Here is a 72,089-nt window from a genome sequence, read left to right on the forward strand (position 1 = left end):
TTTTTAGGTTTTTAGATCTGAATCTAGAGAGAGAATTACTCTTCCTCTAGTTTCTCTTTACATTCCTAGTTTATTGCTTTTGCTTTTGGATACTAGAGAGTCATTACCTCCGTTGAAGATATTATTCTAGTTTGTTTCCTTACTTACTCTTTTTATTTATTCCATATTCTTAATTCATGTTTAGAGTGGTGATTGGATTGTTTTTATGGATTGTTAGTGAAAAGGATTACTTTTACTTTTAATTAATTTTGAATCTATATTTATTTAAATTATCATGTTTTCTTTTTATATTTCTACAAGCGTTATATTCATGTCAATGGAGTAGATTCCCTATTTGACATAAGGGTTGATTAAAAGGAAACACTTGAGTTGGAAGGCTTAAGTCATGGTTAAATTGGAAGTTGTTGGCTAGTTCTGTATTTACTAACGCTAGACCTTCCCAAGGGAGAGAACTAGAATTTGCGAATAAGAGTTAGCTCAATCACTTGACTTTCCTTTATTTAGTAAGGGTTAACTAAGTGAAAACAACAACCTTTTTGATACTACACTTAAGAGATCCCAACAAGGATAGAACTTCCGATTAATCATTCCTCCAGTCAAGGCTTTTTATTTAGAATATTACAAATCTCCTTTAATTTTTATTGCTTTAATTTACAATTATTTAATTGCTCATTATTCAACTCTCAAATTCTCTTGGAAACTCTTGATTAATAAATTAGCACCCCTTCTAGCAACTCGTTGGGAGACGATCTAGGACTCATACTCCCAGTATTTTTATTTTAACTTTTTGTGACAACCTTTCTAAATTGATGAGGCAGATTTTTGCTGGTTAAGAGCTATACTCGCAACGCTATTCTATTATATTATAATCTCTTAATTGGTCTAACTTTTGCCGCTCGTCAGTCACCTTTTCAGTTAATCTATGGCAAATCCTGTCACCTTCATATGGAGCTCGAACATAAAGCTTTCTGGGCAACCAGGCTCCTCAATCTTGACTCTCAAGCAGCAGGAGAGAAAAGGCTATTGCAACTCAAAGAGTTGGATGAGTTCATATTGGAAGCTTATGAGAATGCTAAGATATACAAGGAGAGAGCTAAAAGATGGCATGACAAGAAGATCACAAGAAAGGAATTTGAGCCAGGATAATATGTGTTATTTTACAACTCTAGGCTTAAGATTTTTCTTGGGAAACTCAAGTCTAAATGGACTGGCCCTTATCTGGTGACCAAGGTTTCTCCATATGGAATCCTTGAACTTCTGAATGAAGCTACAAAGGACATATTCACAGTAAATGGTCACAGAGCTAAGCATTATCTGGGAGGATCTTGGAACACAGAAGAGAGCATTCATGAGCTGGGATGAACAAGAATGGAGGATGTCAAGCTAGTGATAATAAAAGAGAGCTTGTTGGGAGGCAACCCAACTAGAGGTAGTTTTCTTTTCCTAGCTATTTCAATAAAAGAGTTAAGTAAGTTTATCTGTATTGCAAGGAGCTAAGTTTGGTGTTGCACACCAAAATAATTTAAGGGTTAATGTAGGAAGCTAAGTTTGGTGTTCTACCAACAATTTCATTAAAAACACATTTCAACTCTCTACATAAATGGTCACTGGCTCCAAACAATTAAGGAAACTACTTAACCATTGTTTGCTTTCTAGTTTATAGTTGTTTTCTTTAATAAAAGCACAAGGTTTCATGTATGTGATTAATCTGCTGCATAAGAGACATTAGCAAGGAACTAAGTTTGGTGTTCACACGCCAAAGTAAGTTCAAAAGCCTACAATCAATCATGCATGCTGACCATCTTTCAAGTGCTTGGGGAACAAGCAACTTCTAAAAACTTTGCAGGAATTCAATCAATCTCCTAGAAGAATTATGCACCATCATCTGAGGACACAAAGAAGAAGACAAAGCCATGGAAGATGATGAAAAAAAAGGAGAGCTAGAAGACACCACCAAGAGGTTGTATTGTTACTTAATTCCCTTTGATTTGAAATGCTTTAGTTGGAAGTTGATAAACCACTATTTTACAGTTTATCTTGTGCTCAATTGAGTGGATTTTATCAATCTTTCATACACTTATCCATACAAAATGCATGGTTTTACAATTTCCTTCTTGATTTTGTGCTATGATTGAAAACATGCTTCATGCTCTTAAATTTTACTATGTTTAATCCTCTCTTATTACCATTCGATGTCTTGATATGTGTGTTAAGTGATTTCAGGATTTATAGGACATGAATGGCTTAGAGGATCGAAAGGAAGCATGCAAAAGTGGAAGGAATACAAAAAGTTGAAGAAATTGCTAAGCTGTCCAGCCTGATCTCTTCGCACTCAAATGGTCATAACTTGAGCTATAGAGATCCAAATGAGGCAGTTTTAGTTGCGTTGGAAAGCTAACGTCCGGGGCTTCAAAATGATATATAATATGCCATAATTGCACTGACGATAAGTGACGCGCACGCATGGTTGTGCAGAAAATCAGTGACCTGTACGGACCAGAATTCGCCCCCAGAGATTTCTGGGCTGTTTCTGACCCAGTTTTCGGCCCAGAAAACACAGATTAGAGGCTATAAAGTGGGAGAATCTATTAATTCAAAAATACAACATTCATAATTCACAATTTTAGGTTTTAGATGTAGTTTCTAGAGAGAGAGGCTCTCTCCTCTCTCTTAGGATTTAGGATTAGGATTTCTCTTAGTTTATGATTATTTCTTCATTCCAGGTTCTATGTTTCTTTAATTTAGTTTCTCTTCTACTTTTATTTATTCTAATGCTTTTACTTGTTAATGTTGCCAAATTGGCTTATGAACTCTTCATGTTAGAATTGAATTTATGTTTAAATGCAATTTGAGGTATTTCAGATTTATGATTGCTTTCTTCTATTTATGATATAAATAATTTAGATTTTTTACCTTTTGGCTTTGGTTGAGTAATTGGTGACACTTGAGTTGTCAAACTCAGCTGTTGATTAAAAATTGGAATTTTCTGATTAATTTGGATCCCTCTAAAGCTAGTCTTTCCATATGAGTTGACTAGGACTTGAGGAATCAAGTTGATTAGTCCACTTGACTTTCCTTTATTTAGTAAGGGTTAACTAAGTGGGAGCAATAAACAATTCTCATCACACCTGATAAGGATAACTAGGATGGGATTTCCAGTTCTCATACCTTGCCAAGAGTTTTCTTAAATATTAATTTACTTTATTGTTAATTTATTTCCTTGTTTTTTTTATAATAATTCAAAAACCCCCAACAATACACTTTTTCTCATAACCAATAATAAATCATACCTCCCTGCAATTCCTTGAGAGACGACCCGAGGTTTAAATACTTCAGTTATAAATTTTATTGGGTTTTGTTACTTGTGACAACCAAACTTTTGTACGAAAGGATTCTCTATTGGTTTAGAAACTATACTTACAACGTGATTATTTTTATAAAATTCTTTACCAGCAGAAATCCGATCGTCAGAAGTCTAGATGTACCCCTGCTGATTAGTTCAAGTTGTTTGCATCCTGTTTGTTTACTGTCCTTTCATTCTTTAATTAAGTGGTTGATGATTGAGATTTTTGTGTGGTTTAGAATTCTCAAATGAATTCTCGTTGTAAAGTATAGCTTCTAAACCAAACAATAGTCCTTTCATACAAAAATTTGTTTGTCACTAGTACAAACCCCTAAATTTATAAACCGAAGTATTGGAACCTCGGGTCGTTCTCCCTAGGAATTACAATAAAGTGCCTTATTATTGGTTATGGAGCATGTTTTGGGGTTTTTGATAAGAGGCATGAAAGGTAAATGGCAATGAAAATAAACTAACAACTAGAAAGCTCTTAATAAGGAATGAGAATTAGAAGTCCTATCCTAGTTATCCTTCTCAATTGTGACCACAATTATCTATTGCTACCACTTAGTTAACCTCTAACCATGGAGGAAAGTCAAGTGGATGAATTAATTTGATTCCACAAGTCCTAGCCAAATCCCAAGGGAAAGACTAGCTTTAGTGGTATCCAAATCAATTAGCAACGTCTAATTATCAATCAACACGGGAATTAGATAACTCAAGCGTCACTAATTACTCTACCAAAGCCAACAACATTAAATTCTACTCTAAAATCCAACCAAGCATTTCATCAAACACTTGGAAGGCATAAAAGGAAAACATAGTAAAATAGCAAGGAAAGTAAATCTACACTACTCAATTGCAAGGAATTAAACAACAACAAAACCAAATCAAAAATAAAGGAACATGAATCATAAATTGCATTGAATTGAAAATAGAAAAACAAAAATGCATCAACATAAAAGTAAAGAATTACATGAATTAATACAAAACTAGAAAAGGGAAAGGTAGAAGAAGAAGTATTGCAAAAGGAAAAGTAAATCAAAGCATGAATTAAACCTAGATCTAAGATGAAAATATCCTAAGAATCCTAATTCTAGAGAGAAGAGGGAGCTTCTCTCTCTAGAAACTAAACTACATGATGCTACACTACAAACAATTGCTCCCCCTTTGCTTGGACTTCAATTCTGCATGAAATACACTCAGAAACAAGTTGGATTTGGGCCTGGTCAGCTCAGAAATCACCCCCAGCGTTTTGCCTTTAAGTGGGCCATGTAAGAGTATTGGCGCGTGCGCCCCATGTGCGCGTGCGCGTCAATTGGCAAATTCTCCATCCGCGCGAACGTGGCAAGTACGCGTGCGCGTCTATAGGCGAGACCACTTTTGCGCATGCGCGCCTCGTACGCGTGCACATCCTTTGATGCATTCCTAATCTTTGTTTCTTCATGTATTCTCCCCTTTGTATGCTTTTCTACTCATTTCTTCCATCCAATACTTGCCTTATAAACTTGAAATCACTTAACACACAAATCAAGGCATCGAATGGAATTAAAGTGAATTAAAATCACCAAATTAGGGCCTAAAAAGCATGTTTTTGCACTTAAGCAAAATTCAAGGGAGAATTACAAAACCATGCTATTTCATTGAATAAATGTGGAAAAAGGTGGTAAAATTTCCCAAAATAAGCACAAGATAAATCACGAAATCGGGGTTTATCAAATCTCCCCACACTTAAACTAAGCATGTCCTCATGCTAAAATCAAGAAGAAGCAAAGGGTATTAACATTTATTCAATGCAACTAACTAAATGTAATCTATCTATATGCAATCTATTTACACGATGCAATTGCTTAGTCAAAATAAATCAACCTCCAAGAATACACATGCAAGCACAAGGCTAAGGTATTAGCAATCAAAGCAAACCACAATTGGATTGAATCATTGAAAGAGTTCACAAACTTGCAAGAAAAGATGATCATGGGTGGAATCATGTAATTGAGCGATTGAACCCTCACCGGATGTGTATCCGCTCTATGCACTCAAGTATATGGGGTTGCTTCACTCATTTCTCCCCTGATCATGCTTTCCAAGATTTGTTTTTCATCTAACAATCAACAATTACTTTATGCATGCATACAAATATCAAGAGGACTTCCCATAGGTTGTAACGGGGCTAGGGTCAAGGTAGGATGCATATGGTCAAGTGAGCTTGAAATTTGAATCTTTGATCAACTTAAACTTTCCACCCAACCTATGACAACCTAAACAATTCTAAACAAACCTAGCTATCCATTCTTCACTTTTCACACACTCATGCAATTCCTTTTTAATACCTCACATATGCATTGAATTTATGAAACCTTAAACTTTAGGGCCCTTTGTTCCCTTCTTGTTGCAAATTTTTTTTTTTACTAAAATATATACAAGAACATCAATGCATATGGTTTACATATGATTACTACATGAGTATGTACCCAATTCTTGAGAAATTTTCAACAAAAACATAAATACGCTTTTATCTCTAACCAATGTACCTAACCTTTCCAAAATCAAGTAATGAACACTCTCACTAGCCTAAGTTAATCAAAGATCCAAATTAAGGACATTTATTATTTTTCACTTAGGCTTGTAATGTGCTATAATTAAGAACAAATGGGTTAAGCATAGGCTCAAAATTGGCTAACAATGGAAGATAAAAGGTAGGCTATTTGGGTAAGTGAGCTGTTTGAACAATGGCCTCAATCATATAAATGCATGTATACACAAAATAATGGACATAAAGAATCAAACAAATCAAAGATTACAATCATAGGAAGAGAATAATGCACACAAGAATGAAAATAAGTGGTCATATATGATGTAACCACACAATAAAGCTCAAATCTCACATGCTTGTGTTCTTTGCTCAAAATATGATCCACAAAGTGTATAATTCAAGCAAGTTCTAAAAATAAATTTTCAATCAATTGGGGTGCCCTATAGATAAAATCCTTGGAAAATATCATGATTTTGACTAAGCTTAATATATACATATGCAATGCAACCAAAAATCCTAAAAGACCTAAAAATAAAATGCAAAAGTCTTGGGATTAGAAAATTGTCACCCAAAAATGCCGAGCGGTCGGACGACCTCCCCACACTTAAAATTTTGCACCGTCCTCGGTGCATCCAAAGATGGACAAGGGGGTACGGCGACTTCCCTAGTTGCTACCTTCAGTTGGTAGGTCAACCGATGCTGCGTGTTCTTCTCCCACTTCTATTTTTGCTTATGATGATTCATCCTGAACATAGAAAACAGGAGATAATAAGACAAGTAAATGCACAAGCAAGGAAGCATGGATTGTTGGAATGAGGTAAATCACTTGAATTGAGTGAGTGAATTGATGTGACAATAATGAAAAATAAGTGTGTGGGTCCTAACTTGCATGCGGTTTAGAACTCACACCCTAGTATTTAAAAATCATGTCACAATTATACAAAAGAAAATATACACTTCACTCATTCTAGTGTGCTTGAGATACTTTAAAAGACTTGTAGGCTAGAACAACCCAACGAGTAGTGAAGAAGCATAAAAGCATTCAAGCAAAAAACAAGCAATTGTGAAATTGGATAATGCATGGACATGGATTGATGTGTAGGTAGACTTAGTGAACAAAATGGTATATGAAACTCACACAACAATCAATGATACATACTGAAGTTGTTGCAACACCTAAGTGACATAGAGGTGAAACACATGGATGCTATGGAACTTAGGAAAAAGAAGATAGAAGTGGAAATCAATCACATAGCAAGCATGGCCCACAAAGCTTTACAAAGCTCAAAAATATGTCACTAGGTAAGCCTTGATCCAATTTCACAATTCTACAATCTCAATGCGTGAAATAAGTGATGTGAATAAGGGTAAACCATAAACAAGCATCACTTAAAAAAATGCAATGATAATATACAATTGCCTAACAATAGATGATGAATGCATGGTAGCCAAAACATGCAATTCAAAAGAGTTAAGAAGTTTAAAGGCAATGTAACATTCACTTGGTGCTCACAAATGTTAAACATGAAAACTCAAAACTAAGCGACAAAATATAACCTCAACAATTAAATCCAACAATAAAAATTAAAAATAATGATGTTAAAATAACATCTCATCAATAATCAGCAGCAAGAAACAGTAAACAATATTAGTAATCCAACACTTATAATGGAAAACAAAAATTAAACTAACTAACTAACTAAAAGAAATGGTGTTACATGGTGTTTGGTAGTGTTGGATGATGTTTGAAGGGTGGAAAGAAAAGAAGAGAAAAGAGAAGAAGGAAAGAAATGGAAAGAAGAGAAGAAAAAAAAAGATGGGTGAAACAGGGCAATCCACGTGTGCGCGTCATGTGTGCGTAAGCAAGGATTGATGACATGGAAGTGACGCGTACGCGTGCAGTGTGCGTACGCGTGCTTGGCAAAGCAGAGAGTCGATGCGAACGCACAAGGTATGCGTGTGCATGCCTTGGGCACAAAGTTGGCACACTTCAGGCACAACTCTCGGGTGAATGTATGAGAAGTAGAAAAATTCAATCCACGCGTACGCGTACATGACGCGTGCGCGCGGATGGTCGAAATGGCTTGATTCACGCATACGCGTAAAGCACATGTGCGCGTGGATGGTGCTCTATTTTTCAAAATTTTTCTATGTTTTTGCACCAAACCAAGCATTCCAAACCTCCAAACAACTACCAAAACACCACAAAACCTTATTTAACACACTAAACTACCAAACAAACTTAACAAATCAATCAAAACATGAAATTAAACCTATTTTACCAATATGTACTAAAGAGAAAAATGAAAGGATATTACCATGGTGGGGTGTCTCCCACCTAGCACTTTTGTTTATTGTCCTTATGTTGGACTTATGGGGAGCTCTTCATCAAGGTGGCTTGTGCTTGAATCCATCCTTGAACATCCACCAATGCTTGGACTTCCATTGTTCTTCATCATTCAAGGTTAATAAGTCCAAGCTTTGATGGAGTTCTTCACAAATCGTGGGCTCCCAAAGTTGATTTTCCTTGTGTGATCTGGGATCCCACACCTTGTTTTCACACCCGTCCTTGAGTTGATCATGGTGATTTCCTCTAGGTGGCAAGAGAGATGAATTCTCATGGAAGCACCAAACTATCCTCTTAGACCCATCCAATTGAGCACTAGCCCAACCTTTTCTTCTTGAGGCTTCAACCATAATGAGCCTAGACTTACAACGTGGTATGCGAAATTGCTACTCGGGTTGTGAATTGTTGTTCGAAATTGATTTCCTGGCAATGGCACCAAAAACGGATGCACAGGACCATGGTCTAAACATATCTTCACAACGTCGCATAACTAACCAGCAAGTGCACTGGGTCGTCCAAGTAATACCTTACGTGAGTAAGGGTCGAATCCCACGGAGATTGTCGGTATGAAGCAAGCTATGGTCACCTTGTAAATCTCAGTCAGGCGGATATCAAATGGTTATAGAGTTTTCGAAAATAATATAATAAAATAGGGATAGAAATACTTATGTAATTCATTGGTGAGAATTTCAGATAAGCGAATGGAGATGCTTTCGTTCCTCTGAACCTCTGCTTTCCTGCTATCTTCATCCAATCAGTCTTACTCCTTTCCATGGCTGGCTTTATGTGATACATCACCACTGTCAATGGCTACTTTCGGTCATCTCTCGGAAAAATGATCCAATACCCTATCACGGCACGGCTAATCGTCTGGAGGCATCACCCTTGTCAATGGCTTCATCTTATCCTCTCAGTGAAAATGGTCAACGCACCCTGTCACGGCACGGCTATTCATCTGTCGGTTCTCGATCATGCTGGAATAGGATTTACTATCCTTTTGCGTCTGTCACTAACGCCCAGCAATCGCGAGTTTGGAGCTCGTCACAGTCATTCAATCATTGAATCCTACTCGGAATACCACAGATAAGGTTTAGACCTTTCGGATTCTCTTGAATGCCGCCATCATTCTAGCTTACACCACGAAGATTCTGATTAAGAGATCTAAGAGATACTCATTCAGTCGAAGGTAGAACGGAAGTGGTTGTCAGGCACGCGTTCATAGGGAATGATGATGATTGTCACGTTCATCACATTCAGGTTGAAGTGCGAATGAATATCTTAGAAACGAAATAAGATGAATTGAATAGAAAACAGTAGTACTTTGCATTAATCTTTGAGGAACAGCAGAGCTCCACACCTTAATCTATGGAGTGTAGAAACTCTACCGTTGAAAATACATAAGTGAAAGGTCCAGGCATGGCCGAGATGGCCAGCCCCCTAAAACGTGATCAATAGTCTCCTAAGAGGAACAATGGATTAAAACTGAGACCAAAGATGTCTAATACAATAGTAAAAGATCCTATTTATAATAAACTAGCTACTAGGGTTTACAGAAGTAAGTAATTGATGCATAAATCCACTTCCGGGGCCCACTTGGTGTGTGCTTGGGCTGAGCTTGAGTGTTTCACGTGTAGAGGTCCTTCTTGGAGTTGAACGCCAGCTTTTGTGCCAGTTTGGGCGTTCAACTCTGGTTTTGGCTCCTTTTCTGGCGCTGGACGCCAGATTTGGGCAGAAAGCTGGCGTTGAACGCCAGTTTACGTCGTCTATTCTTGGCAAAAGTATGAACTATTATATATTTCCGGAAAGCCCTAGATGTCTACTTTCCAACTCAATTGGAAGCGCGCCATGTCGAGTTTTGTAGCTCCAGAAAATCCACTTTGAGTGCAGGGAGGTCAGAATCCAACAGCATCAGCAGTCCTTCTTCAACCTCTGAATCTGATTTTTGCTCAAGTCCCTCAATTTCAGCCAGAAAATACCTGAAATCACAGAAAAACACACAAACTCATAGTAAAGTCCAGAAATGTGAATTTAACATAAAAACTAATGAAAACATCCCTAAAAGTAACTAGATCCTACTAAAAACATACTAAAAACAATGTCAAAAAGCGTATAAATTATCCGCTCATCACAACACCAAACTTAAATTGTTGCTTGTCCCCAAGCAACTGAAAATCAAATAGGATAAAAAGAAGAGAATATACTATAAATTCCAAACTATCAATGAAACATAGCTTCAATCATATGAGCGGGACTTGTAGCTTTTTGCCTCTTGAATAGTTTTGGCATCTCACTTTATCCATTGAGGTTCAGAATGATTGGCATCTATAGGAACTCAGAGTTCAGATAGTGTTATTGATTTTCCTAGTTCAGTATGATGATTCTTGAACACAGCTTCTTTATGAGTCTTGGCCGTGGCCCTAAGCACTTTGTTTTCCAGTATTACCACCGGATACATAAATGCCACAGACACATAATTGGGTGAACCTTTTCAGATTGTGACTCAGCTTTGCTAAAAGTCCCCAATTAGACGTGTCCAGAGTTCTTAAGCACACTCTTTTTTTTTTTTGCTTTGGACCTTGACTTTAACCGCTCAGTCTCAAGTTTTCACTTGACACCTACACGCCACAAGCACATGGTTAGGGACAGCTTGTTTTAGCCGCTTAGACCAGGATTTTATTCCTTTAGGCCCTCCTATCCACTGATGCTCAAAGCCTTGGGATCCTTTTTATTTCCCTTGCCTTTTGGTTTTAAGGGTTATTGGCTTTTTGCTCTTGCCTCTTGGTTTTAAGAGCTTTTGGCTTTTTCTGCTTGCTTTTCCTTTTTCTTTCTATAATTTTTTTTTTCGCCTTTTTTTTTCTGCAAGCTTTATTCTTTGCTGCTTTTTCTTGCTTCAAGAATCATATGCACTGTACAAGCATACATTCAGAAAACAAGAAGCATTGTCACCACATCAATATAATTAAATTAAGTTCAAGGATAAATTCGAAACTCTTGTACCTCTTGTTCTTTTTAATTAAAACATTTTTCATTTAAGAGAGGTGATGGATTCATAGGACATTCATAACTTTAAGACATAGTTACTACTACTAATGATCATGTAATGAAGACACAAACATAGATAAGCACATAACATAGAAAACGAAAAACAGAAGAAATAAGAACAAGGAATGAATCCACCTTAGTGATGGTGGCGTTTCCTTCTTGAGGAACCAATGATGTCCTTGAGCTCTTCTATGTCTCTTCCTTGTCTTTGTTGCTCCTCCCTCATTGCTTTTTGATCTTCTCTTATTTCATGAAGCATGATGGAGTGCTCTTGATGTTCCACCCTTAGTTGTCCCATATTGGAACTCAATTCTCCTAGGGAGGTGTTGATTTGCTCCTAATATTTATGTGGAGGGAAGTGCATCCCCTGAGGTATCTTAGGGATCTCTTGATTTGCAGCTACATGTTCTACCACTGAGCTATAGATCCTTTACATAATTGTTTTACCACACCAAACTTAGAATGTTGCTCGCCCTCGAGCAAAAGAAGAAGGAATAGATGAAGAAGAAGATGTGGAAAAAAAAACTAGGATTATGAGGAAGGAAGGTGGGGATCCTGTGGGGTCCACAGATCCTGAGATGATCCTGTGAGGTCCACAGATCTTGAGGTGTCAAGGCATTTACATCCCTGCACCAATTTAGGCATGTAAAATGCCCTTGCACACAACTCTGGGCGTTCAGCGCCAGGTTGGTGCCCATTTTGGGCGTTCAACGCCCATTTGTTGCCATTTCTGGCGTTGAACGCCAGAACCATGCTTGTTCTGGGCGTTCAGCGCCAGGATGCTGCCCATTTTGGGCGTTCAGCGCCAGAACCATGCTCTGTTCTGGCGTTGAACGCCAGGCAGATGCTCCTCCAGGGTGTGATTTTTCTTCTGCTGTTTTTGATTCCGTTTTCAATTTTTATATTTATTTTGTGACTCCTCATGATCATGAACCTATAAAGACATATAACTAAGAAAAATATAGTTAGATAAATAAAAATTGGGTTGCCTCCCAACAAGCGCTTCTTTAATGTCAATAGCTTGACAGTGGGCTCTCATGGAGCCTCACAGATGTTCAGAGCATTGTTGAAACTCTCCAACACCAAACTTAGAGTTTGGTTGTGGTCTCCCAACACCAAACTTAGAGTTTGACTGTGGGGGCTTGGGTTGACTCTGCTTTGAGAGAAGCTTTTCATGCTTCCTCTCCATGGTTGCAGAGGGAGATCCTTGAGTTTTAAACACAAAGGAGTCCTCATTCCATTGAAGGACTAGTTCACCTCTGTCAACATCAATCACAGCTCTTGCTGTGGCCAGGAAAGGTCTTCCTAGGATGATGGATTCATCCTCTTCCTTTCCAGTATCCAGGACTATGAAATCAGCAGGGATGTAAAGGCCTTCAACCTTTACTAACACATCCTCTACTTGTCCATATGCCTGTTTTCTTGAATTGTCTGCCATCTCTAATGAGATTTTAGCAGCTTGCACCCCATAGATTCCCAGTTTCTCTATTACAGAGAGGGGTATGAGGTTTATTCCTGAACCAAGGTCACACAGAGCCTTAAAGATCATGGTGCCTATGGTACAAGGTATTATGAACTTCCCAGGATCCTGTCTCTTCTGAGGCAATGTCAGTTGATCCAGATCACTTAGTTCATTGATGAACAAGGGATGTTCAACTTCCCAAGTATCAATACCAAATAATTTGGCATTTAGCTTCATGATTGCACCAAGAAACTTGGCAGTTTGCTCTTCAGTAACATCCTCATTCTCTTCAGAAGAGGAATACTCATCAGAGCTCATGAAGGGCATAAGGAGGTTCAATGGAATCTCTATGGTCTTTAGATGAGTCTCAGATTCCTTTGGTTCCTCAGAGGGAAGCTCCTTATTGGTCACTGGACGTCCCAGGAGGTCTTCCTCCTTGGGATTCACGTCCTCCTCTCCCTCATTGGGTTCGGCCATTTTGCTTATGTCAATGGCCTTGCACTCTCTTTTTGGATTCTCTTCTGTATTGCTTGGGAGAGTACTAGGAGGGATTTCAGTGATCCTCTTACTCAGCTGGCCCACTTGTGCTTCCAAATTTCTAATGGAGGACCTTGTTTCATTCATGAAACTCACAGTGGCCTTGGACAGATCAGAGACTAAGTTTGCCAAATTAGAAGTATTTTGTTCAGAGTTCTCTGTCTATTGCTGAGTGGATGATGGAAAAGGTTTATTATTGTTAAACCTGTTTCTTCCACCATTATTAAAGCCTTGTTGAGGCTTTTGATCCTTCCATGAGAAATTTGGATGATTTCTCCATGATGAGTTATAGGTGTTTCCATAAGGTTCACCTAAGTAATTCACCTCTGCTATTGCAGGGTTCTCAGGATCATAAGCTTCTTCTTCAGGAGAAGCCTCTTGAGTACTGTTGGATGCAGCTTGCATTCCATTCAGACTCTGAGAAATCATATTGACTTGCTGAATCAATATTTTGTTCTGAGCCAATATGGCATTCAGAGTATCAACCTCAAGAACTCCCTTCTTCATAGGCGTCCCATTATTCACAGGATTCCTCTCAGAAGTATACATGAACTGGTTATTAGCAACCATGTCAATGAGTTCTTGAGCTTCTGCAGGCATTTTCTTTAGGTGAATGGATCCACCTGCAGAAGTATCCAATGACATCTTTGATAACTCAGATAAACCATCATAGAATATATCCAGGATGGTCCATTCTGAAAGCATGTCAGAAGGACACTTTTTGGTCAGTCCTTTGTATCTCTCCCAAGCTTCATAGAGGGATTCACCTTCTTTCTGTCTGAAGGTTTGAACATCCACTCTAAGCTTGCTCAGCTTTTGAGGAGGAAAGAACTTGGCTAAGAAAGCCTTGACCAGCTTATCCCAAGAGTTCAGGCTATCTTTAGGTTGAGAGTCCAACCATATTCTAGCTCTGTCTCTTACAGCAAAAGGGAAAAGTATGAGCCTGTAGACTTCAGGATCTACTCCATTAGTCTTAACAGTATCACATATCTGCAAGAATTCAGTTAAGAACTGAAAAGGATCTTTAGATGGAAGTCCATGAAACTTGCAGTTCTGCTGCATCAGAGAAACTAATTGAGGTTTCAGCTCAAAGTTGTTTGCTCCAATGGCAGGAATGGAGATGCTTCTTCCATGTAAATTGGAATTAGGTGCAGTAAAGTCACCAAGCATCCTCCTTGCATTATTATTATTTTTGGCTTCCATCTCCTCTTCCTGTTCGAAAATTTCTGAAAGGTTATCTCTGGATTGTTGTAATTTAGCTTCTCTTAATTTTCTCTTCAGAGTCCTTTCAGGTTCTGGATCTGCTTCAACAAGAATATTCTTGTCCTTGCTCCTGCTCATATGACAAAGAAGAGGGCACAGAAAAATAATAATAATAGAGATCTTTTATACCACAGTATAGGGATCCCTTTGTGAGTGGGAGAAAAGAGGGAGACAAAGAATGTAATGTAATGGAAGAAACACAACTGTGAGGAGGGTAGAGATGTGAGATGAGATGTTAGTAAATGAATAAATAAATAGAATAAGATGGGAGAGGGAGAATTTTCGAAAATAATTTTTGAAAAAGAGTTAGTGATTTTCGAAAATAGTTTTTGAAAAAGGTTAGTATTTTTTTCGAAATTTTTTTTTTAAAATCAAAAATAAAAATAATTAGTTAATAAAAAAGAAATTTTTGAAAAAGAGGGAAGATATTTTCGAAAATTAGAGAGAGAGAGTTAGTTAGGTGGTTTTGAAAAAGATAAGAAACAAACAAAAAAAAGTTAGTTAGTTAGTTGAAACAATTTTGAAAAGATAAGAAGTTAGGAAGTTAGAAAAGATATTTTGAAATCAAATTTTTGAAAAAGTTAAGATAAGAAGATATTTTTGAAAAGATATGATAGAAGTTAGTTTTTGAAAAAGATATGATTTTTAAAATCACAATTAATGACTTGATTCACAAAAAATCACAAGATATGATTCTAGAACTTAAAGTTTGAATCTTTCTTAACAAGCAAGTAACAAACTTGAAATTTTTGAATCAAAACATTAATTGTTATTGTTATTTTCGAAAATTTGATATAAAAATAAGAAAAAGATTTTTGAAAAATATTTTTGGAATTTTCGAAAATAACTAAGAAGTTTGAAAAAGATTTGATTTTTGAAAAAGATTTTGAAGAAGATAAGATTTTCAAATTGAAAATTTGATTTGACTCATAAGAAACAACTTGATTTTAAAAATTTTTGAAAAAGTTAATCCAAATTTTCGAATTTGAGGAGAGAAAAAGGGAAAGATATTTTTTTGATTTTTTTGAATTTTTATGATGAGAGAGAAGAACACTAAAAAGATGCAATGCATGAAATTTTTAGATCAAAACATGTGATGCATGCAAGAATGCTATGAATGTCAAGATGAACACCAAGAACACTATGAAGATCATGATGAACATCAAGAACACATTTTTGAAAAATTTTTAATGCAAAGAAAACATGCAAGACACCAAACTTAGAATTCTTTAATGCTTAGACACTAAGAATTCAAGAATGCATATGAAAAACAAGAAAAGACACAAAACATGCAAATGCAAAGATCAAACAAGAAGACTTACTAAGAACAACTTGAAGATCATGAAGAACACTATGAATGCATGAGAATTTTCAAAAAATGCAAGATGCACATGCAATTGACACCAAACTTATAACATGACTCAAGACTCAAACAAGAACACAAAAATATTTTTGATTTTTATGATTCTATGATTTTTTTGTATTTTCTTTTAATTTTTTTCGAAAATTATTGTGAAAAATAAAAATAAAGATTCCAAAATTTTTAATATGAATTCTAGGAATCTTGCCATGTTAGTCTTAAAGCTCCAATCAAAGGGTCAGGCATGGCTTAATAGCCAGCCAAGCTTTAATAAAAATATGAGTGTAATTCAGACATGACAAGCCTAACATGCCCTATCCAGAAGAATTGGGTATGACTCCATTGAGGTGATTAGTTGAAGACCAATCCCAAAGCAGTTTGAAACACTAGAATTCATTCTTAAAAATTCTGAAGAAAAATAATATTTTTGAAAACATTTTTTTTTTCGAAAACAAGTGAGAAATTTTTGAAAGGTTTTTGAAAAATTTTTGAAAGGAAAACAAAAAGAAAATTACCTAATCTGAGCAACAAGATGAACCGTCAGTTGTCCAAACTCGAACAATCCCCGGCAACGGCACCAAAAACTTGGTATGCGAAATTGCTACTCGGGTTGTGAATTGTTGTTCGAAATTGATTCCCTGGCAATGGCACCAAAAACGGATGCACAGGACCATGGTCTAAACATATCTTCACAACGTCGCATAACTAACCAGCAAGTGCACTGGGTCGTCCAAGTAATACCTTACGTGAGTAAGGGTCGAATCCCACGGAGATTGTCGGTATGAAGCAAGCTATGGTCACCTTGTAAATCTCAGTCAGGCGGATATCAAATGGTTATAGAGTTTTCGAAAATAATATAATAAAATAGCGATAGAAATACTTATGTAATTCATTGGTGAGAATTTCAGATAAGCGAATGGAGATGCTTTCGTTCATCTGAACCTCTGCTTTCCTACTATCTTCATCCAATCAGTCTTACTCCTTTCCATGGCTGGCTTTATGTGATACATCACCACTGTCAATGGCTACTTTCGGTCATCTCTCGGAAAAATGATCCAATGCCCTGTCACGGCACGGCTAATCGTCTGAAGGCATCACCCTTGTCAATGGCTTCATCTTATCCTCTCAGTGAAAATGGTCAACGCACCCTGTCACGGCACGGCTATTCATCTGTCGGTTCTCGATCATGCTGGAATAGGATTTACTATCCTTTTGCGTCTGTCACTAACGCCCAGCAATCGCGAGTTTGGAGCTCGTCACAGTCATTCAATCATTGAATCCTACTCGGAATACCACAGACAAGGTTTAGACCTTTCGGATTCTCTTGAATGCCGCCATCATTCTAGCTTACACCACGAAGATTCTGATTAAGAGATCTAAGAGATACTCATTCAGTCGAAGGTAGAACGGAAGTGGTTGTCAGGCACGCGTTCATAGGGAATGATGATGATTGTCACGTTCATCACATTCAGGTTAAAGTGCGAATGAATATCTTAGAAGCAAAATAAGATGAATTGAATAGAAAACAGTAGTACTTTGCATTAATCTTTGAGGAACAGCAGAGCTCCACACCTTAATCTATGGAGTGTAGAAACTCTACCGTTGAAAATACATAAGTGAAAGGTCCAGGCATGGCCGAGATGGCCAGCCCCCTAAAACGTGATCAATAGTCTCCTAAGATGAACAATGGATTAAAACTGAGACCAAAGATGTCTAATACAATAGTAAAAGATCCTATTTATAATAAACTAGCTACTAGGGTTTACAGAAGTAAGTAATTGATGCATAAATCCACTTCCGAGGCCCACTTAGTGTGTGCTTGGGCTGAGCTTGAGTGTTTCACGTGTAGAGGTCCTTCTTGGAGTTGAACGCCAGCTTTTGTGCCAGTTTGGGCGTTCAACTCTGGTTTTGGCTCCTTTTCTGGCGCTGGACGCCAGATTTGGGCAGAAAGCTGGCGTTGAACGCCAGTTTACGTCATCTATTCTTGGCCAAAGTATGGACTATTATATATTTCCGGAAAGCCCTGGATGTCTACTTTCCAACGCAATTGGAAGCGCGCCATTTCGAGTTTTGTAGCTCCAGAAAATCCACTTTGAGTGCAGGGAGGTCAGAATCCAACAGCATCAGCAGTCCTTCTTCAACCTCTGAATCTGATTTTTGCTCAAGTCCCTCAATTTCAGCCAGAAAATACATGAAATCATAGAAAAACACACAAACTCATAGTAAAGTCCAGAAATGTGAATTTAACATAAAAACTAATGAAAACATCCCTAAAAGTAACTAGATCCTACTAAAAACATACTAAAAACAATGTCAAAAAGCGTATAAATTATCCGCTCATCACAACGCCAACCACTAAACATCCTCCTCTTATGCTTAATCCCATAAAGTGCCCTAAGTTGGCCATCCGTCTCAAGCAAACCATATTCAAGTGGGATAATAAAGCTAAGAGTTAGAAGTTTTACCCACTCAAATGAAGGATTAGATGGCAACCTAGGTGGAGGAGTTCCCAACGGTCTTGACAAAACACGTTCCACTCCCGTCCATCCTTTTTGGAAGGCTTCCACCACTTGGCAAGATACTTCATGCTCTACCTCTTGCCAAGCTTCCTCAAGTTCACATTCTTCTTCACCAATGTCCTCTAGCTCTTCCCCATCACTCAAATCATACATAGGAAGTTGAGTGAAATCTACCTCATCATCAATTCTGAGCATAGTGGGGAAGGATTCTTTAAATTCAAGAGGATCATATGTTGATGCGGAGTCATCATAAATAGGAGGGCCTATTGATTGGAACACTTCCTCCAATTCTTCAATCACATTGTGCCTTGGAGGTTGTGCACTCTCCTCCTCAACATCAACTTCGAACTCCATGGAAGAAGGCTCTTCAATTTGTACTTCCTCTATGTACTCAACATATCCTAAGGCTCCAACCACTACTTTCTCTTGTTCAATAATCTCTACCTCCTCCTCTTGTTGCATTTCTTGCTTTAACTCCTCTTCTTCACCTTGGAGCTTCAAGTTCACTCCCTCACTAGGCTCATTGGTTGCTTCTCCACATTTCACAATGGAAGTGCCTTGATCGCATAGGCTTAGACGGGATAAGACTATGTTGCCAATGGCTTCTACCATGATAGCCATTTTTGCTCTTAACTCCTCAAATTTCTTTTCATCCTTCTCGTGTTGCCTTAAGATATGAGATTCAAGATCCCTTAATTCTAGCATAAAGGCTTCATCGGAGGGTTGTGGTGGAAGAGATGGTTCATTGTTTGAGGGAAAGGTATTATAGTCGGAAGGTGGTTCATATTGGTGAAATTCTTGAGGTGGTGTGTGTGGACTTTGTGGTTCTTGGGAGTATTGGTATTGGGATGGTAGTGGCTCTAACTATGGTTCATATGGTGGTTGGTATGGTGGGTATGGTTTAGGATCATGTGGAGGTGAATGGTGGTATGAGGCTTGTGAGTGTGGTGGAGGGCTATGTTGAGGAGGGAGTTCATATGCATATGATGATTGTGGTTGAAAACCACAATGAGGGTCATCATATACATTAGATTGGTATGCACCAAGATTTGAATTGTACCCATAAGGAGCCGGAGGAGGTTGTTGCCAAGAAGGTTGTCCATAAGCTTGGGGCTCCTCCCATCTTTTATTTCCAAAATCTTGATGCACATCCTCATTGAAGCTTCCATTTCCTACAACATAGTTTGAACCACACTCAGCCAAAGTGATGAGAATTCATGATGAAAGAGAAAACAAAAATAAAAGCTAACAAGAAATAAAGAAAACTAAGTCCTATAACTAGCAAAAACTAACAAGAAACCAAAAATCAAGCTATTCAAAATATATACAATAGCCAATAATATAACACTATTGTAACTCTCTGGCAACGGCGCCATTTTGATGATTGAGATTTTTGTGTGGTTTAGAATTCTCAAATGAATTCTCGTTGTAAAGTATAGCTTCTAAACCAAACAATAGTCCTTTCATACAAAAATTTGTTTGTCACTAGTACAAACCCCTAAATTTATAAACCGAAGTATTGGAACCTCGGGTCGTTCTCCCTAGGAATTACAATAAAGTGCCTTGTTATTGGTTATGGAGCATGTTTTGGGGTTTTTGATAAGAGGCATGAAAGGTAAATGGCAATGAAAATAAACTAACAACTAGAAAGCTCTTGACAAGGAATGAGAATTAGAAGTCCTATCCTAGTTATCCTTCTCAATTGTGACCACAATTATCCATTGCTACCACTTAGTTAACCTCTAACCATGGAGGAAAGTCAAGTGGATGAATTAATTTGATTCCACAAGTCCTAGCCAACTCCCAAGGGAAAGACTAGCTTTAGTGGTATCCAAATCAATTAGCAACGTCTAATTATCAATCAACACGGGAATTAGATAACTCAAGCATCACTAATTACTCTACCAAATCCAAGAACACTAAATTCTACTCTAAAATCCAACCAAGCATTTCATCAAATACTTGGAAGGCATAAAAGAAAAACATAGTAAAATAGCAAAGAAAGTAAATCTACACTACTCGATTGCAAGGAATTAAACAACAACAAAACCAAATCAACAATAAAGGAACATGAATCATAAATTACATTGAATTGAAAATAGAAGAACAAAAATGCATCAACATAAAAGTAGAGAAGTACATGAATTAATGCAAAACTAGAAAAGGAAAAGGTAGAAGAAGAAGTATTGCAAAAGGAAAAGTAAATCAAAGCATGAATTAAACCTAGATCTAAGATGGAAATATCCTAAGAATCCTAATTCTAGAGAGAAGAGGGAGCTTCTCTCTCTAGAAACTAAACTACATGATGCTACACTACAAACAATTGCTCCCCATTTGCTTGGACTTCAATTCTGCATGAAATACACTCAGAAACAAGTTAGATTTGGGCATGGGCAGCTCAGAAATTGCCCCCAGCGTTTTGCCTTTAAGTGGGCCATGTAAGAGTATTGGCGCGTCCGTGCCATGTGCGCGTGCGCGTCAATTGGCAAATTCTCCATTCGCGCGAACGCGACAAGTACGCGTGCGCGTCTATAGGCAAGACCACTTTTGCGCATGCGCGCCTTGTACGCATGCGCGTCCTTTGATGCATTCCCAATCTTTGTTTCTTCATGCATTCTCCCCTTTGTATTCTTTTCTACTCATTTCTTCCATCCAATACTTGTCTTATAAACCTGAAATCACTTGACACACATATCAAGACATCGAATGGAATTAAAGTGAATTAAAATCACCAAATTAGGGCCTAAAAAGCATGTTTTTGCACTTAAGCAAAATTCAATGAAGAATTACAAAACCATGCTATTTCATTGAATAAATGTGGAAAAAGGTGGTAAAATTCCCCAAAATAAGCACAATATAAATCACGAAATCGGGGTTTATCAGTGGTTTAGCTGGAATGACTGCTTTATATACACCTACTTAAATTCATGTCTTGCTCCTCTCTGCATAAATAAAAGAAAATATTGAAACAGAAAGTGAAAACTGTCTAATTTGATAGGAATGAAAATAAAGTTCAGTGGTGGTATGTGCTAGATTGTTCAAGTAAGCTCACTAATAAAGAAGATGGGTAGAGTGTTCTTTTTAAGTATAAACTTGGCTGCTATCTGTGTAATCTTGGTGAATAAAGATCCTTGAAAAAAGAAAGCATAAAAAGGAAAGGAGGAAAAGCGAAGAATTGTTAACAAAAAAAATGAAAGAAACAAATAATAAAGCTAGACACCAATAGCTTGGACCTTAAGACACATGCCTGTGGTGCTATTGTATTAGGATCTATTGGATGATTAGGTTCTGAGGAGTATTTTAAAATTTGGTAACTTGGATTAACTAATCCGGGATTATCAACCGAAAATCCACAATCAAGAGCAACCTAATTACAAGGCATTTAGTAACCCAAAGAGGTGCTGGGCATCAATGTTCTTAAGTAGAATTGTAAGCCAAGTGTCTGTGGTGTGTATGTGTTGATTGAGAAACAAAGCTAAAAAGTTGCTGCAACACATAACACTTAGCTGCAAATAAAAGTGTAAGCTTCTCAGCAAAAGAAAAACAGAAAAAAAATTAAACACCAAGGATGGATGAATAACAAGGTTCACAGCAGCAACTCAGTTAGCACTTAAAAGAACATCTCAATCCTGAAAACTAATAAAAGTAAAGCTTCAATTACAGTATGCATGAAACCCCATGAACTTAGGTTGAATGCTTTCAAATAAGGACAAATATACTTTTCTGTTTTCTTTCATTTTTCTCATGTTCTACTGCTTGCTTAGGGACAAGCAATATTTAAGTTTGGTGTTGTGATGACATGTCATTTTGTGCATGTTTTACTAGCCATTTTTACCTGTTTTCATTAGGTTTCATGCATTTCTTAGGCAATAAGTAAGTGTTTGAGTGGAAATTTCATGTTTGTCTTTATTTAATCAAACATTGTTAATTTTGTGCATTATCATGAGATTTCTGCAAGAGTTATGTGATTATTATGAATGATGCAAAATCTTATAATTTTGGCAAGGCTTTGATTGCATGTTTGATTGATGGCAGGTGAAAAGATAAAAAGGAAAAGCACAGAAAGAGGCAGGGCAGAAGAACGTAGCACTCATTTGGAGAACGCTACGTTCTCCTGCAACTTGAATATTGGTGCCACGCTCCATTTCAAAGAACGCTACGCTCTCTGGCGACGCGCATGCGTACAGGACACTTACGCGTAAAACAAGCTTTTTGGAAGATCCACGCATACGCGTGCATGACGCGTACGCGTGGGTATGATCAGCACTCGTTACAAGAGAGCGCTACATTCTCTCTAAATGAGCGCCTGCGACACTTTCAAAAATTGGGATCCAAAATTTGCCACCGAGGGGCGTTTTAGAAAAAGCACACGGACGGGTAAAGCAAGCAGCAGCGTGGAAATGGTTTTCTGAAGGCCACGCGTATGCGTGGGTGACGCGTACGCGTGGAGGAGCGTTGTTTGCAAGAGCGCTATGCTCGTTTGGAGAGCACTACTAAAGGACGCGTGGGCGTGCAGCACGCGTACGCATGATGAGCACTGAACAGGCAAGGACACGCACGCGCAGGAGACGCATACGCGTCGGTGAATGAATGTTGCGCTCTCTTTCAGAATGCTACGTTCTCCTGAAGTTGCATGGAAGCACCAATACGGACCTTTCCTGACCCACTTCAACAAAGGCCAAAAAGCCCACTCCAAGTACTTGATAACTGAATTGGAAAGTGTATAAAGGGAGGAAAATTTCATTTCAGAACGAGGCTAGTTAGTGGATTGAAAATTGGAAGGCAAGAAAGTTAGGGACTCAAACAGAAACACTCTGCACTTATTTTCTATTTTATTTTCCTTTTGTTCTTCATGTTCTGCACTTTTTATTTTTTGTTTTGTACTAGAGCAATGATGAACTGAACCCCAAATTCATTAGGGGGAGGAGCTCTATTGTAATTTCACTGAATCATTGAAATCCTTCTTCTTTTCTATCCATTTGTGTAGCTATTGGGTATCTTCTATTTTGATTGTGAATTACTCACTTCGGAAGGGGGTTTAATTCAATGAATGCTTGTGTGAGCCTCGGAAGGGGAATCACTTGCATTAGAATTGGAGCTCTATCCTTCACTACTCTCTTGATCAACACTATTCAGGAGGAATTGAGATCCTGAGAGTTAGTGTGGCTTATGGATGAGAGTATGCACTTAACCTCTTCTCATGACAATTAGATCAAGGAATTAGCAAGATTGGTTGTGATTAGAGAGATTAGATTGCCAAGGAATTGGGATCCAATCAATTTCAATTTGACATAGATCTACCATATAATTGAGAAAGGAGTTGAGATCCAATTGATTTATGAAGGATTATGATATCTCCGATCCCTGATGAATCACTTTCTTTGAATTTCTTCAACTTAGATCTCTCTGATTTTACTGCAATTTACACTGTCCAGTTTTGTTTTGATTCCCAACACCCAAATCCCTTTATAATTCATGCAATTGAAGTTTCATTGTCATTTAAGTTTTTGCACTTCTACTCTCCTGCAATTTAAGATTCAGTTATTTACCTTTCTTGTAATTTAAGTTTCAGCTCTTTTAAATTTCTTGTACTTTAAGTTTCAGTCATTTAAGCTTTCTGCCATTTACTTTTCTGTCAATCTACATTCTGCACTCTACCTTTCTTGCAATCTACTTTTTGTTAATCAAATTTCACTCATATCATCAACTGTTAGCTCAACTAAATTTATCACCCAACTAAAATTGCTTGATCCATCAATCCCTGTGGGATCGACCTCACTTTCGTGAGTTTTACTACTTGATGCGACCCGATACACTTGCCGGTTAGTTTGTGTAGAATTGATTTTCCCTCATCAACATGACCACTCTCCTCACAGAGATTCACAAAGAACAAAAGGCATTTCAATCAATCCAAGCCATCCAAGCCCCACCTCAAATCCTCCAACTTGAAGGACCTCCTAGAGTATGTGATTTATGCTCTAATACCGCACATTACACCAACCATTGCCATGAAGTCCAAGGGGATTACACTCTTGTGGTGGCCAATGTGAACTATAACAACCGTCCACCCTATCAATCTCAAGGCCAAAACAATTACTCTCATGGTAATAGTTCCAATCAAGGGTGGAGGGACAATGCTCAAGGAAACAACCACAATCAAAGATGGAACCAAGGCAACTCTTCTTTTCATTACCACAACAACAACCAACCTTCTTCCTAATACCACAACCAAAACCACCATAACCAACCATACCAACACTCACAACAAAACCAAAACAACAACCATGCATACCAAACGCCTCACCAAAGACAACAAACCAATCAACCCTCTTCTTCTTCCACCAACCAAGGTGATGACTTTAACCGTGCATTCTACCAAGAAAGAGAGACTTAGGGCTATGATGGAGAAACATGAAGAGAACAATAGAACTCTCAATGCACAAGTTAGCACTATGAGTGCTCAAATGTCTTCCATAGCCGAGATTCTCTCAAGGTTAACCTTACCTCCTACCAACACCACCAACACCAACCAAGCCGCTAGCTCATCCAACCTTCCTTCCCAACCTATCCCAAGCCCAAGGGGGTAGCATCAATGCAATCACCTTGAGGAGTGGTACAATGCTTGAGGAAGTTGAACTCAAGCCCATCAAGTTAGCAAAGGATGTTCCTAATATAGAAGTTGGTGAAACAATGGAGATAGATGAAGATGAAAAGGAAGAAGAAGTTGCAAAGGAAGAAGAAGAACAATTGAGGGCCAAGGAACCGAAGCAGAAGAGCACCTTAGAGGAATAAATTCCTATACCTTTCCCTACGTTAGTCAAGAAGGCCAAGAAGCATGAGGAGCTTGATCCCAACATTGTGCAAATCTTCAAGAATGTAGAGGTAACTATTCCACTCTTTGATGCCGTACATCAAGTTTTGAAATATGCTAAGTTCCTCAAGGATGTATGCACCGATAAAGATAAGATTGGTAGACTAGGGATGAATCCATTAGCTAATTTTGTTTCTTCTGTGATGGATGATTTTCCTGAAAAATATAGTGATCCCGGTCCTTGCTTGGTATCTTGTATGATTGGTGAGATTCAACTTAAGGATTGCATGTGCGACTTATGGTCGTGTGTGAGCATTATGCCACTCTCGATTTATAAGAAGTTGAACCTTGCAATGTTGAGGCGATCCGGAGCTAGGTTTGTGCTTGCAGACAAGAGCATAATTTCAGTTGTGGGTATTGCTGACAATGTATTGGTGAGAATTTAGGACTTAATCTTTCCAGTGGATTTTCATATCCTAGAGACACCTCCCATTGATTCGGATAGGCCATCCTCCATCTTACTCGGTTTAAATTAGATACATTTTCTGGGGATTACTCATTTGAAGCCAAAGGGAAGGTGGTGAAGTTCAATTTGGAGGAAACCATGAGGCAACCTCTAGAGGTACATTTAATTTTTGGTTGTGACATTGTTGAAGATGATGTAGTTGAAGAACACTTTAGAAGTGATGGTGAGATAAATGTCAATAGAAATTTGGGTATAAGAGGAGTTAGCAAGGAAAATAGGAAGGATCCACAACTTCCATATCCTCATGTAAACAAGGCACCCAATCATGGTTCAATTGACAAGTGGAAGCATCTCCCATTAAAGGACACTCTTACCAAGGCCAACAAGAAGGACAAGATGGATTCCCTTGAGGATGTTCCAAAAAGATGATCTCAAGCTCATGACCGTCCAACTTAAAGACGTTAAAGAAAAGTGCTAGGTGGGAGAGACCCCACCATGGTATGATCCTCCTTGTATACAGTTTGTTGCATGTAGTTTTAGGGTCCTTGTTTGATTTTGTTGAATTTGTTTAATTGTTCTTGATGTTGTTTGATTTTGTTGTGCTTGTTAGAGTCTTCATGAGGATTTCATTGATCTTGGTATTGGTTAAATTGGCAAGTTTGAAGAAAAATGTTTGATTTTGAGTATTTCCTGAAATTCTAAGTGTTTTTGAAGTATCTAGCTTGAATGAATGCCAAGAGTGTGCTATAATTGTCTCCCTCATGTTGTTTAAAAAAAAAGTCGACCCACGCATGGGCGTGGACGACACGTACGCATCAATTGCAATGCTACAACTCCTGGTACAAAAACCAGAGAGTTGTGATTGAACTGTGCTAATTTCGTGCTGGGAGCATAATACTTCCCACGCATACGCGTCGGTGAGGCGTACGCGTCACTGGTCTATCTCGCACACCCACGCATGAGTGTGGGTGACGTGTACGTGTCATTTGCTGAGTTCGCAACTCCTGGTACAAAAACCAGAGAGTTGCACGAGTTTTGTGATGCCTTTGTGCGAGGAGCATAATCTCACTACATGTGTGCGCGTCAGCTGACGCGTATGCGTCCCCTCTCAATTCTGCTTTCCACGCGTAGGCGTGGTCGACGCTTACACGTCCCTTCTATTTCCTGCACGCCATGCGTACGCGTGGGTGAGGCACGCACGTTACATTCCTGACGCAGCTAGCAGGGCACACTGCCCTGTTGTCTCCATTTTTTTCTTTCTTCTTCCCTTTCTTCCTTTTTTCTCCCTTCTCTTTACTACCTCTTCTCCGCCCACCACCACCGTCTACTTCAACCACCGGCGACCACCACCTCCAATGGTCCCACATTTCTCTCTCCTCTTTTATCTCTCCTCTCTTTTCTCTTTCTCTTATCCTTTTCTCACTTATACTCAATATCACTTTCTCCCTCTTTCAAAGTTGCATTTCTCTTCTTTCTCTTTTGTTTCTTTTTAAAATTTTTCTTTGCTATTGTATTTAATTATTTTACTCTCTTTGCTTTGGTTGTGATGAGGGAAAAACGATTCCACACAAACTCACCGGCAAGTGTACCGGGTCGCATCAAGTAGTAATCCACCTTCTCCTCACATTTGGCCGAACCATGCACAGGGGATAGCAGCTTCATTTTCGATTTCTCCCGAACAAAAGTGACGTCAACATGAAGAGGAGGAAAATACGAACACTTTAATCGGATTAGATTTTTTATTGAAGTTGCAGAGCTCAAGAAATCAAACTCGAAAATTTATGGAGGTCATGGTTTCTTTCTTCTCCCACTCATGGTCTCTCTCTTTTCTTTTCCTAATGGTTCATTGAAATAAAGAAGATAAGATGATTAATGATGATACTGATGATGTGTTAAGGAAGGGGGGCATGTGTCACGTCCTGAAACTGTTGAGTCAGCAATTCAAGTTATAAATATCTTAAATAGATAACTATAAAAGTTGGATATATTAAAACACAAGTAATGATATATATATATATATATATATATATATATATATATATATATAAAGGTAAATATATATGAGTTACTAATATAAATGAAATGAATAACATAATGATTATAAGAATAGAAGATATATGATGAAGCATTAGCAAAGCTAAGTTCACCGAAAAGTATCGATATTTACTCATACTGGCAGATTTTGAACTCGATAATAATATTATTAAACAAATCTTTATTTTAATTAAAGCAGATAAAAATAAAATATCAATATAATAATAATAATAATAATAATAATAATAATAATAATAATAATTTAAAACCTTATTAATTAGTAAATAATTAACTAATAAATTAATTATGAGCCAAGAAAAGTAGAAAATTAAATTTTATAATTGGATAAAGTAAAAATGTTTAGAATACGAATGATGAACCACTATTTTATGGTTTATCTTGTACTCAATTGAGTGGATTTTATCAACTCTTTACCCACTTATTCATACTATTTGCATGGTTTTACATTTGCCTTCCTAATTATGTGCTTTGATTGAAAACATGCTTCTTTGGCCTTAAGTTCCCTATGTTTAATCCTCTCTTATTACCATTAGATGCCTTGATATGTGTGTTAAGTGTTTTCAGAGATTACAGGGCAGGAATGGCTTAGAGGATGGAAAGGAAGCATGCAAAAGTGGAAGGAATACAAGAAGTTGGAAAAATTGCTAAACTGTCCAGCCTGACCTCTTCACACTCAAATGGTTATAACTTTAGCTACAAAAGTCCAAACGATGCGATTTTAGTTGCGTTGGAAAGATAACGTCTGGGGCTTCAGTTTGATATATAATATGCCATAGTTTTCCTGACGCTAGGTGATGCGAACGCGTGCTCCATGCAGACGCGTCGCAGTTCCGAAAATCAGCGTGGCACATTTCTTCTCCAGCAATTTCTGTGCTGTTTCTGACCCAGTTCTCGGCCCAAAAAACACAGATTAGAGGCTATAAAGTGGGAGAATGCATCCATTCATAAAAATAAGCTTTCACATTCACAATTTTAGGGGTAGATGTAGTTTTTAGAGAGAGAGGTTCTCTCCTCTCTCTTAGGATTTAGTTTTAGGATTTACGATTATTTCTTCTTCATCACAGGTTCAATGTTCCTTTTATTTATTTTTCTAATTTAATTTATGAACTCTTCCATGTTATATTTGATATCTTTATTAGTGCTAATTGAGGTATTTCAGAATTATGATTGCTTTCTTTTATTTATTATATAAATAATTTGGATTTTTCCCTTTTGGCTTTGGTTGAGTCATTGGAGACTCTTGAGTTATCAAACTCATTGTTAATTGAAAATTGGAATTCTTCAAGAATTAATTCGAGTTCCACTAACTCTAACTTTTCCCAAGGAAAGACTAGGACTTGAGGAATCATAATTAATTCATCCACTTAACTTACCTTCATAATTAGAGGTTAACAAAGTGGGAAAAAAATCCAATTCTCATTACAATTGATAAGGATAACCAGGATAGGACTTCCAATTTTCATACCTTGCCAAGAGTTTTATTATCTATTTAATTTAATACAATTTACTTTCTTGCCATTTACTATTCTCGCTTTTTATCTTATACATTAAAAACCCCCAATTTACAAACTCATAACCAATAATAAGAACACCTCCCTGTAATTCCTTGAGAAGACGACCCGAGGTTGAAATACTTCGGTTATCAATTTTAAAAGCGGTTTGTTACTTGTGACAACCAAAACTTTTGTAAGAAAGGTTGATTGCTTTGTTTAGTAACTATACTTACAACGAGTATTTATTATAACTTCTAAACCATCAATCTTCAGTTCTTTCAAAATGGCGCCGTTGCCGGAAAATTGCAAACGTGTGCCTTATTATTGGTTATTGTAAATATTTACTTTTTACTTGTTTATTTGTTTTTATTTTTGTTTTTATTTTTGCTTTTTCATAAATTAAGAGGTTATTGGTTTTTATCTAGTTATTAAAAATTTTTCAAAAATTTGTTCTTTGTGTTCATCCTGATCTTCAAGTTGTTCTTAGTTGTTTTCTTCGTTTTGATCTAAAAATTTTAAGTTTGGTGTCATTTTATTGTTTTTCTCTTTCCTCACTAAATTCAAAAATTCAAAATTTAAAACTCAAAATTTAAAATTTCAAAATTCAATTTCCCAAAATTCAAATCTTTTTCAAAAAATTATATCTTTTTCAAAATGTTATCTTATCTTATTTCAAAAAAATGAAATTTCAAAATTCAATATTTAAATTTCAAAAATTTAAAATTTTAGATTTAAAATTTTAAAAATCAAACCTTTTCAAAATTTAAATCTTTTTCAAATTTTTATCTCATACTGTTGACTTTTTGAAAATTCAAATTTTAAAATTTAAAAATTCAAATTTAAAAATTTTTCAAATTTCAAATTTCAAACTTCAAATTTTAAAGTTCAAAATTTAAATTTCAATAACCTTTTAACTTCAATTTTTTTATTTTCGTTTTTAATTTTTATTTGCTACTATGAACTCTCACCCCCATCGCTATGAGTCTGGTTACAATTATGTTGCAGGAAGAAGAAATTACAATGAGAACAGGCATCAAGGTTGGAACAATCAAAGATGGGAGGAGCCACAAGGATTTGATCAACCCTCTTGGCGACAACCACCTCCAATGGACTATCAACAACCACCACCATATGCCTATGAACCATTTCCTCAACACAACTTTGAACCACCACACTCACAAGCCAACTACCACCATTCACCTCCATATGATCCTAACCCTCATCCACCATACCAACCACCTTATGAACCATATGAACCATATATAGAACCACCCCAATTCCAACCCAATTACTCCCAAGAACCACCACCTCCCTATGCATCATGTCCATATCCATCACCCCAAGCATCAACGAAGCAACTCAAAGAAACAATTGAAAAATTTAATGCCACACTTCATCAATTGAATCAAGCAATAAATCAATTAGCTTCCCGACGTTCGGACACTCAAGAAACCCCCATGGCTTCATGTGGACAATCTAATGAAGAACGTAGCATGAAGGAGACATTAGAAACTCCGGTGGACAGTAAGGAGCATGAATTTGTACTGGAACAAGTGGAGGAAGCCGGAATTATTGAAGAAGAAGAGGTAGTTGCAGACTTAGGAGATGCTGAACCTCCATGGGAAAGTCAGGTTATAGAACCTCCTTCCAAGGCGATTGAAATTGATGCTGAGGAGGGTGTACAACCTCCAATGCATATTAAGGACTTGGAAGAGGTCGATCAAGAGATGGAGATTAAAGAAGAAGAAGCACAGCCTCCCATGCCCTCGGTAAGCAATGAAGAAGAGATTAAATTGGAAGAAAGCTACCAAGAAGAAGAGGTTGAAATTGAAGAAGCTTGCAAAGAAGTGGAAGTTGTCAAAGAGCACAAGGGAGTGGAGCTTGAAATCACCTTGCCAAAGTTATTAGAGACCCCTCCCCTAAGTTGCCATCATCCTTCACAACATTCAAGTGGGTAAAATTCATATTCCTTAGCTTTCTAATCCCACTTGAATATGGGCTACTGGAGATGGATGGTCAACTTAGAGCTCTTTGTGGCATAAAGAGTAAGAGGAAGATGGTCAGTGGTAAGAATTGTCCTGCAAGGTTCATTATGGTTGGAAGCTTTAAGTTTAAACGCAAAGGTTGGTGTAAAACTCAACTGAATGGGTCTAGGAAGTTGTTTGGCCGCTTTAGTGAGAATTCAGATTGCTTGCTACCCGGATGGAATCATGATGATCAACACAAAGAAGGGTGTAAAAGCAAAGTTTGGGATCCTGGAGTCTGTTCTGACATTCAGCACACTGGAAGCCTGAGAACCTGTTTAAAACTGCTCAAGGGCTTTACGTGCCTTATTTGGGATCCCGGAGGCCATTGGAATCACAAACATTGGTGGAGATTCCTGGATGAGTTCAAGCACAAGCCACCATAACAGGGAGCTCACCAAATGTCCAACTTAAGGACTTTAACTAAAACTGCTAGGTGGGAGACAACCCACCACGGTATGATCGTTCCTTTTCAATTTTACTTTTAATTTTATTTCGTTTTGTTTGAGTTTTATTTTATTTTATTTCATTGAACCTGGAATTTCTCATAACATCCATATCATTTTGCATCCTGCATAAAAAAAAAAAAAAGAGAAGCACGCACGCGATGCGGTAGCGTCGCTGACGCGTCTGCGTTATGTGGGAAAAATGACTCCCACGCGACCGCGTCACCCATGCGGCCGCGTGACCTGGAAATCGACGTAAGAAAGGTTGCACGACCGAAAGTTGTGTGAGAGTGGTGCTGGACTGGTGCTGATCGCATAAGCCTTACCACGCGGACGCATGGCTCACGCATCCGCGTCATATCCCTATGATGGCCACTCACGCGATCGTGTCGACCACGCGACCGCGTCACCCTGGATTTTGGCAAAACTAAGTTTTGAACAGAGAGTTGTGTGAGCGCGAGGCTGCACTCGCCAATCGCACAAATCAGGCCACGCGTCCGCGTTGCCTGACCTTATCGCGCACAACGCGACCGCGTCACCCACGCGACCGCGTCGCCAGCATCACACAATCTATCCAGATTAGTGCCAATTATCTTATCTCTTCTTCTCTAATCCTAATTTCTTCTATCTTTTCTTCTTTCTTCTTTCTTTCCCACTTCCTTTTTCTTAATCATCCTTCTTCACTTCCATTCTATTTCATTTAATTTATTTGCATACTTTCATTCATTGCATTACTTTCATTGGTGTTAGCAATTTATTTGGGTCATTATTTTTTATATATTTTTATGGATTATTCAAGATTTGTTTGACAATTATATATTACTTTTTAAAGGGTTGCTTGCATGTTCAATTTAATACTTTCAATAGCTTATTTACCATGCATGCTATGTGTTTGTGAAAAAGCTCATATGGCATTATGCATTTTTCTAGATTATTCCATTCTACTATTCTGATGTCCGTTTTTCACAAATTCCCTTTTTATATTTTATTAATTTAATATAATTGTTCTTACAAACAGGTTGTTAGTATGAAAGACTTAGTAATTTAAATTGGACATTAAAAGCTTGATCTATGCTACTCATGCCTTTGCCTGCATGCTAATAAACACCTTGCATTTAATTGTCTTCATATGCACTGCTATATTCCCGTTTATGATTTTTCACATGTAGTCATGACCATGTGTCAACATCATTTATCTTTTAATGTGCATTAATTACCACCTCTCCTATTCTCTTCCTTGCTCTATCCCTTTGAATTTAAGTTACTTTCTTCTTCCCTTTTCAGGATGGCCACCAAGAAAGGTAAAGAGAAAGCTACTTCCAAACCACCGGCAAGGAAAGGAACAAAAAGAGCCCCAGCTGAGGATCCACAACCCCCGTCCACTTGCACATCTTAGCATGCACCGAGGACAGTGCAATCTTTAAGTGTGGGGAGGTCGATACCGATCTCCATGGGTTAGTTACCTTCTTTTCAACACCAATACTCTTATTTTCTTTATTTGTTCATTGTTGCATCTGCATATTTGATTGCATGTTTATTTGATTTTGTGCATTTAGTTAAAGTAATAAAATTCTTTTAAGACCCTATCTTTGAAAATTTTCACTAATTTAAATTGAAAAAAAATTTTATGTTAAAACTTGTTTGAAGTTGTATTTGGAACATGGTTTTTGAGCCAAAGAACACACAACCTGTGAGATTTTGAGCTTATTTACATGATTACATTATTTAACCATAAATTTTTATTCTTGTGTGTTTTCTTCACTATGATTGCAACGTTTGCTTTGTTCCATTCTATATGTCCAATATTTAGTGTATTTACATGCTTGCATATGATTGAGGCCATTATTTGATTTTTACTCACTTATCCCAAATAAGCCTACCTTTTCAATCACATTTGTTTGCCACCTTGAGCCTTTTTAATCCCATTTATTCTATATTTTACCACATCACTAGCCTTAAGCAGAAAACAAAGTAAATGCCCCAATTGAATCTTTGGTTAGCTTAAGATAGAGATTGTGCATCAACTAAGTGTGGGGAAATTATGGGAACATGGGTTAATAAGGGAATGTGTTATATTTTTAATTTGATAAAATATTTGGAATTTGGGTACCTACTCATGTGAGACTAGAAAAATTAAAAATCTATGTGCATTGATAAGTTATGTTTATTTTTCTATTTAAAAAAAGAAAAAAAGAAAAAAAAGGAAAAAAAAGCGAAAGAGAAAAAGAAAAGAAAAAGAGCAAATTAAATAAGGGGACAAAATTATCCCAATGTTAAATTAATGAAAAAAATTAATGCGTATGTGATAAAATTAAAGAAAAGTTGATACATGAGTATGTGATACAAAAGTGAGAATTTTGGGTAGCTAGGCATGAATTAGAATTATATAGAGAATATGTATGTTAGGTGAAAGCTTAGGTTAATTAAAGATTCAATTTATAGCTCACTTAACCATATATATATATACCCTCACCCTTACCTTAGCCCCATTACAACCTTGAAAAGACCTCATGATGTTTGCATTGGTACATTAAATATTTGTTGATTGGTTAGATGAAGAACAAAGTTTAGAAAGCATGATTAGAGAAGAGTAGAGTAAATTATCCTGTACACTTGAGTGATTAGAGTGCATATACACTACTAGTAAGGGTTCAATGCTTAATTATATGTTCCCTGCTTTCATAAACTATCTTCCTACAAGTTTACTTGTCTTTTATTGTATGATTTAGATTAGTGGAATTTGATTTATATTTGTCTTGAAAAGCTTATTTACTTTTAACCAAGTAGGTAGAAACATTTTGTATTTAGTTGCATTCATAAGTTGCATTTCATACATTCTACCATTCCTCTTCACCCCTTTATAGTTTCTCTTGAGCTTAGCATGAGGACATGCTATTGTTTAAGTGTGGGGAGGTTGATAGACCACTATTTTATGGTTTATCTTATGCTCAATTGAGTGGATTTTATCAACTCTTTACCCACTTATTCTTACTATTTGCATGGTTTTACATTTGCCTTCCTAATTATGTGCTTTGATTGAAAACATGCTTCTTTGGCCTTAAGTTCCCTATGTTTAATCCTCTCTTATTACCATTAGATACCTTGATATGTGTGTTAAGTGTTTTCAGAGATTACAGGGCAGGAATGGCTTAGAGGATGGAAAGGAAGCATGCAAAAGTGGAAGGAATACAAGAAGTTGGAGAAATTGCTAAGCTGCCCAGCCTGACCTCTTTGCACTCAAACGACTATAACTTTAGCCGCAGAGGTCCAAACGACGCGGTTCCAGTTGAGTTGGAAAGCTAACGTCCGGGGCTTCGATTTGATATATAATATGCCATAGTTGCCCTGACGCTAGGCGACGCAAACGTGTGATCCATGCGGACGCATCGCAGTTCCGAAAATCAGCGTGGCAGATTTCTTCTCCAGCAATTTCTGGGCTGTTTCTGACCCAGTTCTCGGCCCAAAAAATACAGATTAGAGGCTATAAAGTGGGAGAATACATCCATCCATAAAAATAAGCTTGCACATTCACAATTTTAGGTGTAGATATAGTTTTTAGAGAGAGAGGTTCTCTCCTCTCTCTTAGGATTTAGTTTTAGGATTTAAGATTATTTCTTCTTCATCATAGGTTCAATGTTCCTTTTATTTGTTTTTCTAATTTAATTTATGAACTCTTCCATGTTACATTTGATATCTTTATTAGTGCTAGTTGAGGTATTTCAGAATTATGATTGCTTTCTTTTATTTATTATATAAATAATTTGGATTTTTCCCTTTTGGCTTTGGTTGAGTCATTGGAGACTCTTGAGTTATCAAACTCATTGTTAATTGAAAATTGGAATTCTTCAAGAATTAATTCGAGTTCCACTAACTCTAACTTTTCCCAAGGAAAGACTAGGACTTGAGGAATCAGAATTAATTCATCCACTTAACTTACCTTCATAATTAGAGGTTAACAAAGTGGGAGAAAAATCCGATTCTCATTACAATTGATAAGGATAACCAGGATAGGACTTCCAGTTTTTATACCTTGCCAAGAGTTTTATTATCTATTTAATTTAATACAATTTACTTTCTTGCCATTTACTATTCTCGCTTTTTATCTTATACATTAAAAACCCCCAATTTACAAATTCATAACCAATAATAAGAACACCTCCCTGCAATTCCTTGAGAAGACGACCCGAGGTTGAAATACTTCGGTTATCAATTTTAAAAGGGGTTTGTTACTTGTGACAACCAAAACTTTTGTAAGAAAGGTTGATTGCTTGGTTTAGTAACTATACTTACAACGAGTATTTATTATAACTTCTAAACCATCAATCTTCAGTTCTTTCAACGAATTAAAACACTAATTTTAAAGATTTTTTGAATATGAATTATCGCTGGGGGCAAGCTCATCCGGAACTTTCACAGTGTCCGGCCACACTTACGACATATGATCAACAGAGTATCGAGTCTCAACCTGGAATACGTGGTGGCAAGCCACGGTACTTTACCCAAGAAAACTCGTATCTTAGATAATCATTTCACATTCATTCATTAACATTTCATAATCATTTATATGTCTATAACATCACTTATACATCATAATATTGCATTTTTTCACATAACTCATCATAACCCGGAGCAAGTGGGGCGAAACCACAACGCTTGTGTCTACCCGGGGAGCCTCTATACTAACCAACCTAGAGTAAGTGGGCCGAGACCACAACCTTTGCATCTACCTAGAAGGTACGTTCTCATATGCGTAGGAGGAACAAAGGAGGGGATTCTAACCTCCCACCATCTCGTTGGGGGCGATTTTACAATACCAGGAGGAACAAGGAAGGGGATCCTCACCTTCCACCATCTCCTGGGGTCGCACTTTCGAAAAAGAGTACTTAGATGTAACATTTATTCCTTTCTTTAGCCAGTTTCATAATTCAAGTAGTATATATATATATATATATATATATATATATATATATATATATATATATATATATATATATATATATATATATATATATATATACATATGCACCCTTCCTCCTCATACCTAAATCATCACTTTTCAAACTTCTTCATCTCCAAGTTACCACCTATTCCTAGCTCCATCTTACTACTAGGCATACTACTAAGATCTAGGGTTAGAAGAGTAGAAAATAGAGGTTTAGAGGTTTAAAATCATGTTTAAAGCACTAAAATCCCATTTGCTGAGAACAGGGGTCACGCGTACGCGTGGGAGTGCATTACTGAAATGTCACGTGTACACGTGGGCCAAGCGTACTCATGGGCATGCATTTTTGCCCATTTCTCGTACGCATAGCCTTGTCCGTGTACGCATGTACAATGAAGGGTATGCATACGCATACACTGCAGATTGACCAGAAATGGCTAAGTCTGCAGAATTTCAGTTTCGCCCTCCGAACTTCCGACGCGCATAACTTTTTCGTTTTAAAATATTTTTCATTCGTTTTTTAAACGGCGTAAACTTCACAGACCCAATTTTCAAAAGAAACAAGTTTGAAACAAATTGGGTTCTGGAAGCCAAGTTATGGCTCACCGAAGTTCGGCTAAAAATCAGTTTTTCACAAAAAACCTCAAACCTCAATTTTCATTAAAACCAAACTCAATTCCCACTTCCTATACATGTATCCAGCACAACAACATACCATTTAAAATGCCAAAACCTCCACATCCCAACTCAATCAATTATACTCCTATATACACAATCTCATATACAAATTACTCAACTAACCAACAAGATCATCATCATTCAACACATATACATGTTCATTTCTTAATACCTTGTCAATTATCACTAATCATCGTATAGCATTATACTCCATCACCAACATCAATTACCAAGCTAATAATAAACCAATTTCATCAATTATTATCAAAGTACTAAACATTTAACGCATTCATACATTCACACCTAGCCTATGGTCATCTAGCCTAAGTTTTCACAAAACCTTATATATTAAATACGAGAAACCAAAATCATACCTTGGCCGATTTCCTTGTATAACCCAAGAGCACCACCAAAATGTCCAAAATTCATCCCCAAGAATCCAAACTAATGACACCCAAAGCTCCACCAAGTCTCCAATTTATATACTTACACACCTAATTCACATTACCACACTTATATACTAAATTCAATACCTAAACTCACATAAGCTAAGAATTTGCAAGGTTTTGAGAGTTTTCACCTTATATGTGTCTTGATTGAATAAGGACCCATAAATTTCTCAAGCTAATTTAAGCCTAAACATCAAGGCATCAAGTTTTAACAATTAAACCCTCAAAATTTCAAAGACCAAGGGAATTGAGAGGCTGAGACAAGAGATGAAATTTCTTATCAAAATTGGCTATCGGACTTTATAGAGCTCGACGCGCTGGACGCGTGGCCGCAAACGGTGTGGCGATTGGAGCTCCGAATCAAAAGTTATTGGAATTTGAAACAAGAACAAGGGTTTGAAGCTTGTGTTCTTCCCCTCTCCTTGTTTCCCAGCGTGAATTGGTGAAATGGGGAAGGAGATGAGCTGATGCTCATTCTATTTAATGAGTTGGTTGGGCCCACGGGCCCGGTTTGGGTTCGGTTCAGTCTATTTGGCCCCAATTTTGGGCCAAATTCTTTGAAATTAGTGTCAAAATTCTTGTTTTAATTAGTTCTATCCTATTTTACTATAAAATTCACATTTCTAATCTCTTTTATTAAAAAGTAATTTATTGATTAATTATTTGCTAATTTTACGGGGTTTACATTATTCCCCTCTCTTTTTCTTCTAAATTCCAGTTTCCCAAACGCATGCCATTTATATCCTTTTCTTTTGTTAAAAGCCCCATTGAAGTAAATCGTTTTATGGGACTAGGGTTTTTGAAGTTTTTAATTTGTAATTTCCTTGTTTTCAAGGTGACAGCAGTGGTAGTGGTGGTGCGTCAGAGAAACTAGTGACGACAACAAAGGATTCCAAGGAATTGCGTGCTCCAGAGGAATGGATTATTTGGAACCACATTTGATGTGGAAACTGGGGAATGGATTGAATTTTCATCAGGTATTGGAGCAGGTACGTTGTTTTGAACTGTGATAATTTTTCATCTTTCAGTATGTGTTTTCTAGCTTAGCAATTGCATTATCCGTTGATTTTAATATGAATATGCTGCTGCTGTTTATAGTAATGCTGTTTGATACCCTAAGATACTTTCATCCTAACCCACAAATGCTAATGAACTGTCCTATATATTTCTTGTGTAAATTTTTTTCCTGAATTATTTTTCGGGGGTTGATTCCTTTTACGAGTATCTACTTAAAGTTTATATCCTTTTCAGGAAGGAAGACTTTCTAGAGAATGTTTCATTCCGCTTAAGTTGCTCTGCAGAAATATTTTAGATATGGACCTTTTTTTTTAACTCAATATCCATTGAGAAGCAATGTTGAGGAGATTACATTCTTGTGATTGAAACAGTTTGTTTTTGGGTTTTTTGGGCAAGATGTGTGTCCAGAGATGAGTTCCTTTGATGTGAATAATGGAATAAATAACAGATAGGATCTTCTATATCTTTCTTTCATATATGTGTACATCATATTTGAGAATTTTGTAACTATGATCATACTTTTGTCTTTTTTTTTTTAGATTGTGCCTACTACAAAGGGCCAAGCACTAGCTGATGAGTATGGAATTAAATTCTTCGATACTGTCAGTGAGACTAATGTATACTTGAGAATGTTGACACTGACTCTAAGGCGGAGGTATTTGAACAGTTGAATTTCCCTTCCCTTGAATACAAGGATAGGTTTGTGTTTGAATAATTCTCTCTATAGAGCTGAATATCTAATGATGTATTTTTGTTACAGGCTTTTGGAAACAAAATCAACCAACAAGATTAGGTAGCTGGGGCAGGGCAAGTAGCACCAAAGTCGGCATGCTGTGGTTGAACAGAGAACACTACGATCCTAGAATTAGAAGAGTGAAAATATTTGTATGATAATGATTCATATCTTGCGCTTCCTATGTTCATTCTTCCATAATTTCCAACTTGTTAAGAAGTTATATTAATCTAAAGCTAGATATGTATTTGTGTAATTACTCTTTTAAATTATTTGGTTGGAACATAATAATTAATTATTATTTTTTATTTTTATTTTTTTTAAATAGTTAATTATATTGACATTCTTTAAGATTTGAGACTGTTGATTATTAATTTAAAAAATAACCTTTTTTTATAGTGTTTTAAAGTTAAAAAAATTTTAAGATTTATATTACATTATAATTATATTTTAAAAATTTATTTATAATTAATTTATTATTTTATGCTAAAACAATATTTTTAGTTGAATCACATTTAAATAGATTGGCCTAATAAATCAATAAACTAATGACTGCAACAGTTGGATGACCTTCTTAGAACATTACTTATTTGATGTGTTTTTTAAATTAATTAAATTAAAACAAAAAACAAAAAATAGATTTACAGGGTCCGAGGGAGTTAGGAACTCTATGGCACTCCGTGCCGTTCTCCTGCTTCGTCACTCCGGCAAGACACTCACACTCACCTCTTCGTGGTCATGTTCGCGGCGCGCCACACTCTCTTCCGCTTCCTGTTGCTGCCGACAAAGGAAGCAAGCTCCGGCGCCGCCGCCGCCGTCCCCGAAGAAGGTGCCGTTCAGAGTTTTGGTTCACGGGAAGACGCTAGAAGATCCATATCATTGGATGTCCAACACCGACGATCCCAATCTGTTGGACCATCTCCACCGCGAAAATTCCTACGCCGAAGCCTTCATGGCTGACGCCCTCCCTCTGCAGTCTGCCTTGGCTTCCGAGATGAAACGACGAATCCCCGCCGCCGTTTCCACTCCCCCGGAGCGTTGGGGACCCTGGTCTGTGCTATTACCATTTTACCCTCATTTTACTGTGTACTTAAGAAGAGCCTTAGAAACTATCAAACTAGAAAGCATGTTGAAAACAAATTGACTTTTTCATAGGAACAACAGTTGCTTGTTTCTTCATGCCGTTACCACTAACAGATCTTTTATGGGCATAATGGGTGGGAATCACGGATTACAGTTGCTACTGTTGGTATTCTTACTTCACCAACGGCTTTGTAGTTGATAGCCAGTTCTAAGTTCAATTCTATGCTGCTACACATAATATACCGTTTCATTAGAGTTTAGTTACTTTATATATAAACTTAGTCGATTGCATTTTCTCTTTGTTTGCATTTTTTCTTTGTCTTGATCAGGATGTATTACCAATACATTCCAGAGGGAAGGGAATATCCTGTACTGTGTAGGAAGCTGGAAAATGAGAGCAGTGGTTGGCTGGCGGCTTTTCGTCGTTATGGATTGGCAAGACCTAAAAGGGAGGAAATTTTGCTTGACTGGAATGAACTTGCAGAGAAATATGGCAAGTTTCTTCTAGCATTTGCAGTGCAATATTTTTTTTTTAATTTTTAATTTCACACTTTTGTGCTGTTTGTATTTTCATTCCTTTCCTTTCTGCGGTACAAGTAATGAGTGTTGGCACTTCACATTCTAACGTTTGATCCTTTGGCCAAGTTCCTTGGGATACTTTCACTTTCACATTGTTTACATTGTTATGGTTGAGAGGCCGAGTTTAACCATTTTTCTTCCTTTCCAGTTAATGATGATTGATGTTCCTAGTCAATATTGTAGGGTATGTCCATGTTGGTACATGTAGGGTTTCACCAGACCACAACTATCTTGCATTCACAGTTGATATTTCTGGGGCTGAGCAGTTCATGCTTAAAGTTAAAGACCTCAGAACTGGATTGATAGACCCAAAGTTGGCAGCTGATGGTGTTGTTAGCCTGGCATGGGCTCGAGATGCAACTTCTTTGTTTTATACTCTGTCAGATGAAAACCAGAGACCTTACAGGCAAAATCTCATTATAGACTTTCATTTCCACCTGGATATCCCCATTTTTATGCTTTTGTTTTTTAAAAAAAAAAAGATTATGGGAGGAAATCAGGAAATTGATTTTGATCTAAGACAATATACTAACATTCATAAGTATGATATTATTTCAGAGTTCTATGTAGAAGACTTGGATGCGGTCCTTCGAATGACCTCCCAGTATTTACAGAAAGTGATCCCAGTTTTTGTGTTGACATAACAAGCACAAAAGATGGCAAGTTCATAACGGTGAATTCAAACTCAAGGACATCATCCGAGGAAGGAACTTATATATCTCCTTTTTGTGAATGAATAATAAGAATATTTCTTTCTACTGATGTGTTGATCTTAATGTTCATTACAGGTTTATGTTATAAATGCAGCCAATCCAATGGAAGGGATACAAAGGATATGTAAACGTACTTCTGGTGTACAGTACTTTGTGGAACATCACACTGGTTTATTTTATATCCTTACCAACTCTCCAATGCCCGATTCTAGGTGGTCTGGTGATGGTTACTACCTGGTCCGATGCCAAGTTGAAGATATAGAGTCAACTAAATGGCTGGTCATGTTTGTTCAACTTCATTCATCTTGCTTTCATGTTCTTTGTTCTCTCTGTTTAGTGTTAAAGTTATAGTGGATCTTGAATCCCTCTTTAATATGCTTATGTTTTTCTTCAGAACATCATCCTCCCTGATGATGATACGAGCATACGTGACATGGACATTTTTAGTGGACATTTGGTTCTTTCCCTCAATAAAAGAGGTTTTCCTTTGTTATGTTCCTTGAATCTTCCCATGCAAAGTGATTTGAAGGTATATGAACTGCTGCTTCACTAACATAATTGTTTAGTGATAAGGAAGAATATGCTCTATGAACATAGGATAACTAAAGAGAACCATCCAGAAATCTATGTTGTCTCTGCCTAAATTCTCACAAGGCATCTTTAAAAATATTAAATTTTATTCCATGGGTCCGCCCCAATGACATATCACTGCACCATGTACACAAAGTCACAAATAGATTTGGCAGGTTTCTGCTTTCTTTTTTCCCTCTTAAATTTTTTCCAATGGGACCAGAACATTCCATAAAAGTTAATGTTCAAGTTCAAATTGATGGGGGGTGCAATTTGCTGGTCGCAACATTTTTGCTGGAGTTGCAATTTGCAACTTGTTTTGACATTTGTACCTTGAGTTTCTTTTCTTGAATTTATCTATGGTAAATTTAGCATAAAGCACCATTAAGGTGAAATATGAATATAATACCATATGCCAGTTTAAACTGGCAGTAACATTGATATTTTACCTTAAATTTTGCAGTATCAGGTATATATTCAAGACCTGAAACCATGGTACTTTCCTCAGCCATCTAGCTCATGCAGTGCGATTCCTGGTTCGAATCATGACTTTCTGAATTCAGAGTATCGTGTGGTGCTCTCATCACCTGTGGTATGACCAGCTACACAACTACACACAACATTTGCTGAAAAATGGACAGGCTCTGATTTTTCTTTTTAAATTATGGTTCATGTTATTCATGTTGGTTATAATTTTCTTTTTTTCCCTTTGCCTTATGAAGATATTCACCCTATATGGATTACGGTAAGTGGTAATTCACTCTGATGCTGTCAGAAATTTAAAAAATGAAGTTTGCAAAACATCAATATGTGTATGGTTAATAAACAAACCATGGTTGTCTAGGGCCAAAGCAACCTTTTCTCACTTCTGCTCAAACTATGGTTTAAGGCTAAGAATCATGTCAAAATGCTCAACTTGATTTTGCCAAACAAAATTTGAAACACGGTATACATATCCCAAACCATGGTTTGAACGCACCCATTGCCAAAACATAAACACATGCTACATTAATAAAAAGAACATTGATTCTAAGCTTCCTTTGAAGTTGTATGTTGTTTATATGATGACATCTTAGTGCTATATAACATTGATTCTAGGAGTTGAGCCTCCAGCGTATTTGGTCGTGGATTAGTTGAGCTTCGGACTTTGTACTTTATAGTTGCATCATGAAATCTTTGGATTGACGCATGGAAGTGATTGTTTAATTCCTCTGCTTGCATTAAAAGTATCATATTTTAAATTTCATTCTTTTCCTCTTTTGGGTTGGAATTGTCAGATGCCTGATGTAATTGTTGATTATGACATGTCAAGACATACATATTCAGTTGTGCAGCAAGAGGAAGTAAATTGTGTTTCTACTGGCCAGTTTTGCATTCAATCTTTGGAGCTACATGAGAATAAAATTCATGAGGCATATAATAAGAAAGAATGTATCATGAATTCTGAATCACAGATTTGGAAGGACCTTTCTCGAATATACTGTTTGCAGAGGGAGGAAGTTATTTCTCATGATGGTGTAAAGGTTCCACTTACCATTGTGTACTCGAGAGAATTGTGGCAGCAGGATAAATCCCCAGGTCTTTTAGTAGGTTATGGAGCTTATGGAGAAGATTTGGATAAGGGCTGGTGTTCAGATCGGCTTAGTTTACTGGATCGAGGTTGGGTAGTGGCATTTGCTGATGTCAGGTTGGTTTCTTGATATTGGTTCCGTATCTGTCCTAGGGTTCCTTATGGTCTAATGTATAAAGTACTGCCTTTTTCCTTTATGATATGCACACAACTGACACAAGTTAGGATCATGAATCTTTTTACAGATATAACAATTCATGTGTCTCTTCCTATAAGTTTAAGCTTTTGGAAGAAGTAATTTCATGACATGGTATGGTATCAGAGTTTTTAAGACCAAAAGGTTTAGAGTTTGATCTTTGTTGACTCAAAAGAAAATTTCAGCATAAGGCAAATGGAAACAAAAAAAAAATGTATGCAAATTTCACACAAACCCAAAAGTGGCTCGTGTGAGGAGGTGTGTTAGAAATATAACTATTCATGTGCCTCTTCCTATGCTTAGTTTTTTTGAGGAGTGATTTCATGACAAAACTGAATATTTTTCCCTCTAGCTGTTCTTATGTAGACCTCTCTATCTTAGATAAATATGCAGTCTTTCTTAAGATATTTCGAGCTTTTTTGTTTGTTAATTATCTGACAGTGTGTGTTGTGCCAGAGGAGGTGGTGGTGGTAATTCGTCATGGCACAGGTCTGGGAGTGGGTTAAACAAGCACAATTCAATACTTGACTTTGTATCTTGTGGTAACTATCTAGTTAGTGAGGGTTATGTTCAGAGTGATCAGCTTGGTGCCATTGCATGGAGTGCAGGCTGTGTTGTTGTTGGTGCAGCTATGAACATGTATCCACAACTCTTCCGTTCTGCCATATTAAAGGTTAGTAATGCATTAGCAATTGTGATTCTTAAACTTATTTTGAAGTTTAGATTTTCAGACCTGGTGCTAACAGATATTTGGACCTTTCAAATTTGAGTTCTTGATTATATTTTTCCCTCTTCTCTTATTTGTTGCAATTTTATTTTATTTTATTTTTTACTTTGTGGCAAAAATACTGAAGGTAGGAAGTGGAATTATTAAAGCCATTATAAATTTAATAAATAAATAACACCAAAGCCTTTTTACTCTAAAGATTTGGTCATGTCAGAAAAACCGCAGCACTTTGGTATTGAAGTTTTTGATTGGAACTACCAAAACATGTCAGGTTTTGACAAAAAGATAACCTTGTAAGTTGATCATTGGATAGTGGACACCCAAGATTAAAAGGTTCAACCAATTAAGTCTGCAAATATGTTGTACAAGTCCTTTTTGTTTTGGACCAATGGTGGCTCAAAGATTTGAACCTATTATCAAATACTGTAAGTTATCCAAATGCCTTACGAGTAGCCTGTTCCTTGCAACTTTGTTGTATAACTTGTTGATTCTCCACATGTTTGTGTTTTCCATAAAGTAAAACATGATTTTCCTTTTGAAACATGATCTTGATTCTTGCATACATGTTTATGTACTGCACATTTTTCATACACTGTTGTGCCAAATGATATATCCCTTGCTTTCTTTGATCTAATTTAAGATTAACAAATTGTGGTGATAACTAATATATTAATTACATGAAGTTCCTTATTCTGACTAGCGCTGAGTTCTATGTTTGAATTCATCCATAAATTCATATTCATATTTGAAAAATTTTATCCTGATGATGAATTGGGTTATATATCAGGTACCATTTCTTGATGTATGCAACACATTGTTGGATCCTAGTTTGCCCCTCACAGTCTTAGACTATGAAGAATTTGGAAATCCGAAAATACAGTCAAACTTTGATTCTATTTTTAGTTATTCTCCTTATGACAACATTCCTCAACGCAGTTGCTTTCCTTCTGTTTTGGTTACAGTGGCAGTCAATGATTCAAGGCAATTTTCACCTATCACCCATCATCGAGTGTTGCCATATATGTTTTCATGGCATGAATTCTTTGGCTTCTAATTTAATGGCTATTTGTTCTGAAATTTGATTTTTAGCATTTGACATTCTTTCTCAGGGTTGGAGTTTGGGAAGGTGCAAAGTGGGTGGCTAAAGTACGAGACAGTACATGCCCTAATTGTTCTCGTTCAGTTATCATGAAAACAAGTATGATAGGAGGTCATTTTGGCGAAGGTGGTCACCATAGTCAATGTGACGAAACAGCTTATGAGTATGCTTTCCTCATGAAAACTTTTGGGATCTTAAAGGATTAAGTAAATTTTACGAGTACGGCTGTTGGAAGGTTATTTTTTAATTAGTTTGAAGAGTTCCATTTCTAGGCCAAGGAAGAGTTATATACTTAGCGCAAAGCAAGAATTAGGCCTTGGAGATTCAGGTAACTTTTAGTCCAAGCTTACTTTGTATCTTTGTAGTTAAATAAAATTGCTCACTAGCATCATTCTTTTGAAGCAAAAAAATTGGATTTATATAAACTTCATTTTTCATTGATCTTAAAATTTCCACTGGTTTCTCCTTGATAAGGTTTGATTTGTTGCACTCTTCCAAGATATGCAATTGTATGTTTGCTGGAGTTAGCAACATAATGTTAAATGCTTTCTATTCTTTTGATATGAAGAGACCTCATAAACTAACTTGGAAAGTTAAATATTTTACTGTGGAGAAACTTCCTTTCTGTGTTCACTCTGCAAAATCCTCCAACCCTGTGAGGTGGCGATGGAACCGGAGATTGTGATAGACCCGGATTACGGATTGTGTTTCCCATTTGCTAATTTAGATATGTATTTTTAGAATTTGCCATTGGACTTTGGAGTATGGACTTTTGATACTTGAAAAAGACGCGTGTTTGTCTATTAGATAATTCTAAGTCTAGGTCTAGTTTTCTTGATTAAATTGTTGAGTTAATCACCCATTCACCATGCACAACCAGAAATAGTCACTTTTCAAGGACTAAGTTAATGTAAAAAATGTGACTATATTATTATCACATGAATCTTTCATTGACTAAATTGCATATACACTCTATTGTCAAATATTTACAAAAATAATTTTCTTGATTCATTCGAGGCGTATTATTTGTAGGAAAAATTTATATAACATGTTAGAAGTCTTTTTTATTACATACCTTATTGTAAAGATGTCTGATTGGGAATAAAAATAGGGTGAAGATTTTTATTCACGAGTATGACATGTGAAATTACTTAGACATCCATGAATCCCAACCAATCATAATACCTGAAAAAGATGTCAGATTGGGAATAAAAATATGGTGAAGATTTTTATTCACGAGTATGACATGTGAAATTACTTAGACATCCATGAATCCCAACCAATCATAATACTTGAATGAAAGGGTTAAGTATGATTTTGGTTCTTAAGGTAGGATTTGAAAATTTTTTTTTGTCCCAAACTTTTTTTGCTTACAAAATTGTCTTTAAAATTTAACTTAGTTTTAAAATTGTCATTCGGACTAAAATACTCTTTCCCTTCTTTTTCAAAATCAACTAGAAGTAGAGGCAGAAGCAGAATCAATAACAACAAGAAACAGAAGAACAACAATGGATAATGGAATCAAAGTAACAACAAAAATAGAACAAGAAGCAGAAGCAGAAGCAACAACAATGAAACAACAATCAAAATCAGAAGAACAACAACAATGGATAATGGAATCAGAACAACTGGCAAGGAGGACGAAGAGCAGCGGCGACCGGCGAGGAGCATCGACGATCGTCCAACCTTGCGAATTTGCTGGCGTCAAAGTGACCCCACTCCAGCGGCGGCGACGGAACATGGCTCGATGGCAACTGACGACGGCGATTCGCGATGAGGACGACAGCATGGCGTGGTGAGCTGGAAGCGGTCTCCCTCAGCGCCTCCGTTCCTTTCTTCTCTTCCTCTCTGCTTCTCTTTCTCTCTCCTTCTGCTCTCTCCTCTCGTGCCGTTAGTGTGAGTGCGCTGAGGAAGAAAGGAAACGGCGAGATCTGGCGGTGAGATCCAGTGGCGAGGATCGAACGACGAGGAGTAGCGGCGGCGGCGAGGACCGAATGACGAGAAGCAGCGGCAGTGGATTCCCTTCCCCCTCTTCTTCCCTGGAAACCCCCTCGAAGCGTGATTCCCTTTCCCAGTTCCCCCTTTCCCCGTTTTCTTTTTTTTTTCTTTTATTTTTTTTAGTTAGGGGTAATTTGGTAATAAAAATAAAAAATTTGGTAAAAAGAACGATTTTAAAATTAAGTTAAACCTTAGGGACGATTTTGTAAATAAAAAAAGGTTGGGGACGAAAAAAATTTCCCGCCACAACCTTAGAGACCAAAATCGTACTTAACTCTGAATGAAATATGTTGCACCCAACAATAACGAGATTCACATGACTTGTAAAAGAGCAATGACTAGTGATTTAGTGCGGAGAAAAAAACTAAATGAGAAAATCTAGGAACCAACTAGGGTACCAGTCAACTCTAACCAACTACAATGTGAGCAGTACAAAAAGGTCTAATAACACAAAAAACTCCTAAACTTGACCCTAAAATTAATCAAAACACGTAAATTCCTTCCTTCTGATGAGTGGATAATTTATATCCTTTTTGACATTGTTTTTACATAGTTTTTAGTATGTTTTAGTTACTTTTTATTATATTTTTGTTAGTTTTTATTCAAAAATCACATTTCTGGACTTTACTATGAGTTTGTATGTTTTTCTGTAATTTCAGGTATTTTTTGGCTGAAATTGAGGGACCTGAGCAAAAATCTTATTCAGAGGCTGAAAAAGGACTGCAGATGCTGTTGGATTTTGACCCTCCTGCACTCGAAGAGGATTTTCTGGAGCTACAGAAGCCCAATTGGCGCGATCTCAATTGCGTTGGAAAGTAGACATCCTGGACTTTTCAGCAATATATAATAGTCTATACTTTGCCCGAGATTTGATGATCCAAACTGGCACTAAAAGCCAGCCTAAAACTTTTTGGCGTAAAACGCCAAAACTGGCACCAGAATTGGAGTTAAATGCCCAAACTGGCACCCAAGCTGGCGCTTAACTCCAAGAACAGCCTATGCACGTGAAAGCTTCAATACTCAACACAAGCATACACCAAGTGGGCCCCAGAAGTGGATTTCTGCACTATCTGCACTTAGTTACTCATTTTCTGTAAACCTAAGTTACTAGTTTAGTATAAATAGCACTTTTTACTATTGTATTCGTATCTTTTGATGAACTTTATCATCTTAGTACTTGGAGGCTGGCCACACGGCCATGCCTAGACCTTTTTCTCTTGTGTATTTTCTACGGTGGAGTTTCTACACCTTATAGATTAAAGTGTGGAGCTCTGCTGTTCTTCATGAATTAATGCAAGTACTATTGTTTCTCTTTCAATTCACGCCTACTTCTTCTCCAAGATATACTCTCGTACTTAATTCAGTTAAGTCAGAATGAAGGGGTGACCCATGAAAATCACCCACTATCTTCGTTACTCGCTTAGCCAAGATCCGCGTGCCTGACAACCACAAAGCGGTCTACATGATGTTCAACGTAGTCATTGGACAACAACCGGAGTATATTCTCTTGGGTCTCTAATACACAGACTGAGTCCGTGAGATTAGGATCTTCGTGGTATAGGCTAGAACCATTAGCAGCCATTCCTGAGATCTGGAAAGTCTAAACCTTGTCTGTGGTATTCCGAGTAGGATCTGGGAAGGGATGACTGTGACGAGCTTCAAACTTGCGAATGTTGGGCGCAGTGACAGTGTGCAAAAGGATAAGGTTCCTATTCCGACACTAGTGAGAACTGACAGATGATTAGCCGTGCGGTAGCTGTACCTGGTATTTTTCATCAAAGACGAGAAATCCGACAGTGGATTAGGCGTGCAGATATCGTACCTGGTATTTTTCATCCGAGAGGATCATACAGCTTCCCAAGGAAGGGAGCACGCATGATTGGAAGAAGACAATAGGAAAGTAGAGGTTCAGAAGCAACAAAGCATCTCCAAACGCTTATCTAAAATTTCCACCAATGAATTACATAAGTACCTTTATTTTATTTTATGTTTTATTTATCTTTTAATTATCTAAACCTCATAACCAACTGAATCCGCTTGACTGAGATTTACAAGATGACCATAGCTTGCTTCAAGCCGACAATCTCCGTGGGATCGACCCTTACTCACGTAAGGTATTACTTGGACGACCCAGTGCACTTGCTGGTTAGTTGTGCGGAGTTGTGAAAAGTGTAAATCACAATTTCGTGCACCAAGTTTTTGGCGCCGTTGCCGGGGATTGTTCAAGTTTGGACAACTGACGGTTCATCTTGTTGCTTAGATTAGGTAATTTTATTTTATATTTAAGCTTTTTATTTTTATTTTCGAAAAAAAATAAATACAAAAAAAAAAAGATTTTCGAAAAAAATTGTGTTCTTCAGAATTTTTAAGAATGAATTCTAGAGCTTCATGAGATATGTTGAAACCTGGCTGGCTGTTATGCCATATCTAATCTTTTGGACTGAGGTTTCCACTTTCCATGGTAAAGAGGACATGCTTGTATGTGTTATGTTAAAGCTTGGCTGGCCATTTGACCATGTCTAATTCTTTTGGACCGGAGCTTTAGAATAACATTGCATGAGCCTTTGGATTCTCAATTAAAATTCTGTGCTGAAGCTTGGCTGGCCATTGGCCATGTCTATTTTTTTGGACCGAAGCTTTAGACTAACATTACTGGAATCCTGGAATTCTTATTAAAAATTTTGAATTTCTTTATTTTCTTTTTCCAAAAAATTTTTTGAAAAATACAAAAAAATTTAATAAAATCATAAAACCGAAAAAATTGTGTGTTTCTTGTTTGAGTCTTGTGTCAAATTTTAAGTTTGGTGTCAATTGCATATTTTAATTTTTCTTAAATTTTCGAAAATTCATCATGTGTTCTTCTTTGATCTTCAAGTTGTTCTTGATGATTTTCCTTGTTTAATCTTTAAATTTTCTTGTTTTGTGTCTTTTCTTGTTTTTCTTGTGCATTTTCGAATTGTTAGTGTCTCTAGTACAAAAATTTCTAAGTTTGGTGTCTTGCATGTGTCTCTTTTCTTAAAAATTTTCAAAAATATGTTCTTGATGTTCATCATGATCTTCAAAGTGTTCTTGGTGTTCATCTTGACATTCAAAGTGTTCTTGCATGCATTATTTGTTTTGATCTTAATTTTTTATATTTTGTTTCATTTTTGTTGTTTAATGAGGAAAGAGAAAAACAACAAAAATAATATTTCCTCATTAATTCAAAAAAATCAAAAATAATATCTTTCCCTTGTTTCACTCATAAATTTCGAAATTTTGGGTTGACTTGGTCAAAAAATTTTAAAATTTAATTGTTTCTTGTTAGTCAAGTCAAAATTTCAATTTAAAAATTCTATCTTTTCAAATCTTTTTCAAAAATCAAATCTTTTTCATTTTTCTTTCATGTTTTCGAAAATCTCAAAATTAATTTTCAAAATCTTTTTCTTATTTTTATTTCATATTTTCGAAATCTTTGCTAACAATTAATGTTTTGAGTCAAAAATTTCAAGTTGTTGCTTGCCTATTAAGAAATGTTCAATCTTTAAATTCTAGAATCATATCTTTTAATTTCTTGTTAGTCAAGTCATCAACTTTAATTTCAAAAATCAAATCTTTTTAATTTCCTTTTCAATTCTTTTTGAAAATAAATTTCAATCATATCTTTTTCAAAACTTAATTTCAAAATCTTTTCTAACTTCTTATCTTTTCAAAATTGATTTTCAAATCTTTTTCAATTAACTATTTGACCTTTTGTTGTTTTACTATTTCTTATCTTTTTCAAAACCACCTAACTATTTTTCTCTCTCTAATTTTCGAAAACCCCTCACCACTTTTTCAAAATTCTTTTTCATTAACTAATTATTTTAATTTCTAATTTTATTTTATTTTCCTTCTTAAATTTCGAATTCTAACTCATAATTAAAATAAAAATAAAAATATTTTTCTTTTCTTTTAATTAAAAATTCAAATAACTCTCTCTCTCATCTCTTTCTATTTATTTTATTTCTCTTCTTCTTAAAATTCGAACCCTCTCCCTCTCTCTGTGTTCGAATTCTTCTTCCCCCTTCTTCATTCTATTTCTTCTATTCTTCTACTCACATAAAGGAATCTCTATACTGTGACATAGAGGATTCCTCTTCTTTTCTGTTCTCTTCTTTTTCATATGATCAGGAACAAGAATAAGAATATTTTTGTTGAAGCTGATCCTGAACTTGAAAGGACTCTGAAGAGGAAGCTAAGAGAAGCTAAAGCACAACACTCTGGAGAGGACCTAACAGAAATTTTCGAAAAAGAAGAAGACATGGCAGCCAAAAATAACAACAATGGTGGAGATGCAAGGAAGGTGCTTGGTGACTTTACTACACCAACTTCTGACTTCTATGGAAGAAGCATCTCAATTTATGCAATTGGAGCAAACAACTTTGAGCTTAAGCCTCAATTAGTTTCTCTAATGCAGTAGAATTGCAAGTTTCATGGACTTCTATTAGAAGATCCTCATCAGTTCTTAGCTGAATTCTTGCAAATCTGTGACACTGTTAAGACCAATGGGGTTAATCCTGAGGTCTACAGACTTATGCTTTTCCCTTTTGCTGTAAGAGACAGAGCTAAGATATGGTTGGACTCACAACCTAAAGAAAGCCTGAACTCTTGGGAAAAGTTGGTCAATGCTTTCTTTGCCAAATTCTTTCCACCTCAAAAGTTGAGCAAGCTTAGAGTGGAAGTCCAAACCTTCAGACAGAAGGAATGTGAATCCCTCTATGAAGCTTGGGAAAGATACAAGCAACTGATTAGAAGGTGTCCTTCTGACATGCTTTCAGAATGGAGCATCTTATGTATATTCTATGATGGTCTATCTGAATTGTCCAAGATGTCATTGGACCACTCTGCTGGTGGATCTCTTCATCTGAAGAAGACGCCTGCAGAAGCCCAGGAACTCATTGAGATGGTTGCAAATAACCAGTTCATGTACACTTCGGAAAGAAATCCTGTGAATAATGGGATGACTCAGAAGAAAGGAGTTCTTGAGATTGATACTCTGAATGCAATATTGGCTCAGAATAAAATATTAACTCAACAAGTCAATATGATTTCTCAGAGTCTGACTGGAATGCAAGCTGCATCCGGTAGTACTAAAGAAGCTTCCTCTGAAGAAGAAGCTTATGACCTGAGAATCCTGCAATGGAAGAGGTGAATTACATGGGAGAATCCTATGAAAACAACAATAATCCTTCATGGAGGAATCATCCTAATTTCTCATGGAAGGATCAGCAAAAGCCTAATCAAGGCTTCAATAATAATAATAATGGTGGGAGAAATAGGTTTGGCAATAGCAAGCCTTTTCCATCATCTTCTGAGCAACAGACAGAGAATTCTAAGCAGAGCCTCTCTGACTTAGCAACCATAGTCTCTGATCTATCTAAGACCACTCTCAGTTTCATGAATGAAACAAGGTCTTCCATCAGAAATTTGGAGGCACAAGTGGGTCAACTGAGTAAAAGAGTTACTGAAATCCCTCCTAGTACTCTCCCAAGCAATACAGAAGAGAATCCAAAGAGAGAGTGCAAGGTCATCAATATGTCCAACATGGCCGAACCTGTAGAGGAGGAAAAGGCAGTGATTTCCAGTGAGGAAGACCTTGTTGGATGTTCACTGGCCAATAAGGAGTTCCCTAATGAGGAACCAAAGGAATCTAAGGCTCATACAGAGACCATAGAGATTCCACTGAACTTACTGTTGCCATTCAAGAGCTCTGATGAGTATTCTTTCTTTGAAGAGGATGAAGATATTATTGTAGAGCAAGTTGCTCAATATCTAGGAGCAATCATGAAGCTGAATGCCAAGTTATTTGGTAATGAGACTTGGGAGGATGAACCTCCATTGCTCATCAATGAACTGAATGCTTTAGTTCAACCGAAATTACCTCAGAAGAAACCGGATCCCGGAAAGTTCTTAATACCCTGTATCATAGGCACCATAACCTTTAAGAAGGCTCTGTGTGACCTGGGGTCAGGAATAAACCTCATGCCACTCTCTATAATGGAGAAACTAGGAATCTTTGAGGTACAAGCTGTTAGATTCTCACTAGAATTAGCAGACAAATCAAGGAAACAGGTGATGATTTGACTTTTGTATGGTTTAGAATTCACAAATGAATCCTCGTTGTAAGTATAGTTTTTAAACTAACAATAGTCCTTTCATACAAAAATTTGTTTGTCACTAGTACAAATCCCTAAAATCTATAAACCGAAGTATTTAAACCTCGGGTCGTTCTCCCTAGGAATTGCAACAAAGTGTCTTGTTATTGGTTATGGAGCTATGTTTGGGGTTTTTGAGATATTAGACATGAAAAGTAAATGGCAATAAAAATAAACTAACAACTAGAAGGCTCTTGGCAAGGTTGTGAGAATTAGAAGTCCTATCCCAATTATCCTCCTCAATTTTGACCACAATTATCCATTGCTACCACCTAGTTAACCTCTAACCATGGAGGAAAGTCAAGTGGATGAATCAACTTGATTCCACAAGTCCTTGCCAACTCCCAAGGGAAAGACTAGCTTTAGTGGTATCCAAATCAATTAGCAACTTCTAATTATCAATCAACAAGGGAATTATATAACTCAAGCGTCACTAATTACTCTACCATAGCCAAGAGGAACAAAATCTACACTAAAATCTAACCAAGCATTTCATCAAACACTTGGAAGGCATAAAAGGAAAGCAAAGTAAATTGATAACAACAATGAAATCTAACAACTACTTATTGCAAGGAATTAATAACAACAATCAAATGAACAATAAAGGAACATGAATAATAAATTGCATTAAAGGAAAATGGAAGAACAAAAATGCATCAACATAAAAGTAAGGGATTACAAGAATTAAAAGTAAAACTAGAGAGAGGAAAGGTAGAAGGAGAAGAATTACAAAGAGAAAAGTAAATCAAAGCATGAATTAAACCTAGATCTAAGAAATTCTAATCTAGATCTAAAACCTAATCCTAATCCTAGAGAGAAGTGAGAGCTTCTCTCTCTAAAACTAACCTAAACTAAACTAATGATCAAAAGTACGTAAAATATGTTAATTTCCCTTCAATCCTTGGCTTAAATAGCATCATAAATGAGTTGGATTGGGCCCACAAGGCTTTAGAATTCGCTGGCCACGTATTGCTTTAAGTGGATCATATGGCAGCAATGATGCGTGCGCGTACAGTGCGCGTACGCATAACCATACATATAGAAACTATGGCAAATCTTATATCGTTCCGAAGTTCCAGATGTTAGCTTTCCAACGCAACTAAACCGCATCATTTGGATCTCTGTAGCTCAAGTTATGGCCGTGCGAAGAGGTCGGCTTGACAACTTTTGCGATTCCTTCATTTCTTCATGAGTTCTCCATTTATACATGCTTTTTTTCTTCATTCCCTTGATCCGATCTTTGCCCTCTAAATCTGAAATCACTTAACAAACATATCAAGGCATCTAATGGAATCAAGGTGAATTGAATTTAGCTATTTTAAGACCTAAAAGCAAGTTTTCACACTTAAGCACAATTAAAGGAGAAGTTATAAAACCATGCTATTTCATTGGATAAATGTGAGGAAAGGTTATCAAAATGCTCTAAATTCATCACAAGATAAACCTTACAAATGGGGTTTATCAACCTCTCCACACTGAAACCAAGCATGTCCTCATGCATTAAACCAAGAGAAAGCAAAGGGTATCAACATTTATTTAATGTGAATTAATCTAAATGCAACCTAAACTATATACATCTATCTATATGAATGCAACTAAATGCAAAATGATTCTACCCACTTGGTTAAAAATAAATCAATCTCCAAGACATACATGCACAAATAGGGCTAAGGTCCTATGATGACTCATGAATCCTACCAATTCAAGTATAAAAATGAAGTTCAAGTTGACTTGCAAGAAGAATCCTCATGAAAGCCGGGAATCAAGGAATTGAGCATCGAACCCTCACCGGAAGTGTTTGCACTCTAGCTGCTCAAGTATGTAGGGTCGATTCTCTCAATTCTCCCCTAATCATGCTTTCTAAGAATTGTTTTTCTTCTAACAATCAACATTTATTTCATGCATGCATACACATATCATGAGGTCTTTTCATTGGTTGTAATGGGGCTAGGGTCAAGGTAGGATGCTTATTTGGTCACGTGAGCTTGAAATTTGAATCTTTGATAAGCTTAAACTTCTCACCTAACCTATGACATCCTATACAATTAAGTTCTAACCTAGCTACCCATCTTTTCACTTTTTCTTCTCATACTCATGCATTTTTTTTTCTTTGATCACAACACATATGCATTGATTTTATTGAGCTTCACTTGGGGCATTTTGTCCCCTTTTTATTACTTTTCTTTTCTTTTTCTTTTCTTTCTATTTTTTTCTTTTTATTACCAACAACAATACAATACACTCTTTTATCCCAACCAATGTTCCCAAATTTCCCCAAACTTGAATAATAAGCACTCTCACTAGCCTAAGCTAATCAAAGATCCAAACAAGGGACTTTTATTGTTTTTCGCTTTAGGCTTGTAATCTGCTAAAATAAAGAACAATTGGGTTAAGCATAGGCTCAAATTGGCTAACAATGGAAGATAAAAGGTAAGGCCATTTGGGTAAGTGAGCTAAATGAAATGATGGCCTCAATCATATAAATGCATGAATACACAAAATAATGGACATAAAGATTCAAACAAATCAAAGATCACAATCATAGAAAGAGAACAATGCACACAAGAAGGGAAAATAAGTGGTTATAAGATGTAACCACACCATTAGGCTTAAATCTCACAAGCTTGTGTTCTTAGCTCAAAACCATGTTCCGAAATAAAATCTTTCAAGCAAGTTCAATAAAAAGTTTTCAAATTGGTAGGTTGCCCTAAAAATAATTTCTTGGAAAAGAAATCATCACTCTAACCAAGTAGTCCTAATAGGAAAGAAGTGGTAAAAATATGTATAAATTCTAACTAACATGCAACCTATCATGTAATGCAACAACTAACTAACGAAGAAAATAAAAAATAAAAAAAATTGGTGTTGTAAAAGGAAATTGTTACCCATGGAGATCGGTCGGACAACCTCCCCACACTTGAAGATTGCACCGTCCTCGGTGCATGCAAAGGAGAGCAATGTGGACGGGTTGCTACAATTGATGAGCTTCTTCAAAGAGTTGTGCGGATGACTTGTTTGTTGCCCCATTTAAAAGCTTTTCCTTTTCCTCCTTCTTGGTGGCCAACCTAAAGGGAAAGAAAAAGAAAGAAAATTAAGCCTACAACAAAGATATGAAAGCAAATAGAATATAGGCGGGGGCTAATGCCAAATAAGGGTATGGTTCTCTACTACATGGTAGCTACAACATGTGAGGGAGAAGACATTGTAAGCTAATGGCATATCAACTAATACTTGATGCAAGAGTAAAGTTAAAGCATGAAGAGCATAGTGAGCATCAAGTTCAAATAAGAAAAAGTGGGTAATGAAAGACATGTAAGCTCACATCAATGCACAAAGGATACAAGGATCATCAAAGGTTAAGCATTGAATTAGAAATTTCATTACCCATCAATATCAAACAAGACTAGAGGCACCAAGATTAACCAAGAAATTCTCAACAATTGAGTAAGAAAATGCAACACCATTATTGAAAGAAGAGACTTAGAAAAAAATTGAAAACAGGCTATAGAAACAAAATTGAAATGTAAAGAATAGAAGTATACAAATGCGATGAACTAAAGAAAATGGAAGAGGAGAAAAAAACTCTTTTTTTTTTACCGGCGCGGACGCGTCATGCACGCTTACGTGCCGATGTGCATTTTGGCCGAAGGGCGCATACGCGCCAGGTGCGCGCACGCGTGGGTGAGGTTGGGCCAAACGCTTAATGCTGGCCCAGAGCTGGCACAACTCTTGGGTCATTGGCCTGGGAACCACTTTAGCGAATCGGCGCGCACGCGGCATGTGCGCGGGCGCGCGCATATGCAAAATAAGGACATCGATGCGTAAGCGCGTAGTGCACGCACGCGTACACGCAGTTGTGCAATTGGCCCAGCTATTGCGCGAGATTGGCCCAACTCTCTGGAAAAAGTTTGGGCCTGAATATGCGTATGGATGCGCACGCGCACAGCGTGCATACGCGTCCTTTACTTTTTTTTGTTCAAAAATACTATAAACAGCTAAAAATCTCCCTAACACTACCTACAACTCAAGATCAGCTAAAACGCAAAATTAACAAAAAATTTCAAGTGCAAACAAACATAACTTGCACTTTAAGCAACTAACAACCAAGATATTAAGACAAAACTACATTGAGAGAAAAAACTACCTACAATGGCAACTCAAATCACTTATTAGTCAAATCTACAAGAGAGTGGAAAGAGTTTACCTTGGTGGGGTGTCTCCCACCTAACACTTTTATTTAAAGTCCTTAAGTTGGACATTTGGTGGAGTCCTTGCTAGGGTGGCTTATGCTTGAAGCTATCCTTGAACTCCCACCAATGCTTGGTTCTCCATTGTGCCCCAAGATTTCTTATTTGTTGCACCAAGTGTTGATGGAGTTCTTCACAAGCTTGGGGCTCCCAAAGTTGATCCTCTTTTTGTGATCCGGGATCCCACACTTTATTTTCACACCCGTCTTGAAGTTGATCATCATTATTAGTCCAACCGGATGGTGAGTAGGGTGAATTCTCAATAAAATGTCCAACAATCCTCCTAGACCCATCTAGGTGAGCACTACTCCAACCTTTATATCTCATGTTTGATGCATCAACCATAATGAACCTTGATTTGCAACGCTAACCACGAAACATCTTTCTTTTACGCTTCATCCCACAAAGCATCCTAAGTTGGCCATCCGTTTCAAGCAAACCATATTCAAGTGGGATAATAAAGCTAATAGAAATGAGTTTCACCCACTCAAATGAAGGTGTAGATGGCAACCTAGGCAAAGGTGATTCCAAGGGTCTTGACAAAGTGTATTCAATTCCCCTCCTCCTTTTTCTAAGGACTTCCGCCTCTTTACAAGATTTCTCAAATGTAATCCTTTGTTCAACAATACTACCTAAGCCTTTTCCCTTACTCAAATCATAAATGAGAGGATGAGAGAGATTTACCTCCACAACGCTTTCAAATCCAACGGGGGAAGGTTCTTCATGCTCAAAGGATTCTTCACCACTAAGACTTGATGCTTGATCTTCCTCACCCAGGGAACTCAATTCTTGCTCTATCCCATCCAAGTCTTCATATGGAATATGCCTTGGAAGGTGTGCACTTTCCTCCCTAGCATCAATTTCAATCATCTTGGAGGGGTTTTCTTCAACTCTATGTTCCCATGGAGGCTCCGCATCTCCTAAGTCTTCAACCAATTCTTCCTCTTCTTCAACAATTATAGCTTCCTCCAATTGTTCCAATACAAAGAAACTTCCCTCATTCTCCAACAATCTCTCCTTCATGTTATGCTCTTCATTTGATTCTCCACATGTAGCCATGGGAGTTCCTTAAGTGTTCAAGCATTGGGATGCTAACCAATTTACCACCTCATCCAAGGCGGCCGTGAATTGTTCTACATCCCTTTTCATCTCCTCTTGTCCTTGAATAAGAACATCAATGATATTATCCATTGGAGGTTGGGGTGGATGGAAGGGTTCATCAATTTGGGGAAAGGATTCATAGTAGGAAGGTGGTTCTTCTTGGTAGAGTTGTGGTGGTTCAATGTTTTCCATCCTTTCCACTTGTTGCACAACACACTCCATGGTTGCTTGAAATTGATCCAATGCTTCCTTGAGATGATTCCTTGACTCTTGTTCCTCTTGGATATCATAAGTAAGATCATATGGCTCTTGGATTGATGGACATGAATATTCTTCCATGGGAGGTTGTGGTGGGAAGTGGTATTCATCTTGTGGTTGCAAATTTGTACACATTGGAGGTGGTTCATCTTGGTAATAGCATGGAGGGGGTGTCTCTTGAAAGTATTGATGTTGGGATGGTGGTGGCTCTATATGTGGTTCATATGGCTCATATGGTTGTTGGTAGGATGGATATGGATTAGGGTCATATGAAGATGGTTGGTGAAAAGTGGCTTGTAAGTATGGTTGAGGGTTATGTTGAGGGTATGGCACATAGGCATATGGTGGTGGTTCTTGAAAGTCACAAGGAGATTCACCATAGCCATTGGATTGGTATGCATCATAGGATGGCTCTTCTTCATAGTGCATTTTGATGATTTGACTTTTGTATGGTTTAGAATTCACAAATGAATCCTCGTTGTAAGTATAGTTTCTAAACCAACAATAGTCCTTTCATACAAAAATTTGTTTGTCACTAGTACAAACCCCTAAAATCTATAAATCAAAGTATTTAAACCTCGGGTTGTTCTCCCTAGGAATTGCAACAAAGTGTCTTGTTATTGGTTATGGAGCTATGTTTGGGGTTTTTGAGATATTAGACATGAAAAGTAAATGGCAATAAAAATAAACTAACAACTAAAAGGCTCTTGGCAAGGTTGTGAGAATTAGAAGTCCTATCCTAATTATCCTTCTCAATTGTGACCACAATTATCCATTGCTACCACCTAGTTAACCTCTAACCATGGAGGAAAGTCAAGTGGATGAATCAACTTGATTCCACAAGTCCTAGCCAACTCCTAAGGGAAAGACTAGCTTTAGTGGTATCCAAATCAATTAGCAACTTCTAATTATCAATCAACAAGGGAATTAGATAACTCAAGCGTCACTAATTACTCTACCATAGCCAAGAGGAACAAAATCTACACTACAATTCAACCAAGCATTTCATCAAACACTTGGAAGGCATAAAAGAAAAGCAAAGTAAATTGATAACAACAATGAAATCTAACAACTACTTATTGCAAGGAATTAATAACAACAATCAAATGAACAATAAAGGAACATGAATCATAAATTGCATTAAAGGAAAATGGAAGAACAAAAATGTATCAACATAAAAGTAAGGGATTACAAGAATTAAAAGCAAAACTATAGAGAGGAAAGGTAGAAAAAAAATAATTACAAAGAGAAAAGTAAATCAAAGCATGAATTAAACCTAGATCTAAGAAATTCTAATCTAGATCTAAAACCTAATCCTAATCCTAGAGAGAAGTGAGAGCTTCTCTCTCTAAAACTAACCTAAACTAAACTAATGATCAAAAGTATAGAAAACATGTTAATTCCCCTTCAATCCTTGGCTTAAATAGCATTAGAAATGAGTTGGATTGGGCCCACAAGGCTTTAGAATTCGCTGGCCACGTATTGCTTTAAGTGGATCATATGGCAGCAACGACACGTGTGCGTACAGTGAGTGTAAGCGTCACCATACGTGTAGCAACTATAGCAAATCTTATATCATTTCAAAGCCCCGGATGTTAGCTTTCCAACGCAACTAAAACCGCATCATTTGGACCTCTGTAGCTTAAGTTATGGCCGATTAATTGCGAAGAGGTCGGCTTGACAGCTTTTGCGATTCCATCATTTCTTCATGAGTTCTCCATTTATACATGCTTTTTTTCTTCATTCCCTTGATCCGATATTTGCCCTCTAAATCTGAAATCACTTAACAAACATATCAAGGCATCTAATGGAATCAAGGTGAATTGAATTTAGCTATTTTAAGACCTAAAAGCAAGTTTTCACACTTAAGCACAATTAAAGGAGAAGTATAAAACCATGCTATTTCATTGGATAAATGTGAGGAAAGGTTATCAAAATGCTCTAAATTTATCACAAGATAAACCCTACAAATGGGGTTTATCAACAGGCTTATGGAGTTGTAGAGGATGTCTTAGTGAAGGTTGAAGGCTTTTACATCCCTGCTGATTTCATAATCCTAGACACTGGGAAGGATGAAGATGAATCTATCATCCTTGGAAGACCCTTCCTAGCCACATCAAGAGCTGTGATTAATGTGGACAGAGGAGAGTTAGTCCTTTAATTGAATGAGGACTACCATGTGTTCAAAGCTCAAGGATCTTCCTTTGTAACCTTGGAGAGGAAGCATGAAAAGCTTCTCTCAATACAGAGTCAAACAGAGCCCCCACACTCAACTTCTAAGTTTGGTGTTGGGAGGCCTCCATTAAGCTCTGAGTCTCTGTGAAGCTCTCTAAGAGCTCACTGTCAAGCTATTGACATTAAAGAAGTGCTTATTGGGAGGCCACCCAATGTTATTTAATTATATTTATTCCATTGTTATTCTATGTTTTCTTTAGGTTGATGATCATGTGAAGTCATAATAACAGCCGCAGAATTAAAGCAAGATGAAAAACAGCATAAAAAATAGCACACCCTGGAGGACAGGCTTACTGGCGTTTAAACACCACTAAGGATAGTAGAATGGGCGTTTAATGCCCAGTCTGACAATATTCTGGGTGTTAAACGCCAGAATTGGCAGCATTCTGGGTGTTTAACGCCAGAAAAGGGTGTCTGACTGGCGTTAAACGCCAGAAAGAGGCAGCAGACTAGCGATTAACACTAGGAAAGGTAGCAGAGCTGGCGTTAAACGCCAGAATTGGCACACAGAGGGTGTTTACATGCTAGAATGGTGTAGGGAGCAGAATTCCTTGACAACTCAGGATCTGTGGACCCCAGAGGATCCCCACCTACCCCACCTCTTCTTCTCTCCTCTTCACACCTTTCCATAACACTCTTCCCCAAATTCTCTTGACCAATCACATCAATACCTCTTCCCCAAACACCATTCACCTATCAAATCCTACCCTCTTCCCCATATTCTCTTCACCACTCACATCCATCCATCATAAACCCCACCTACCTCACCATTCAAATTCAAACCATTTCCCTCCCAAACCCACCCCTTCATGACCGAATTCCCTCTCTCTCTTACCCTATAAATACCCCTCCTTACAACCTTCAGTTTCACACTTCATACACACTTAACCCCCCTTGGCCGAATTCACTACTCCCCTCTATCTCCTCCATTTCTTCTTCTTTTACTCCTCTCTTTCTTCTTTTGCTCGAGGACGAGCAAACCTTTTAAGTTTGGTATGGGAAAAGTTATGCTTTTTTTATTTTTCCCTAACCATCAATGGCACCTAAGGCCGGAAAAACCTCTAGAAAGAGGAAAGGAAAGGCAATTGCTTCCACCTCCGAGTCATGAGAGATGGAGAGATTCATCTCAAAGGTCCATCAAGACCGCTTCTATGAAGTTGTGGCCAAGAAAAAGGTGATCCCCGAGGTCCCCTTCATGCTAAAAAAGAGTGAATATCGGAGATCCGACGTGAGACTCGAAGAAGAGGTTGGAAAGCTCTCACCACTAAACTTATTATACCATTCATGAGGTCTGATGAGTATTCTTCCTGTGAAGAGGATGAAGATATTGTTGAAGAGCAAGTTGCTCAGTATCTAGGAGCAATCATGAAGCTGAATGTCAAGTTATTCGGTAATGAGACTTAGGAGGATGAACCTCCATTGCTCATCAATGAACTGAATGCCTTGGCTCAACAGAAATTATCTCAAAAGGAACCGGATCCCGGAAAGTTCTTAATACCCTGTGCCATAGGCACATGACCTTTAAGAAGGCTCTGTGTGACCTGGGGTCTAGAATAAACCTCATGCCACTCTCTGTAATAGAGAAATTAGGGATCTTTGAGGTACAAACTGCTAGATTCTCACTAGAATTGGCAGACAAATTAAGGAAACAGGCTTATGGAGTTGTAGCAGATGTCTTAGTGAAGGTTGAAGGCTTTTATATCCCTGCTGATTTCATAATCCTAGACACTGGGAAGGATGAAGATGAATCCATCATCCTTGGAAGACCCTTCCTAGCCACAGCAAGAGCTGTGATTGATATGGACAGAGGAGAGTTAGTCCTTCAATTGAATGAGGACTACCTTGTGTTTAAGGCTCAAAGATCTTCTTTTGTAACCATGGAGAGGAAGCATGAAAAGCTTCTCTCAATACAGAGTTAAACAGAGACCCCACACTCAACTTCTAAGTTTGGTGTTGGGAGGCCACCATTAAGCTCTGAGTCTCTGTGAAGCTCTCTAAGAGCTCACTGTCAAGCTATTGACATTAAAGAAGCGCTTATTGGGAGGCAACCCAATGTTATTTAATTATATTTATTCCATTGTCATTTTATGTTTTCTTTAGGTTGATGATCATGTGAAGTCATAAAAATAGCTACAGAATAAAGCAAAACAAAAAATAGCATAAAAAATAGTACACCCTGGAGGACAGGCTTACTGGCATTTAAACGTCAGTAAGGATAGCAGAAGGGGCGTTTAACGCCCAGTCTGGCAACATTCTCGGCGTTAAACGCCAGAAATGGCAGGCAGACTGGCGTTTAACGCCAGAAAAGGGTGTCTAGCTGGCGTTAAACGCTAGAAAGGGATAGCAGACTGGCGTTTAACGCCAGGAAAGGTAGCAGAACTGGCGTTAAATGCCAGAATTGGCACACAGAGGGCGTTTACATGCCAGAATGGTGCAGGGAGCAGAATTCCTTGACACCTTAGGATCTGTGGACCCCACAGGATCCCCACCTACCTCACATCTTCTTCTCTCCTCTTCACACCTTTCCATAACACTTTTCCCTAAATACCCTTGACCAATTACATCAATACCTCTTCCCCAAACACGATTCACCTATCAAATCCTACCCTCTTCCCCATATTCTCTTCACCACTCACATCCATCCATCTTAAACCCCACCTACCTCACTATTCAAACCATTTCCCTCCCAAACCCACCCCATCATGACCGAATTCCCTCTCTCTCTTACCCCATAAATATCCCTCCTTACGACCTTCAGTTTCACACTTCATACACACTTAACCCCCCTTGGCCGAATTCACTACTCCCCTCCATCTCCTCGATTTCTTCTTCTTCTACTCCTTTCTTTCTTCTTTTGCTCGAGGACGAGCAAACCTTTTAAGTTTGGTGTGGGAAAAGCTCTGCTTTTTTTTTGTTTTTCCATAACCATCAATGGCACCTAAGGCAGGAGAAACCTCTAGAAAGAGGAAAGGGAAGGCAATTGCTTCCACCTCCGAGTCATGGGAGATGGAGAGATTCATCTCAAAGGTCCATCAAGACCACTTCTATGAAGTTGTGGCCAAGAAAAAGGTGATCCCCGAGGTCCCCTTCATGCTCAAAAAGAGTGAATATCCGGAGATCCGACGTGAGATTCGAAGAAGAGGTTAGGAAGCTCTCACCAACCCAATCCAACAAGTCAGAATCTTAATGGTTCAAGAGTTCTATGCCAATGCATGGTTCACTAAGAACCATGATCAAAGTATGAACCCGAACCCAAAGAATTGGCTCACAATGGTTCGGGGGAATTACTTGGATTTCAGTCCGAAAAATGTGAGGTTGGCATTTAACTTGCCAATGATGAGAGGAGATCCTCATCCTTTTACTAGAAGGGTTAACTTTTATCAAAGGTTGGACCAAGTCCTCATGGACATCTGTATGGAAGGAGCTCAATGGAAGAGAGACTCAAGAGGCAAGCCAGTTCAATTAAGAAGGCTTGACCTCAAACCCGTGGCTAGGGGATGGTTGGAGTTCATCCAACGCTCTATCATTCCTACTAAAAACTAGTCTGAAGTTAAAATAGACCGGGCTATCATGATTGGTGCACGAATTGTGAATCACACTTTTCACAACGCGTACCACTAACCAGCAAGTGCACTGGGTCGTCCAAGTAATACCTTACGTGAGTAAGGGTCGAATCCCACGGAGATTGTTGGTTTGAAGCAATCTATGGTTATCTTGTAAATCTTAGTCAGGAAGTCAATTATGTTTATCAGTTGAATTGCGAATAACCAAGAGAGCATAAATTAAAGGTTACTTGTTGTGTAGTAATGGAGAATATGTTGGAGTTTTGGAGATGCTTTATCTTCTGAATCTCTGCTTTCCTCTGTCTTCTGATTCACGCACGCACGTCCTCCTATGGCAAGCTGTGTGTTGGTGGATCACCGTTGTCAATGGCTACCTTCCATCCTTCCAGTGAAAACTACGCTCACGCGCTCTGTCACAGCACGGCTAATCACCGGTTGGTTCTCGATCCGATTGGAATAGGATTTACTATCCTTTTGCGTCTGTCACTAACGCCCAGCCTTCAGGAGTTTGAAGCTCGTCACAGTCATTCAATCCTTGAATCCTACTCGGAATACCACAGACAAGGTTTAGACTTTCCGGATTCTCATGAATGCCGCCATCAGTTCTAGCTTATACCACGGAGATTCTGATTAAGGAATCTAAGAGATCCTCATTCAATCGTATATAAAACGGAGGTGGTTGTCAGGCACACGTTCATGATTTGAGGAAGGTGATGAGTGTCACAGATCATCACCTCCATCACAGTTAAGCGCGAATGAACATCTTAGATAGGAACAAGCGTGTTTGAATGGAAAACAGAAATACTTGCATTAATTCATCGAGACACAGCAGAGCTCCTCACCCCCAACAATGGGGTTTATAGACTCATGCCGTCAGAGAATACAAAGTTTAGATCTGAAATGTCATGAGATACAAAATAAGTCTCTAAAAGTTGTTTAAATACTAAACTAGTAGCCTAGGGTTACAAAATATGAGTGGACTATGATGGATGATGCAGAGATCCACTTCTGGGGCCCACTTGGTGTGTGCTGGGGCTGAGGTTTAAGTGAGTCACGTGCAGAGGCCATTTGTGGAGTTGAACGCCAGTTTTTATGCCAGTTTGGGCGTTCAACTCCAGTTTTTGATCCTTTTCTGGCGCTGGACGCCAGAATTGGGCAGAGAACTGGCGTTGAACGCCAGTTTACGTCGTCTATCCTTATGCAAAGTATGAACTATTATATATTGCTGGAAAGCCCTGAATGTCTACTTTCCAACGCAATTGGAAGCATGCCATTTCGAGTTCTGTAGCTCCAGAAAATCCACTTTGAGTGCAGGGAGGTCAGAATCCAACAGCATCAGCAGTCCTTTTTCAGCCTGAATCAGATTTTTGCTCAGCTCCTTCAATTTCAGCCAGAAAAATACCTGAAATTACAGAAAAACACACAACTCATAGTAAAGTCCAGAAATATGAATTTTTCCTAAAAACTAATAAAAATAGACTAAAAACTAACTAAAACATACTCTAAACTATATGAAATTATCCCCAAAAAGCGTATAAAATATCCGCTCATCACAACACCAAACTTAAACTGTTGCTTGTCCTCAAGCAACTAGACAAATAAAATAGAAGACTAATAGGTTGAGAGGCTATAATATCTCAGAGTTTTTGAATGAAGCTCAGATTCTACTTAGATGAGCGGGACTAGTAGCTTTTTGCTTCTGAACAGTTTTGGCATCTCACTTTATCCATTGAAGCTCAGAGTGATTGGCATCTATAGGAACTTAGAATTTAGATAATGTTATTGATTCTCTTAGTTCAGTGTGATGATTCTTGAACACAGCTTCTTTATGAGTCTTGGCCGTGGCCCTAAGCACTTTGTTTTCCAGTATTTCCACGGGATACATAAATGCCACAGACACATAATTGGGTGAACCTTTTCAGATTGTGACTCAGCTTTGCTAAAGTCCCCAATTAGAGGTGTCCAGAGTTCTTAAGCACACTCTTCTTTTTGCTTTGGACCTTGACTTTAACCGCTCAGTCTCAAGTTTTCACTTGACACCTTCACGCCACAAGCACATGGTTAGGGACAGCTTGGTTTAGCCGCTTAGACCAGGATTTTATTCCTTTAGGCCCTCCTATCCACTGATGCTCAAAGCCTTGGGATCCCTTTTAATTGCCCTTGCCTTTTGGTTTTAAGGGTTATTGGCTTTTTCTGCTTGCTTTTTTTTTTTTTTTCTGCAAGCTTTGTTCTTTGCTGCTTTTTCTTGCTTCAAGAATCATTTTTATGATTTTTCAGATTATCAATAACATGTCTCATGTTCATCATTCTTTCAAGAGCCAACATATTTAACAGTCTTAAACAACAAATTCAAAAGACATATGCACTGTTCAAGCATTCATTCAGAAGATAGAAAGCATTGCCACCACATTTAACTAATTAGAATTTCTCTTATTAAAACTCGAAATTTTATTGCCTCTTATTCAAGAGATCTACTACTTTATTCATGTTTGCTGATGATGAGAAAAATAAACTATAGCTTAACTGGAGATAAAATCAAAAATAAATACTAATTACTACTAATGATCTTGTAATGAAGACACAAACATAGATAAGCACTTAACATAGAGAAAACAAAAAAAAACAGAGAAGGTAAGAACAAGGAACGAGTCCACCTTAGTGATGATGGCATTTCCTTCTTGAGGCACCAATGATGTTCTTGAGCTTCTTTTATGTCTCTTCCTTGCCTTTGTGGCTTGATTCCTAGTGATTTTTGGTATTTCTATCCTCAGTTGCTTCCAATAATTATGTGGAGGGAAGTGCATCCCCTGAGTTATCTCTTGATTTGCAGCCACATGTTCTACCACTGAGCTATAGATCCTTCACATAGTTGTTTTACCACACCAAACTTAGAATGTTGCTCGCCCTCGAGCAAAAGAAGAGGGAATAGATGAAGAAGAAGATGTGGAAAGAAAAAAAAACTAGGATTATGAGGAGGGAAGGTGGGGATCCTGTGGGGTCCACAGATCTTGAAATGATCCTGTGAGGTCCACAGATCTTGAGGTGTCAAGGCATTTACATCCCTGCACCAATTTGGGCATGCAAAATGCCCTTGCACACAACTCTGGGCGTTCAGCGCCAGATTGGTGCCCATTTTGGGCGTTCAACGCCCATTTACTAGCCATTTCTGGCGTTGAACGCCAGAACCATGCTTGTTCTGGGCGTTCAGCACCAGGATGTTGCCCATTTTGGGCGTTCAGCGCCAGAACCATGCTCTGTTCTGGTGTTGAACGCCAGACAGGTGCTTCCTCCAGGGTGTGATTTTTCTTCTGCTGTTTTTGATTCCATTTTCAATTTTTAATATTTATTTTGTGACTCCACATGATCATGAACCTAATAAAACATGAAAAACCATGAAAGTAAATAAAAATTGGGTTGCCTCCCAACAAGCGCTTCTTTAATGTCCTTAGCTGGACCTTGCTGAGCTTTTAATCTAGCTTCAGCCTTGAGCATTCTTGCTCAATGTTGCCTTCTAGATAGTGCTTGATTCTCTGTCCATTGACAATGAACTTCTTATCAGAATCAATATCTTGAAGCTCCACATAACCATATGGTGATACACTTGTAATCACGTATGGTCCCCTTCACCAGGATTTCAGTTTTCCGGGGAATAGCCTGAGTCTAGAGTTAAACAACAGAACCTTCTGTCCTGGTTCAAAGATTCTAGATGACAGCTTTCTGTCATGCCACTTTTTTGATTTTTCTTTATATAGCTTGGCATTTTCGAAAGCTGTGAATCTGAACTCCTCTAGCTCATTTAGCTGGAGCAATCTTTTTTCTCCTGCTAATTTGGCATCAAAGTTTAGGAATCTGGTTGCCCAGTAGGCCTTATGTTCCAGTTCCACGGGCAGGTGACATGCCTTACCATACACCAGTTGGTATGGAGAGGTCCCTATAGGGGTCTTGAATGCTGTTCTGTAAGCCCACAGAGCATCATCCAAGCTCCTTGCCCAATCCTTTCTACGGGTATTTACTGTCCGTTTCAGGATTCTCTTTAATTCTCTATTAGAGACTTCAGCCTGCCCATTGGTTTGTGGATGATATGGAGTGGCCACCTTGTGGCGAATTCCATACCGAACCATGGCAGAGTAAAGCTGTTTATTGCAGAAGTGAGTGCCCCCATCACTGATTAGTACTCTAGGGACACCAAACCTGCTAAAAATATGTTTCTGGAAGAACTTCAGCACTGTTTTAGTATCATTGGTGGGTGTGGCAATAGCCTCAACCCATTTTGATACATAGTCAACTGCCACCAGAATATAAGTGTTTGAGTATGATGGTGGGAAAGGTCCCATGAAGTCAATTCCCCATACGTCAAACAACTCAATTTCCAAGATTCCTTGTTGAGGCATGGCGTAACCATGAGGCAGATTACCAGCTCTTTGGCAACTGTCACAATTACGTACAAACTCTCGGGAATCTTTATAGAGTGTGGGCCAATAGAAGCCACATTGGAGGACCTTGGTGGCTGTTCGCTCACCTCCGAAATGGCCTCCATATTGAGATCCATGGCAATGCCATAGGATTCTCTGTGCTTCCTCTCTGGGGACACACCTACGGATAATTCCGTCTGCACATCTCTTAAAGAGATAGGGCTCATCCCACAAGTAGTACTTTGCATCAGTAATTAGTTTCTTTTTTTGTATTCTATTGTACTCCTTGGGTATGAACCTTGCAGCTTTATAGTTTGCAATATCGGCAAACCATGGTGCTTCCTGAATGGCAAATAGATGCTCATCAGGGAACGTCTCAGAGATCTCAAGAAAGGGGAGGGACGTCCCTTCCACTGGCTCTATCCGGGACAGATGATCAGCCACTTGGTTCTCTGCCCTTTTTCTGTCTCTTATTTCTATATCAAACTCTTGCAGAAGCAATACCCATCTGATGAGCCTGGGTTTTGAATCCTGCTTTGTGAGTAGATATTTAAGAGCAGCATGGTTCGTATACACAATCACTTTTGATCCTACTAAGTATGATCTGAACTTGTCAATGGCGTAAACCACTGCAAGTAGTTCTTTTTCTGTGGTTGTGTAATTTTTCTGGGCATCATTTAGAACGCGACTGGCATAATAAATGACATGCAGAAGCTTGTCATGCCTCTGTCCCAATACTGCACCAATGGCATGATCACTGGCATCACACATTAACTCAAATGGCAATGTCCAGTCTGGTGCAGAAATGACTGGTGCTGTGACCAGCTTAGCTTTCAGCGTTTCAAACGCCTGCAGGCATGCTGTGTCAAACACAAATGGCGTGTCAGCAGCTAGCAGATTGCTTAGAGGTTTTGTGATTTTTGAAAAATCCTTTATAAACCTCCTATAGAATCCTGCATGCCCCAGAAAGCTTCTGATTGCCTTAACATTGGCAGGTGGTGGTAATTTTTCAATTACCTCTATTTTTGCTTGATCCACCTCTATTCCCTTGTTTGATATTTTATGCCCAAGAACAATTCCTTCAGTCACCATGAAGTGACACTTTTCCCAGTTTAAAACTAGGTTGGTTTCTTGGCATCTTTTCAGAACAAGTTTCAGGTGATCAAGACAGGAGCTGAATGAGTCTCCATATACTGAGAAGTCATCCATGAAGACTTCCAGAAATTTTTCCACCATGTCAGAGAAAATAGAGAGCATGCATCTCTGGAAGGTTGCAGGCGCATTACATAGCCCAAATGGCATCCTTCTATAAGCAAACACTCCGGATGGGCATGTGAATGCTGTTTTCTCTTGATCCTGGGGATCCACTGCAAACTGGTTATAGCCTGAATAGCCATCCAAAAAGCAGTAATAATCATGACCTGCTAGTCTCTCTAGCATCTGGTCTATGAATGGTAAAGGAAAATGATCCTTTCTGGTGGCTGTATTGAGCCTTCTGTAGTCAATACACATGCGCCACCCTGTAACTGTTCTTGTAGGAACCAGTTCATTTTTTTCATTATGAATCACTGTCATGCCTCCCTTTTTTGGGACGACTTGAACAGGGCTCACCCAGGGGCTATCAGAAATGGGATAAATAATCCCAGCCTCTAGTAATTTGGTGACCTCTTTCTGCACCACTTCCTTCATGGCTGGATTTAGCCGCCTCTGTGGTTGAACCACTGGTTTGGCATTATCCTCCAATAGGATTTTGTGCATGCATCTAGCTGGGCTTATGCCCTTAAGGTCACCTATGGACCACCCAAGAGCTGTCTTGTGTGTCCTTAGCACTTGAATAAGTGCTTCCTCTTCCTGTGAATTTAAAGCAGAGCTTATGATCACTAGAAAAGTGTCACCTTCTCCCAGAAATGCGTATTTCAAGGATGGTGGTAGTGGCTTGAGCTCGGGTTTAGGAGGTTTTTCCTCTTTCAGAAGAAAGTTCAGAGGCTCTTTCATGTCCTCTGAATCCTCCAAATCAGGCTGAACATCTTTAAAGATGTCTT

General features: G+C 37.7%; 2 protein-coding genes and 1 non-coding gene across 17 annotated transcripts; all 3 read left to right on the plus strand.

Annotated features, from left to right (window-relative positions):
* The first annotated feature begins 13,963 nt into the window (after positions 1–13,963).
* LOC112753736 (small nucleolar RNA R71) lies at positions 13,964–14,071 on the plus strand. The gene has a single exon (XR_003178106.1). It is a non-coding gene; the product is annotated as a small nucleolar RNA R71 (small nucleolar RNA).
* A 26,021-nt stretch (positions 14,072–40,092) lies between these two features.
* Positions 40,093–48,358, plus strand: LOC112750427 (uncharacterized). 15 transcript variants are annotated; one of them, XR_011872095.1, is made up of 12 exons: positions 40,093–40,570; positions 40,933–41,096; positions 41,366–41,588; positions 41,741–41,883; positions 41,969–42,174; positions 42,290–42,424; positions 42,929–43,057; positions 43,743–44,152; positions 44,673–44,904; positions 45,746–45,939; positions 46,068–46,385; positions 47,516–47,623. XR_011872095.1 is itself a non-coding variant. In XM_072216445.1 (11 exons), the coding sequence occupies exons 1-11, from the start codon at positions 40,191–40,193 to the stop codon at positions 46,261–46,263; spliced, it is 2,412 nt and encodes an 803-aa protein (XP_072072546.1). In that variant the 5' UTR covers positions 40,093–40,190; the 3' UTR covers positions 46,264–46,506. The 15 variants fall into 15 exon arrangements, 5 of the variants coding, with proteins under 5 accessions (XP_072072546.1, XP_072072547.1, XP_072072548.1 ...); XR_011872097.1 differs by having other exon boundaries at positions 44,688–44,904; XR_011872098.1 differs by having other exon boundaries at positions 41,741–41,855; positions 41,971–42,174.
* Positions 47,566–49,373, plus strand: LOC140178951 (uncharacterized). Its single transcript, XM_072216450.1, has 2 exons — positions 47,566–47,852; positions 48,715–49,373. Exons 1-2 carry the CDS (start codon positions 47,566–47,568, stop codon positions 48,872–48,874), a joined length of 447 nt encoding a protein of 148 aa, XP_072072551.1. The 3' UTR covers positions 48,875–49,373.
* Positions 49,374–72,089: the final 22,716 nt, after the last annotated feature.

The sequence above is a fragment of the Arachis hypogaea genome, chromosome 15 (assembly GCF_003086295.3).
Source record: "Arachis hypogaea cultivar Tifrunner chromosome 15, arahy.Tifrunner.gnm2.J5K5, whole genome shotgun sequence".
NCBI classification, from domain to species: Eukaryota; Viridiplantae; Streptophyta; class Magnoliopsida; order Fabales; family Fabaceae; genus Arachis; species Arachis hypogaea.

Excerpts from the sequence above, each read along its gene's own strand:
- LOC112750427 (XM_072216445.1), top strand. The coding sequence starts at position 40,191 with ATGGCACTCCGTGCCGTTCTCCTGCTTCGTCACTCCGGCAAGACACTC. Across the intron at positions 41,884-41,968 it reads AAACTCAAGGACATCATCCG|AGGTTTATGTTATAAATGCA; the intron begins AGGAAGGAACTT and ends AATGTTCATTAC. Across the intron at positions 42,425-42,928 it reads CCATGCAAAGTGATTTGAAG|TATCAGGTATATATTCAAGA; the intron begins GTATATGAACTG and ends TAAATTTTGCAG.
- LOC140178951 (XM_072216450.1), top strand. The coding sequence starts at position 47,566 with ATGGATAATGGAATCAAAGTAACAACAAAAATAGAACAAGAAGCAGAA. Across the intron at positions 47,853-48,714 it reads GAGGACGACAGCATGGCGTG|GTATTTTTTGGCTGAAATTG; the intron begins GTGAGCTGGAAG and ends CTGTAATTTCAG.